General features: G+C 42.1%; 1 protein-coding gene across 2 annotated transcripts; it reads left to right on the top strand.

Moving 5' to 3' along the window:
* The first annotated feature begins 45,030 nt into the window (after nucleotides 1–45,030).
* On the top strand, nucleotides 45,031–69,833 carry ddhd1a (DDHD domain containing 1a). 2 transcript variants are annotated; one of them, XM_031310122.2, is made up of 14 exons: nucleotides 45,031–46,375; nucleotides 48,204–48,380; nucleotides 52,510–52,611; nucleotides 56,563–56,691; nucleotides 58,197–58,344; nucleotides 61,675–61,784; nucleotides 62,188–62,294; nucleotides 62,386–62,648; nucleotides 63,670–63,745; nucleotides 64,310–64,459; nucleotides 64,774–64,838; nucleotides 65,310–65,482; nucleotides 65,958–66,155; nucleotides 66,269–69,833. In XM_031310122.2, exons 1-14 carry the CDS (start codon nucleotides 45,574–45,576, stop codon nucleotides 66,454–66,456), a joined length of 2,688 nt encoding a protein of 895 aa, XP_031165982.1. In that variant the 5' UTR covers nucleotides 45,031–45,573; the 3' UTR covers nucleotides 66,457–69,833. The 2 variants fall into 2 exon arrangements, with proteins under 2 accessions (XP_031165982.1, XP_031165983.1); XM_031310123.2 differs by lacking the exon at nucleotides 52,510–52,611.
* Nucleotides 69,834–72,089: the final 2,256 nt, after the last annotated feature.

Raw genomic sequence — 72,089 nt, 5'->3', positions numbered from 1 at the left:
CATGTGCCTTTGGCCATTTGGGGGAGAGGTCAGCAGTGCTTTGCTGCTTTGACGTTAGCTTGGAGAGTGGGGTGATTTCACCTCTGTGCCTATGTCACTAAATCCTGCTTGGAGCCGCTCACCTGTGAACACCGGCCCTTAATCAGCAGCAGCTCAAAGGTGAACCGGCCGCCTAGACCCTGAGCCCCATGTCATAACACACCTTCATTTTCTCTTTCTTCTCTTTCAGACACTCCGTAAAGTGTTCACTAGTGCAGACACGCGCCACGGCCATTGATCAAGCCTCAGCTTTCACTAAGGCTCGGACATCTCATTGGAACATTCTTCAACACAGCCGCCTTGTGTTTCTTTGGGTGTTCGGGCTGCAGTGTGCTTGTCCTGTAATCCCCTAACCCAGCCCTGGGACCTGAAAGCCTGTAAGTGGTGTGAGGGGTTAAGGGAGGGAGAAGGACAAGGGAAGCAGAGTTTGAGGATGGATTGGACAAACTATTTTAATCCCTGTAATGGAATTGGCATGTAAACTCATGAACCTAGAAGTAAACAGAAAGAAAATGGAGAGAGATGAATGTTGAATTGGTCTGAGCCTTTCCCGGGGGAGCTGTGTTGAAACTCACATTAAGCCCCCTCTAAACTGCTTGCAGCCCCCCACCCCCACCCAGAACAAAGATAGGTCGAAGTCTTTTCCGGGCCATCTCTGTTAACAGACAACACTGTTTAGATAAACATTAAAGTTTCCTTCTATAAAGAATGCCTAGGTTTTCAAGTCGCAGAGGTTTTGTTCTCGTTCTGCAATCAAAAAATACGTTTGTACAGAAACGTTTGGCCTGAATGACCAAGTAGGTTTCAGTAGTCTTAGTTATCTTAATGATAAGATAGTTCAGAATAAAAAGCAGCCTATGCCAAGCTATCATCTCATATAACACTCTTGTTGGAGAACATCATCAGACCCATTAGAAAGAGAGATCATCAGTGACACTCCAGCGTAAGCGATTGAGGTTCGGTCTGCCAAATGATGTGGAGTTAGTGACTGCCTTCTTGCCAAGTGAGTGACAGGACTTTAATGTCCCTCCATCTCCTGCTGTCGCTGGTGCAAACCTGCCCCCGCCAGATGTTATCAAAGAGAGCTGGTCAAGTGAGTGGCGGAGGGGACCTTTTTTTAGGCCTTTCTCTCCCTCTGTCAGGGCGCAAGGAGACACACTCTGGCTTCAACACTGTCCAGACGCAGCCAGAGTGGGGCAACGCCTGGTGGTGGGACTCTGGGGGGTTACACCGGTAAACTTTCTCAATGGATTAAAAAGCTTTTTTATCACCATTTGGATTGGCACTTGAAGATACTCCTTTAATCTGAGAGGGGAATTGACTTTGCCCACACCGCAGTCCCTAAGAGGCCAAGCTAAGAGGCAGCCAAATAAATTCTCCAGCAGTGGCCCTGCTTTATGATAGAGAACCTCACAAGTGTTGGGTGCTGGTGCTCAAGAGAAAAACGGATTAGATGGAAATTGACCAGAATAGAACATAATGAAAGAAATTTAAGGTGGTAGACTCGGATACAGTGCCCTACAAGGTCCTGTGACCAGAGCTTACTACTTTTGAATACCTTGTGTGCCAATCAAACTGTTATTTTCTCAAAATCAGGTTATGAAGTTACTGTACAAAGTTGCTATTCAGCTAATCTGATTTTCAAAAAGTCATGCACTACCTTAACTGACCCTGATAGAAAGCAGAAAGGCAAAAATGTCACAATTGCAAAGGGTTTAACCTCATAAATAATACATGGACCCGAGACCAGCCACAGACATCCCAACAAACCAGCGTGAAGTAAGACATCAACTTTACAGAGGTGGAGTACACTCAAAGCCTCTGCCCTCATTTCCAAACCTACCACTTCTCTATATTATAATTTTCACTGCATCTGTATTGTCCAAAGCTGTCTTATCATTTGATGCTATATAGGCGCTCTCAAACGGGTGAGTGTCAACAGTGTCTTTTCGAACCATGACATTTAAGCATGTAAATCACTCTAGGGAACCGTTATTCCTTCAAGAATGTAATTACACACTTTCAAATAAAACTTGAAAAGGCCCAACTAGTTTTAAAACGCAGTGTGTGCTCCCAAGACGGCAGGAAGGAATTCCAAGCAGTTGGAATATGCTAACATCCCTGTGTGGGCGAACTATGGGCAACAGGAAAGATGAGGACAGTGTTAAAACAGAAAAAAGGACAAAGTATTTAAAGTCCTCATATTATGCTCATTTTCAGGTTCATAATTGTATTTAGAGGTTGTACCAGAATAGGTTTATGTGGTTTAATTTTCAGAAAGCACCATCTTTTTGTTGTACAGCACATTGCTGCAGCTCCTCTTTTCACCCTGTGTGTTGAGCTCTCTGTTTTAGCTACAGAGTGAGACATCTCACTTCTGTTCCATCTTTGTTGGGAGTCGCACATGCGCAGTAAGTACTGCTAGCTAGTCAGTTGCAGAACATGATTGCATGCCACCATAGACAGTATATAAACTGGACCAACAGATCCCGTTGCTCTGGACGGAGACCAGTGAAGGATATTAGAAGCACTTTTCCGGTGAGCACTGAGCATTACTGCGCAGCCTCCAACTGAGAGAGACGACGTAAATGTGACGTGAGCAACCTCAAGTCTTCTGGTAGCTGTGCCAAGAGAAATCTCAATCATTCTCAATTTTGCAGAGACGGAGAGCGGAGGTATATGTAAGGAGATAACATAGGCATAGGCTAATTATTGCTAACTAAAATGCTAGTTAACATTAGTAATTAAACTTAAAGTGCCCATATTATGAAAAAATCACTTTTTCTGGGATTTGGGGTGTTATGTTGTGTCTCTGGTGCTTCCACACACATACAAATTTTGAAAAAAATCCATCCATGCTGTTTAGAGTGAGATACGGTTTCTGAATGTGTCCTGCCTTCAGTCTCTGGGTGAGCTGTTCAAAATCGGCACGGCTTGTGACGTCACAAGCCGAAACGAGCAGGCTAACCGCAACCATTAGCTCGTAGCGTTAGCATGCTAACGCTAATGCTAACGCTAGCATACTAACGCTAGCATGCTACCTCGTTCTCAGTAGCAAAGCACTGCTACAACACACACAAGTTCACCATAATCTACAAAAGAACTACTTACATGTGCGCCCTCATTTAGAAGTCTCCCAGCTAATCCTGCCTTGTAACTGACCGAAGTTGTAGAAACAGCCTTTCTTTTACTGTCTATGGAGCTAGCTAGCTGACATGATCTACATCTGAGCTACTGGGCATGTGCAGTGCAATCAAAGATAGTACAGAAGAAGAAGAAGAAAAGAGGTCTCACTCTGTAGCTAAAACAGAGACCAGCTGAAAAGAGGATCTGCAGCAGTGAGAGAGAGCGGTGCAGTACAACAAAAACATGGTGTTTTTTGAAAATTAAACCATGTAAACCTATTCTGGTACAACCTTAAAATACAATTATGAACCTGAAAATGAGCATAATATGGCTGCTTTAAACAGCTAATGTAAGTCGAAACTGCCTGCAAGCTTCTCCTGTACTATACGGTAATTCCTCTACTATGCGACAGTAAGTCGCTTGGTTATGACATAATCGTTAGCCTATTTTTACAAAAAACGTCTGCTACGGAACCATAACGTGAGGTACAAGGTAACGGAGCCTTTTATACATTGTCTTGTTTCTTTAGAAATTAACAATGGACAAATAAAGTCTTTAAACGCTTCAGATGTAAAGTTATTCGCTGTCAAAGTGACTTCAAAATGAATGGCAGGCAATGGAATGCTAACGGCGGGTGAGTGCTTGTTAGCATCAAAATGGCGCCATAGGATCTACGGGTTGTTGACAGACGCTTACCCCTTTGCATGCCATGCTAGCAGCTAAGCGAGCATTATAACGTGTGTTACAAAGTGACGCACGTTCGTCACTGAAGTAAAGGCTGGACTACAATAGAGCTGTTTGGAGCAGTTTGTGAACAGTGTTTTCTGTTGGAGATGGTAAGACCCTTTGGGGTGGACTTTGGGCTTTTTCACTTTGTAAACCTATAATGTACACAAAAAGATATATAACACAATAAAGGAAAGGGGAAAAGCCAAAAAGCACAATATGAGCACTTTAACACATAAAAGTCAAATGTGTCAATCAAAGTCAATATCAAAGTCAAATGCTCAATTTAATGATTTTATTTTGAGCCATGGGTTCTATTTGATTGATTTTTGCTATTATTAGTGAATCGACAGATTGCTAAGCACCACCCCCTTAGTTACTGTTGCTCTGGATGTAAGGCCTTCTGCTGTCGCAGGGCACATTATAGTTTATCCTAATACTACTGTAGTAGTCATTTTTGGTTCGTCTCTCATGGACTGGCTCGCCCAAAGTGAGTAGAATTTGGGGTCAATGCTTGGAAATTTAATCAGAATTTATAAGCAAGATGGCAAAAAAGTATAATCAGAATGGCCCTGTATTTGTGTGTTGTATTGAATTGCTTACATGATTCTCAGTGAACTAATGCACTGTTAGCACCAGTTAATGATATGGTTATAACACTAATAAATCACGATTCTGATGATATATTTCATACATAAATTTAGAGGTCTCGGTCTTGCTTGCTTTGTGAGTAATCTACACATGCTGATGGATTATGTGCTTGACTGATACGTCAAAACACTAATAAAAGCAACATGAATTGATTTATTAAGAGAGACCCATTTGTTTATCAAACTTGGGGTCTCCAGCTTGGATATTTGTCAAAGAGAGTTTGTTTGTAATATCAACAGCTGGATGCTGGAGACTTTTGTCACAGTGCAGCATGTCACAGAAATGTACTTGTGATTGGCTGGAGGGTGTCAGTATACATTTTTTTTTGACAGTTTGTCACTCAATGAGGCACGTTAAACAGATTTTGAAATGATTTGGCAAAATGACGGCACATGTAATCACTTTTGAAGCTATAACAGCTTGCATGTTTTACATAATCATAAACTTACTTTATGTAACAGTTGTGTACCAGAACTTTTTGAGAAAATAAAATCTCCATGGTCACTTTTTGGTCTTTAACAGGGTCCATTAAATGTACTGTAACTTCATAAACTGAACATTATGGCTGCCAGACGTGACAAGTTTCCTTTCAGTGATGCGGTTTATTCACCGGCTTAATCCGGTCAGAGCAAAGCTCCTGTGTTTGTGAGTATGTAAAGCTGTCCTGACCGAAGCTCAGTATCCAATGACTCACTCCTGACGTAATATTTTATGGTGTAGTCGGATGTTACTCTCAGGGGTGTCTGGCTTGCTGCTTGGGATTTGGCACGGAGCAGTAGGTGGTCAGGCGATTAGGTCACCACACTGCTCAGAGATCCAGGAATGCTGTAACCCAGGTTTTGGGATCCGCCGTGCTTCCGATCTCTCTGTGGGAACCGATATGTTGCATGCTTGTGCCATGGAAAATGCACTTATGTTAAAGCACAGAGGAGAGAGTAGCCTCCAGGTTCCACCCAGCACCACATAATTAAACTAGGAGGGAATTTTACACACTTTAAAGAGAGAACCTCTCCACTTTGCTTTCAGGGCAGCGACATGTAATTGCTTTTGCTGGAACGGTTGACGTTTTAGGAGTGGTCGGAATATCTTGGCAAAGCCGGTAGCAACAAAGCTCTCGTGCTTGGAAGAATGAGCCTGTTGTGGTTGTTTTGGGAGGAAATTCTACAAATGTGACCATGACGTGACATATACACTCTCAACCATGTGTTAGTGTGCATGGCAACTACATAAACCGTTTCACAAAACTGAGGAACATATTTCAGAGACAATCACAGTATGGCGTTTAAGGGGAAAAAAACGGAAAAAAGAAAGGTATAAGGAGAAGGGGAGGACTACTGAAGAATTCCCTTTTGCAGGATATCCTATGATCTTTTTCTGGATGGCTGACTGAAAACTTAATTTCTAGCTGGGCTTGTAATTGTAGGTCATTTTGTTCTATGAGTGCAATTGCAGATTTGATAAACAAGGTCCTCTGGCAGTGCAGTGTTTACTTTCAGGGCCTTGATTTGAGAGCTGAAGCTCAGGGGTGGGATACAGTTATACCAGACATAGACTCACGCAGGCACGCTAACACAACATACTGTACAGTATGTGCACGCACAGGCATGCACACATGCATGCGGGACAAGAGGTCATCATGTTAAATGATAAGGCTGGTTTTATTCTATATTTTTCCTTATTGTCAAAAAATCCCATGAAAAGACCAACAAATTGTTATTTTGTCATTACTACTTTCCTTCTTCCTCTCTGCCCCAAGCCCATTTGTTCCTACTGAAGAAATACATCTTTAAAAAAAAAAAAAAACAGGTCACAAATATACTTTCATTTGAAAGAAAAAGGCTGAATAATTTCCTAAAAGAGCTGGGCACTTGTAGGTTTTAGCAAACATCACTCATACAGGAGTAAATAGTACATTTTGTGGGAACTATTTTCAGCTGCAGAGTTTTTGCGCTACTGAGTTTTTACAGTAGCAGCACGACGGTGTATGTGGGATTGATTTAAAATAAACTACAGTGCCCATGTTCATACAGTAATATGTCACCCAGTACAACAGTGAGGTTCGTTGATGATGATTATTATTATAACCTTTATTTATTCAACGAGGGCCACTGAGAGCAAGCTCTCTTTTCCAATGACGCCCTTACTACAAAATTTTAATAGTTTTTGAACAAAAGTGAAGGTCTATGGCTTAAAGTCATGGTTGGTTTTGGTCTTTCAATGGGATTTGTTGACCATAACAAAAATATAGAATGTCATCAGAATGATGCTTTCATTTGTACATCGGTGCTGAGCTAAATCTAATCTGGGAATTAATCTGCAGGCTCATTTTAATTCTCTCTCGTTAAAGTTATAGTTTGCACCTGTGCAGATCCTAAATCAGAGAGTTACGAGGCCAGATGTAACTCAAGTTGTTGACTGCTGGGAAGCTCTTAAAAGCATGCTTAGTCATATTACCTGTAATTCCACGTCAAATCAAGCTTCTTGTTGAAAGCCTAGCCTACTTCGGACACGAGAGTGTGTAATGCCCAAGCAATAGAATACTAGAGTTAGTGTGGTTGTGGGACGTAAAAGATGCTCCAACCTTTACAAACAAACACGGTTTAAACACAAATAAAGAGGGGAGGAAAAAACAGTCTGATTCATCCGCTGTAGTTTCAGAGACATGGTAATGGATCCAGCTAACTGAAGCCACATTTTTGTCCTCTCTGTGCTTCACCACTGGTCCCCAGGGCGCGTTGACATGACACAAATTTTCCGCTGACAATAAAATAAATAAATACACAAGGGTTGGCGATTCCAAAAGGAGTCAGGAGCATTAAGAATGGTTGTGCTTTTTTTTTTTTTTTTTTTTTTTTTTTAACTGCAAGAGCACACTTGAGGGCCGCAGCTGGAGATCACACACACACACACACACACACACACACACACACACACACACACACACACACACACACACACACACTCACAGACAGACCTGAAGATGGGGCCAGGCACTCGAGGGTCCTGCTGGGTTAGAGCACCGAATTATACTGCTAACAGTAAGCGTTTTGGATTTTCTTTTCCAATGTCTCAAAGTAAAAAGTAATGCACTCAAAGACCCATCGGAAAATCAAATTCATAAAGACTGAGTGTTTATACATACAAAGTACATTAATGTCCCTTTATCATTCAGGAAACACAAGTACGACATTTCTGTTTATGTCTGATGCAAACATCATATCCTTTTCACAAAAAAAAAAAACCCAAATAAGCTCATGGAATAAAAGCTTATGAGGAGAAAATGTTAAATAAAAAGACCACAGTTTTAGTGATATTAGCCAGGATAATGACGCATGTGTCCATGTTATTCCAGTTATTGTTGGCTTTAACGGTTTGGCACACTTTAAATGATATTTGAGGCCTCATTTGAAAAGTTTTGTTTATTTATATGTGTGGTGGGGATATCCGAGAGCAGGATCTAAAAAAGATGTGTATAAACATATTATTCTGAATTTGATTTTAACCAGAACACAACTAAAAAAAAAAAAAAAGAAAAAAAAAAAAAAAAAGGAACGTGCATGTGAGTAAACCTCCCTCCCTCCAACCTCTTTGTTCCTGTAACAAACACCTTCCATCCCAAGCTGCTTCCTCTCCTCTGGAGCTGTAGGTGCGAAAAACTGGAGGCCTGATCCCTGCTGCGGGAGCCCGCTGGTCACCATGGCAACTGCTCAAACACGCCAGTGGTTGATGTTGGGGTAACTGCCAAATTTGTTGCGTTACTCCGCCAGTATCCCCTCCAGCACTTTGCCCCACCCACACAGGGAGCCTGGGTCACAGCAGGGGAGAGGAGGTGAGAACACCGAGTGGAGAGGGGCTTGGGGAAGGAAAAGAGAGAAAAAAGGGCAATCAGTGACTTCACAAAAGTCCCCATCCCTCCCATACTGTTAGTAGTCAAATCACACCACGGTTGTCTTGTTATCTCCTCCCATCACAGAACTTCTAGCTGGCTGTTATTTATTTGTCACACATAACACACAAGAAAAGAACTGTGAAGAGGATAAGAGCAAAATGTATTTATTTGGTACAGATCCATGTTGTATTTTCCAAACTTGAAGGCCATATTAAGACTAAATGATTCTTTCTGATGAGGCCTTCACCTTACAAAAAAAAAGTTAAACCCTTTTGCTGCAACACAATATAAATACATCATCTGCATTGGCCAATCAAATACATGCAAGGACAAATTCCAGGTAGCAGGGCCGTTGGACAGGGCCGTCGCCAGGATTTTAGATTCCACCAGCAGAATCCTAGCCTGGAAATCCAGACCCAAATCCGAAAGATTAAGGGTCTGGCATTGAGTGATGAAAATGGCCCAACTCGAGGGGCAGCACCAAGCATGCATTTGAAAATCTCACTGCACACAATTGGATAACACTACGACCAATCACAACAATACACAGGGTAACGTATCTAGAGCCCCATACGCTTAGCTACCAGCGGAGCTAACTGGTAGATTAAACTGTCGTCATCTGTTTAGCTCACCTCTGGCCAGCCTATATCAGATACACCGATGTGATTGGTGCAGCTCGGCTACAAGGGCATAGTTAATGAGCATCATTACTCAATGCCAGAGTGACTCACTGAGCAAATTCAAATTGTGCTCTCACGAGAACTCTGGATTTCCAGGGTAGCAGATGTACAAATCTCTTAACAAGTCACACAATTTAAATTGTAGTTCTTCATTTATGTTTTCAATTGTATGTTATGTAAACTGTGACTGTTGTCGTACAGTTTACACATTGTGTTCTAAAGTTTTATCAAGCCTTCTTTGACTTGCCAGGTATTTAATATTACATGTGTTTTTGCCACCAAAACAGTCAGATTTTATGATAATTACTCAAAGAAATACATCAGAATCAATCACATAAAAAACAATATGTTTAATATGTGTCTAACTGGTTGAATGCAAACTTCTCCTTGTGTCACTAAACCCCCCAATTTCCCAGAAATATTACAGAGGACGTGACCACAGTGTCTTCAGTGGTAGCTACAGCCCTGCCTGGCAGAGTGCTTTGTAATGTGAATCACATTATGCTACTTTGCAAACATGGCTATGACTGTCACAGTGATCATATTCCAGAGCAGTAAAATCCTGTCCCATAGTATTATAGGCCTACTCCGATCCTTTTAAGTTCAGTACTTAAGTAAATGTACTTCATTACTTTTCCCCAGTGGAGTGTTTTGGCAGTGAATACGCCATGAGACTTGGATGTATGGATCGTATTTGTTATGATTTGATTTTTTTTTCTCACTGGTACCTTTAGCACCAGTGAGCATGTGTTTTACTTTAAAGCTAGAATTTAGAAGCCAGAATTTGCCTGCTTACGTTCGTTTAGCTGGAGGCATGCACACCTGGAGGTTTTGTGCACAACTGTGGTCTTTCACTGCCAGCCACTGAACAATTATTAGTAAGTGCCATGCTCAATGGCACTTCAGCAGTGGTTTCTAAAAGAGAGAACAACACACTTGCCTCTTTTTCCCAGGAAGGATTCAACGCTCTTCCACTATGTAATCAGTATTACATACAGTTGGCTGATGTGACTCACTCGTAGATTTTGCTCATCCACCTTTGTGTCATTTCGGCATGATACCAAATTGGCAAACATGTTTGAATGAAGGCTCCTGAAGATGGGTTGTTGACAAAAGGACAACAAACATTTACAGAAGCTGCTGCACCCTTCTTGGCAAGACGAGCAGGAGATGACATCAGAGGAAAACACAGTAATTCACTGTTTACGTGGTTTATTTTGGGGCTTGACTATGTGTAACTCCACAGCGTTTTAGAGGCTTTAAGAACACTTCTAACCATCGGGACCTCAGCCGTTGTTATTATTGCCTGCATCTGTTGAAAACCAAATAATGGCGGGTGGTCACCTTTCATCATGGAATGATGGGAATGGGTTCTGTAAGGTGAAACCGTACAACGCAGACATGGCTGTGACATCATTGCTTTTAGATTTGTTTTCTGTCCATTGGCGAGCAGTGACAGAAACCATCTGTTGGAGAAGGCTGGATGATCAAGGGAGGAGTAGCAGTGTGTGTTTGTGTGTGTGTGTGTGTGTGTGTGTGTGTGTGTGTGTGTGTGTGTGTGTGTGTGTGTGTGTGTGTGTGTGTGTGTGTGTGTGTGTGTGTGTGTGTGTGTGTGTGATAGCATATGTAGGACAGTATGTGTGAATTTGTTAAGCCCATCATTACTAAACGCTTGTATTTTGGGTTACACTGTCAGGTGTTAACATGATCACTCCGTGACAAAGCTGTTTAACCCACCTAAATCTTTAATGTGCTTACAGGAGAACGATGTGCAAGATGGTGAGAAAAAGTTTGCGGGTGAATGTTAAAGAAACACGTAGATAACACCGGTCTGGAGTCGCTGGAGCGCTGATGTACCTTAAAACTCTCAGACACTCTTCTGGTCTCGTCCATGAGGCTTATGCTATTTGTGCAACCCAGCCTACATTAAATACACACACACAACCACAGACACACACACACACACACACACACACACACACTGTTACCCATTACCGCCACCCTGCCCTGACTCTATTTCAGTCTGGACTTTACCGTTCCAGGGACCGCAGGCCCCGCCACATAGAGAGGACTGTGTTGGGCTCTCTAACCCCAGTCAGACCTGGCTATTCGCCGGGGTGGGGCAGGGCAGTGGTGCGAAGGAGGTGGGGTGAAGGTGGTGGTGGGGGTGAGGGGGTGTAGTGCTATCTCGCAGCTGTTTTGCTAAGGACGGCGAGGTCTCTCAGCATAAATTTCACTGATATCACCTCCATCAGAGGGCCATAAAGCTGATTTATTATAAATACAGCTCTCGCGTGTTTACTGCGCACATTCTTGGGCCTGCAACATCTTTCAAAGTGAGCACTTGCAGGTGCTCTGGCTCAGTCTCCGTGGGGCAGATTGGAGAAAATCAAGGAAAAAGAGGAGGAACAAACAACGACTGGGAGACAGGGAGAAGGGGGCGATGCACAGGGGAGGAAGAGAGAACAGGATAACTGATGGTGGCGAGCTAGGAAAACACGGCAGCCATTACGGTGGTGATTTAACTGAGTCTGGGGTGATAAGGATAATGTGCGAAAGTATTGAGTTACTTTCAGTCACCATACTTTCAGCTCCCAGAAAATAAATCTGCAGGTGAGATTCCAGCTAATCGGCCTCTGCTGCAAACACTACTCCATTAGCTCAGATACTCAGATCTAACATTTTTGGGCAGATAATGGAATGGTGCAAGACAGGCCACAGTAGAATTGTGATCGGGGTTATAGCGACAATTGTGGAAAATTACAAATGAAGGGGAGTTATACACAGGTGTAGAATTTAAAGGATAATTAAGGTTTATTACAACTTTGACAAAACAATCTCAACGTGTGGTCCACTGGAGCTTTCGTCTGCATCACATAGTCCTCATCAGCAGATTGGGTTGGCTCAGTTGTCATGGAACTAGATGTTCAAACTTCTCGTGATTCTGAGAGCCTTGGGTTTAGCATGCTTCAAATTAACCAGTTTTTACAAAGACAAACAAACACATCTAAGGGCAAAATTCTGTCAATCGCCACAGTTGTACATACGAAAAGTGACAGAAGTAGTTGTGTGAAGAAAGAACAAAGAAAACGTTTGAACCTGCATACTTTCTCACCTGTGCACACCCGGCCAATCATTGTGTGAAATGGGCGTGCTTGTTCATTTTTTTACCAACGATTTTAATGAACATTTAGATAACCTAGCTGGTTTGTTTATAACCCGTCTCATGGCGTGTGAACGGGGGCGATTCTAGGATCAGACCTTTAGGGGGTCAGCTAACGTTTTTTGACACTATTAACACTATGATGGAACTAAACCTGACACTTTATAAGGTGACACTAATAACAACCAACCTGACACAATTTTCTAACATACAGCAATTTGAGTTGCTTACATTTCAATTTGGGTTCTAATCTGCGCCATGAAATTATCAACTTCTTCTCTGGGGACTATCAACGTTAAACTTCACAACGGCACTCCTGCTCTCCCTCTGACAGATTAGATAGAGACTCAGCCAAAGGCGGGAGTCTGGCACAACCACCTCCGATTGGCCAACACTATGTTTCTGTTAACCTTTTCCTTGACTGGGTTACAGGTGAATAGCATCGGCGACAGACACACAGGATATTAAACCTGTTTTAAGCCCTTGAACCTGTAATTGTTTGTCCTCTGTCAGACAGACATATTCGCAAACTCTCACTTGAAGCACCAAAATTGATGAAAAAAAGAAAAGAAAAGTTTTTATTGTAATAATTTTTAGGGGGGCTGAGATAAAATTTAGGGGGGCTTGAGCCCCGCTAAAAAGGGTCTAAAATCGTGTGTGAATAACACATCACCTTGTTAAAGGCACACTATGCAAGATTTGTACCTTAATATAACAGCTTCAAAGAAATTTCGATGGTAAACAAACTCGTAGTAGGGAGAATCATCCCGATAGCAATGCAGGTTTGAGAGGTGGCGCCCCGCCAAATCTCGCAAGAATCACGACTTGCCTTACAGCACAACGTCACATAGATCAACAACATATAAGAAGCAGCCTCTATGGATGACACTAGCACGCATTTCAGACGTGAATCATGGCAGAGTCGACGAAGAAAACGAAGAAAGAGCTGTTGGAAGAGTCAAAGAAAAGAAAACGAGAAAGACAGAGAAGACCGCGTGAGGAACCGGACAAGAGTCCCACTCGGTCAGGCTTTCACTCATTGGCGAGAGCTAAAAAGCAGCAAAGGTAAGGTTAAATACAAATACTCCACAGCTACTATAGGGATTGCTGTTTGACAAAAATGGAAACTGCATAGTATGCCTTTAAATCATTTTGCATGGTATCGCAGTGCTTTTTGTGATTTTCACGTGTCATTTTACGCCATGTCCAACAAACATGGGACTTTGACCCCAGCAGAGCGATGTTTGTGTTTTGTGTAAAAGAACTTCTACTACATAATGTAACTTAGGTTAGTTAATTTACGTAACAACGTTCCTTATTTTAACCCAAACCACAATGTGTTTTTTTTAAACTCAACTACATTTTGTTGGCTAAACTTAAGTTTGGTTTAATTTACAAAACAGTAATAGTTTGGCACTTAAAAGTGACTCTTTAAGGAAGTTTTACAGGCATTTTAGCCCTTTCGTCTTGTACTCACCCTTTTTGTCTTAAAGGGTAGCTACCGTTTTTTTCAGCCTGGACCCTATTTTTCAGTTTTTGTGTATTAGAATATTAATCTGAGCCTGTCAGTGGCAAAACAAGCACTTTTGTAAAGGTAAATACAAGCTGGACAATTGCCCTATTAACTTAACATTGTAGCTTGAGCTTGCTTAATAATGGACCAATGTCAAATATTGTTGTTCCCATCAGTCACCTAGACACAAAAACATAGGAAAATAGGGTCCAAGTTTAAAAAAACGGTAGTTATCCTTTAAGTTCTGCATCTTACTTCATCAACTGCATCTGTTCTCAGACAAGCAGTGAGATAAAATCTCACATCAAGTGGTATTTAATCTTGTTTACGAAATAAAGACTTGGCACTGGTTATGTAGCATTGAGAAAATTAACAGTTCTCATCTTACAAGTCCTGTTTATTTTAAAACACTTTAATCCACTAACGCAACAGGGGTTTTTCTTATTCTTGTCACTTTATTGTTGGATTGCAAAGCACTATGACAAAAAGATCAAATCTAAAGGAAACAAAATGGAGTCCAGATGGCCAAGAAAGGAGTATCCTTTACCACAGCTCGGTGAATTTGCTTTCTCTTGATCTCACCTCAGTTTCCGACAGTGACACTGCAGAAAGGACGAGTCAGGAGGGAGGAAGGGAAGGAAGGAGGGGGGTGGGGGGGTCATCTTGGCTTGGAACCCATAAGAAGATCAGCAATAATTAAAAAGAGAACAGCGAGGAAAGAAATGTGAGTCATTCCAGAAATGCGAGGGAGCTGCTTGCTTTGTGGATACAACAGGAGATTGACTAAACCTAACAACGGGAACAGTGAACACACCACTGAGCTGCATCATTGTGTCTCTCTGACCTCACACACACACACACACACACACACACACGCACGCACACACACGCACGCACGCACACACGCACACACGCACGCACACATGCACACACACACACACACACACACACACACACACACACACACACACACACACACACACACATTTGTACATTTTCTTTTAACAAAGCATTTGCATCTGATGCAAAGATGATGCCAAAAGTGAAAGAAAAGTAAGAGGTTGGAACGTAGGAACACTAAAGTGCTGAGATTACTTTAACGATCTGCAGATAGAGTGGGTAGAAAACCGAACAGTGGGAGCTACCACTTTTTTGGCACGTGAAGAGACAGGGAAGATTATGAGTAAGTCTTTCACTTTTTTGATGGAAGCCTTTTAGCAAACGTGTCAGCAATGAATGTGTTCACTTCAACCTCCGACAATCCACCCTTCTCCTTCCCAATGCTTCAACACTTCTAATTAATCTTCTGCCTCATTCCTCCTCTCTTTTATTTGCTAAACACTTCACGGTAGAAGCAGCTTTGGTAAAAAGTAACGTTGAGCTACCATTGTTTTAGAAGCACCTGCTATGCCACGGAGAGCGGTTAGGCTTGGTATTTATTTGTGAAGGCGCGCGCGCACACACACACACACACACACACACACACACACACAAACACACACGCACACAGAGCAACATATAAACAAATACCCACAATCGTCCTACCACTAGTCCACAATCTGGCTTGTGTTTGCTTTCCAGCATTTTTTCACAGGGTGGAAATATTTAGCCCTGATGAAACATGCATTTATCTAGGTTTTTTTCTCCCCAACCACAACCTCTAAAATCAAATAAACGAGGGAGCTCTATTCTTTTTTTTTTTTCCTCCATAAAACCCCATCAAGAGGAATGCTGGTAATCCATGTCTACTCCTCCATCATGCCGTGTTCCTCTCATTACCAGCCATGTTGTTCCTATTACGCCTCAACATCCTCTGCTCTTATCAAGATAAATGCGCTGAGATATCATTTCATGTTCCCCCGTTTTGCTTATTGCCTGCCCAAACACAGAACACAGGTTCACTGCACTGAACCAATTTGCTGCATGGTTGTGGTGTGGCAGTTTTTTTGTTTTTTTTCTTCCTTCCCTCCTTTTCTCTCTTTCTTTCTCTCTGTGAAAGCTTTTCCACTGACTTTCCCGGCTGTTCCACTCATTTTGTCTTTCTTTAACATAAGGAGTTGTTTACTTGGCTCTTGTTAAAGATGGAACACAAGCCTCAGAGAGTTTGAGGAAGTTAGAGTGATGCAGAGAAAGAATGGCAGCAACGTGTACGTGACAGATATCCATAACACAGTGGCTAGTCAGTGTGCATAAAGTGGATTGCAACAAGATTTGACAGATTCCACATCAGAGGAAGTATCTGGGGATTTTCAGAAAGTTATATTTTGAAATTTCCAGTTGTTTATCATGTTTGATCCCACACACTAATTGAACTCGCACAGATCATCTTATTTTTCAACAACAGAAGGAGCAACTCAGTCTCCCTAGGAATTATATCCCTATTGGACGATTCCAAACCTCACGATTTACATCTCTTGCCGACATTCGGTGTCAATGCAAAAAGTAGTGTGTGTGAGAAAGTACGGTAATGTGTGGGCATGTAGCACATCTACAGTAACCTTTTATGCAGGAGTCCACAATAATGGTCCTCTTTTTATCAACTGTTCCCACAAATTTTCCCGAACCATAACCCCAGATAACATTCAATAAAAGAAAATATTTAGCATCCAATGCCATTTATTTTTTTAAATACTTCTCACAATATCTGCACATGGCAACAATAGGGTATGGTTAAGGTCAGGGAAAGATTGTGGTTATAGCAGATAAACTATAGTTAAGGTTAGCCAACTGAAAAACCTGGGCGAGGTTAGGGAAATATTGTGGTTATGGTAATCATGTCTGTGTCGAGATGCAAACTCTTTGTCTCCTGCAGTGACTGGCCTCAGGGAGCTGCCTGCTCTGTGGAATAGTATATTGATTAAATTCAATACCAGGAACACGTCACTGATCATCACTGTTTGCATCTCTCTCTGTCTCTCTCTCTCTCTCTGTCTCTCTTTCTCTCTCTGACTCTCTCTCTCTCACACACACACACACACACACACACACACACACATACACACACACAATAGTGCACAAGCAAAATCTCACTCTCATATCCCCCTTTACAGACCATATCTGATGCAAAGATGATGCTGACTTTGAAAGAATCAACAAGTGCAGTGACTTTGACTAAGCTGGTTTGGATGTTAAACTTACAACAGTCTTGGCCTTGTGGGAAATGGTGTTTGTTAAAGGCAGCTTAAACAGAAATATTAATGATATTGCATTTACTGTAAATACTTACCACCCCTGTCAAGACAAATGATCTCACATTAGGAAATATTATGTTGTAACAGTTCTTGTTGAATTACAACTATTCTTACTATTCTTACAGGGAGAGAATCTGGAAGGTCCGGTTTCTCTTCAGTTCTCTATATTGTTTTCTTCTATCATGTCTTTCCACGCCACACAAACGAGAGAGAGAGAGAGAGAGAGAGAGAGAGAGAGAGAGAGAGAGAGACAGCACGGACAAGAACGAGTACAATTAGCCAGTGTGTGAACAAGCTCTTGTTTATTGACTTTCAGAGAGAAACTTTATTAACCTGCCCAGCCTTGAATGGAAGACACCTGCTGTTGGCACTTAGACTGTCATTACTGCAGTAGAGAGCTGCAGGGAGGGCCTCGCCATGCCCAACGCTGCCTGCTGTTCCATTGTCTAGCGCCCCATCATCCAGCAATTGAGTGCTACAACGTTTACAATGAGATTGCCCTTTGTTGGGTATCGTCGCTAAGCTGACAGACCTTTTTCCCCTCACTTGTCAGCAATCAAATTATGGTGGACAAACCCACCAACTCTGGTTTTGTTCCTTTTGTCTGTCGGTAAAAAATAGGCGCTGCCAGTGATTGACTGTTTTGTTGAGGTTGCCATTGGTGAAGTGGGTGATTGCGAAAGAATGAAATTCACTACAATGCTGTCAAAAAAAAAAAAAAAACAGTTGGGATGGATAAAGAGCCTAAATGGGAGACACTGAGTAATTGTTAGCTACAAGTGAGCCAATGTGGACACCATACAGTAGATAAGACTGGGCATTTTGAACACACACTTTCCTGTCAAACCAGCTGCACTTCCTGTCATTTACAAATGCTCTGTTAAAAACAGCTGTATGAAGCTAATTTATTACAACTTGGGTCTTATTTTTGTAGTTTTGGCCATTAGACATACATAATAGTTCTCAGCTTGTACAATAGTGTTATTACCAACAGCAATGACAGCTAAAACTAAAGAAATAAGACCTGGGTTGTATGAATCAGAATTTTCCTCTGTTCAACAGAAACAGGAAAGCAGAGTAACTGATCAACTCCCGAGAGTCCACAATCCCATTTTACACTTAGTATTGAATTTTGTAGCAATAATAATAGATTTAACAGCAGTAGCTGTCAATATGATTCTCTCAATATATCCGATCTTGCCCCCGAAAGGGGAACTAACTGTCACTGAGGAGATGAGAGGTTAGATGGGTACTCCTACTGAGTGATACTTCCTCTAAAGTGCATAGTGTCAATGGGTGACTTTCAGCAGAGCAGATAAAACCCAGCTATCCTGGCTTTTATCGTCCTTCGTGGGCTCAGGAAGCGCTGATACCACCCATTACAAGGACAGCACTGAGGCGAGCCTGGATGCGTGGGCTTCGGTATGTCTGCAGCTAAAAGGAGTATCTGTGTGTACACTTGTGTGTGCACACGTCCGCTAACTAATGTATGTTCACTAAAAAAAGATGTAGGGAATTATGTCGATAAAACCAGAGTGTGCTCAGTCATCTAAAGTCTCTTTATGCAAGTGTGTATATATTTATTTGTTCTCATTCAGGAAATGAAGTAACTGGAAACCGAGAGCAGTTTACAACCAAACATCCACAAATATACAAGCTGTGCACATCCAACTTTTAACCTTAATGGAGCCAACATGTACTCTGTGGACCCCTCAAGCAAACAGTATGTTGATGATCACAGCTCAACAAAAATAATGTTGCAAAGTCAGCTATTGGCTTGTCCTTCCGTCCTCCCAGTGCCCGACAACAAACTATTCATTTGTTTATACACTGTTAGAAAAGATTTGATAGCGGACACTGAGTTTCCTGCTTTTGCTTCTTTGTATGCAACTTTTGCTCTGATTCCTGTCAAACTGGCCCACAGTTCTGAGCATGTTATGAGGGCTGCGGTGATTAGCTGTAGCAAATTCCCAAGGATTACCAGCCAACAAACAGTTACAGGTCACCTCTGCCTACCTTAGAAATACCAAACTGTAAACAAGTCAAAGCATGACATAAGCACATGTTTTGGTCCAGCCTTGCTGCAAACCTGCATTCTACTGTACCCTCAAACAAGCTGCTATATGATTTTATTTAAAGAAAATGCATTTAGCGTAAATGAGGTGTTAGTGTGTGTGTGTGGAGTGTTAATTAGGTGTGGAATGATGACCTTTGCCTGGTCTAAAGGGAACTTTATGCATAGCAGCCATGGAGAGATTAATAGGTATTGCTAGGCAACATGAACGAGTGGTCTGCAAATTCGGTCTCAAGTCATTAAAAACACTTCATTTGGCCAAGCCAACACTAAAACTACATGCAATGTTTAGATGTGGACTGTAAAGCTACAGTATATAATTTACCTCATATAAATGATCTACATGAATTTCGTCAAAGCTAGCCTACCCAAAATAAGTGAGTGAGAATTTGTTGCTTCTTAGGACCAACTGGCTGACGAAAAAGCTGTGACATGTTAAACAGATAACAGATAACAGAAGCTATTTATATTATCAAAGTATTATCAAAGCGGTATTATCAAAGCTTTTTTTCATTGTTCACTGACTCAGCCTCAACACCAGCAACAACATATATCTCCGAAGCATGTTGGATGGATTGATGTCTGTATAAATATAAATGTATTGTCGTCTACTAAAGGCATTCATTTTGTGACTCCCAAAACCTCCATTCCACTCTTCGTCTGCTGCTTGTTGGCCAGACTCTGCAAACCAGCCCGTTCAAGGGAAGAAGCAGACAGGCTAGTGTGGTGGATAGACCCGTTTAAATAGAAATTATAACATAAAGGCACCGCCACTTTCTCCCTATCCCTCCTTCTCTTGCTGTATCTTCCTTTCTGTCTCGAGCATTCTATCTGATCCCTTATGTGTCTGAGCGCTGCTGAAGTCACTTTTGTGGTGCTTTTCAAGAGGAACCCCTTTGAGAGGCAGCTCCTCAGGGACTGGGGACAGGCAGTCGGCCAGCTTCCAGAGTAAACATATAATCATCCCTCGGACAGCTATAATTATATCTGGGACGTGAAGGAACAGAAGCGAGCGAGAGCCAGGCAGATACACAGTAGGAGAGGTACAGCAGCAAGCTGTGCACTTAATATTTGTTTTCTGCCTTGAAATAAAGCTCAGGTTGTGTTCGGGCAAACAGCGAGGAGAGGGGTTGACGGAAAAGCAAGTTCACAGCCTGTTGTGGCGAGTTTGGAGCTTCATTCTGGGCAGTGGCGGTTTTGTGTAAACGTGCATACACAGACGTAGACGTTTAATGTCAAGACACGTCTGCGTCCATGCGCACACACACCTTATATGCACATCTCCACCCACATACAGTTGAACCACACAACACAACGAACAGTGGGTGGTTTCAGGGCCAGCTTGGGGAGCTCCCCTAAGGCCTGTTCTTTAATCTAACGTCTCTCAACAAAGCAACTTTAATGTGGTTAACTAACTTGCAGGCTTTGTGGTCAACTACCAATCCACCAAACCACGCTGAAGAGAAATTGATTACAGCGCCTGGCTAAGAAATGAAATGACTTCCAGGATGTTTATTGTGTAATTAAAAATGAACTTGTCACTACTGAGGAGCAGAAAAGAACCTGGCCGGTCAATACCTGTTTTCCTTTGCATCACCTGACTCGAAACCAGCCAAGCCTTCGTCTTTTATGTGAAAGTTCCCCTCTAATTTTCCTTGTCTATGGTGCCCCGAGGCAGGTTGTATGGGGGTGGGGAAGAGTGACATCACACCATTTAGGCAAATTCCATATGAAAGAAAAAAGGAACGATTGAAGCTATTCTCTATAAAACAGTGGAAACGCTATAAAGTTATAGAAAGCGATTAGCTAATAATTAAGCAACCTCAACAACCCCCCATCTCGTTCTCACACATCATTACTGCCTCCCTAAACATACAAAGCAGTACATGTTGTGCACCGACACACACACACACACACACACACACACACACACACACACACACACACACACACACAGTGGAGGCTGAGGGTGTCTCTAGGGCCGTAGGTTCAGGCAACAGGAGCAGCAGGGACCGAGGAGGGAGGGCTGAGGGAGCAGGCTGCAGCTGGGGTCAGGAGAAGGCACGTTAATCACCGCTATCCTGTCAACAACAAAGAGTGGGCCTCACCCAAATGCTCTGCTTGGTAGCCATAATAACACCACGTAGGTATCACTGTGAGTCAAGCAGAGGTGTCACTAGAGAACCGAAAAGAAGGGAAGTGAAGACATGGTGTGATGATGCAATTACAGGAGTAAAACAGGAGAGGGGAGGAATAGAGAGTGGGTCAGAGAAAAAACCTCAAGTGGTTCCTTTTCTCTCTTAAGTATCACTTACAACCATGTGGTTTTTTTGGAGAGGGATCCCACACACACACCCACTCACCCACCAATTAAAACACAATAAATTATCATCATTGGCTGGTGTCTGGCATGACTTATCACTTGTATGCCCCACTCATCCCCGTACGCACAACTACTCTTTTCCCCTTTGCCAGTGACACTGGAACTGACATGTCAGACACTGAACTTGGGTACATGCACTAGTTCATTTTTTTAATTATTTTACTATGGCTCCATAACCTCAGATCTACATCTTAAAGAGGCTGTTCCTCACCTCTCTACCTACATACACATGCACGTACCCTCTTTTTAGTTTTGTCCAGCAAATGTGTTGTTTCAAGCTTCAGTAATTGAAACACAAGCCTTTCCTGCAGTGACCAGACTGCGACCCCACATCGGGTCACATTACTGAGCAATGGACATGTTTAGATTTTTCACTCCAAAAGAAAACATCATTAGGATCTGAGAGTGGATTTCACTTTTCCCTCATGTCCGCAACTCAGAGGGAATGGCGGCCTCACCGCCCCCCCCAGCCAGGACTGTGGCCTTAGACCTGACCTTCAACCTACTGGCCCTCCACAGTACACACACACACACACACACACACACACACTGTGTGGCACTATCTTTGTGGGGACCCATCATTGACATAATGCATTCCCTAGCCCCTTACCCTAACCTTAACCATCACAACTAAATGCCTAACCTTAACCCTTACCCTCACCCTAACCATAACCTAATTCTATCTCTAATCCTACAACCAAGTCTTAACCCTCAAACAGCCCTTTAAACTTGTGGGATCCAGCATTTTGGCCCCACAAAGCTGTCAGGACCCCACAAGTATACTGGACTCCCAGTTTTTGGACCCCATGAATATAGTTAAACAAGAACACACACACACACACACACACACACACACACACACACACACACACACACACACACACACACACACACACAAACACACTACAAGTTTTTGCATTTCAATTTTAAAACAATATTACCACTTACACAAGTGCAAACAGTCTCCAAGTGGTCGTTTATTTCTCTCTCTCTCTCTCTCTCTCTCTCTCTCTCTCTCTCTCTCTCTCTCTCTCTCTCTCTCTCTCTCTCTCTCCCTCTTCCATCTGGACTGTCTCTGCTCCAGCAGTTGTCTGATCTGACACTCAGCCTGATAATAGGATCGGGCCCAAGTGAAACCAGAAACAATTTGTTTTGGTCTGAGCTATCATTCCATTTCCCATAAGCCATGCCTCTCCCTTCTCTCCTCTCAGCCCCTCTTTGTATCTCCTGCCAAGAATTAAAAGGAATGACTTTAGACACAGTTACAAAAAGCAGCTGCTGAGTAACTTTCCTTTTAGAAACATACTAAAGGCCATTCCAGATTTACATATCTTATTCCAAATCACAAACTGCATGCCTTTTAGAGAGCCCCAGGGCTGACACAAGGCCCTCTGCTCGCTCAGATGAAGCAGCATTTCAGAGCCCTCCTCTGGAATGAATAAGGGAGGAAGTGGAGAGGCCACACTCACCCTAAGGCAGGAAGTGACATACAATCAATGATGCTAGGCAGCAGTTGTTTTGAATCTTGTAAGACAAAAAGAAAGTTCTTAAGAGCAACGACAGACTAAAGGGGAGAGGATGAAGAAAGGAAAAAAGGTAATTTGATTAAAGTTGTTGCCTACAGCAGCATTTCCAATTCTAAACATGTCTGTCTTAAACCCGCTGATGTAAACACAGCATGCTCTCTGACCTTTGTGGTAAACATCTGTTCAGGGGATAGGCTTTCACCCTCATTCGAGCACCGAATGACATGACATTGATGAATACGCTTTTAATTACCAAATTCAATACATAAAATAAATCTTCATTATGTACTTAAGCAACTAAGTAAACATTGCTGTCTTGTGAGCACAAGAGCCACAAGTAAATCTGGACAAGCAAGCTTTATTGACACAAACAAAACTTGTGATTAGTCTGCTGTGAAGTCTCTAATCCATGAGGGTTTACACAAACTATGAGTCTTAGATATTAAATCAGATTGGGGGGAAGAGTGTCAAACTTTGTCCTACTTTATCTCAGGATGAACTCCTCTTCATCGCTTATAGTCACTCCCTCTATCAGTCCTCAATCTTGCCACCAAATACAGTTCACATGTTGGTACAGCTCTATTGGTATCATCTGAAAATGGAGACAATTGGAGTCTCGGTGCCTTAGGAAACAGAGGGTCATCCCTCTGGAGACAAGGAAGACCCTTGAAAGGGTGAGCAACAGTCGGGGCCTGGGCCTCGTAAAAAAGCCGCAGCCGGCTAGGCCGAGGGGGAGGAAGGAGGCAATTAAAAGACCCGCAAGTGGCCTGAGCGCTGGGTACCAGCTGACTTTTATCATGTCATGAAATAACTACATGCAGGGGTGATGGCAAAGACAGAGAGAGATGGAAAAAGAGATTGAAATTGAGATGGAGGTAGATGGGTGGTGTGATGCTGGATTGGGGCTAGGCCTGGCCGGACCACCGCTGAGGAAAGGGGCAGGCTATCAAGACAGACGACTTCCTACTGGAGTCTGATTATCCCCTGGAGGCCCAGGGAGAGCCCTATAAAAGCCTCCTCATTAAGACCGGACCATTTATAGACGGCTTAATGAGTCTAGGCCACTAAAAGAAGAGAGGGAACGAGGGACTGATAAAGAGAGTGTCCACTTACTACTTTGGGGGTTCCTGTCTCTGCACCTCCCTGCCCTCAGAGGTCCAGTCGAAAATATCACAACAATCACCTCCGTAGGTAGAAATCACACACAACCATCGTCAGATTTTAGGAGTTATATTTTACAAAACCAAAAGCCAACTTATTTGTCCTGAAATCTTTGTTTAAGTTGGTTAGCACTGTTGCCTCAAATGGTAAAATTCTGTTTTTTCTTCACAGTCCCTTCTGTGTGGAGTTTGCTCATCTTGTAATAGAAGTCTCTTATTTCAAAGAAGCAAACATTATGTGGATTGTAGACTCATGTTACAAGTGTGTGAGTGTGTCCACAGTGCTTCCGTTTTACCCAAATGTATGTTGGAATGTACATAAACCTTCACATGACCTTTAATACGATTAAGAAGCAGGATAAACGTGCTACTCAGGTAACACTGGTCTCTGATCACAAATGTACACCCGGACCACTGATTGCTTTCTTAAGTTGCACAACAGGTCCTGCAATTTCTACATCTTTCTTGAAGTCATCACTCATTATTTTCTCCGAACAGCCTGCACAACAACTCACACTTTTTTGCCTCAGAGGCAAAAGCTAAACTCCAAACAAGTGACTGGGTTGGGCCCTTAGCATCTGATAAGTCCCACAATGCAAACAGAGTGATGAGCTCCTATAGGTCATTCGTCATACCACTGCCCCTCAAGCCCCATGCATCCTGGTCACCACCCTCCATGACTGATAAATCACACTGATCCTATCTGTCCCTCTGAGAACAACAAACGCTACATCTTGACACAGGATCTTTTAAAGTCACCCTAACAAACACATGCATGTGCATACGTACCCACCTGTGGTAAGTGTGCACAAGTGTTAAGATGCACAAACATTGACAAACCACATACTGCTATAATCTTAATTAGAAGCAAATGCTCCTTATTTTGAGAATAATTCAACCTCATTCAACAAGTAGAAAAACGAGAGAAAAACATCATAAATCCTTTCTCATTTACACTTCATCCAAAACCATCCACGAGACCACATTGTTAGACTAATCATGCAATACTTATAATAATGCAATGCTCATAAATAGTGCAATAAAAGTGCTGGCAGTAGTCATGGAGTCCTTTCACAGGGCACTTCTAATGACTGCAGATGGATTGGTCTCTTTACCTCTTCACTCGCTCTGTCGCACACTGGGTGTTATTCTCCCCCTCGGAAATAAAGAGGCGTTTTGTTCTGTCAGAAAAGGGCTTTAGGGTGGTATCAGTGCGCCACTTTGTGCCAAGGCAGAGAAAAAGAAAGTGAGAGGCAGTTCGAGGAAGAAGAGGTTTGGGAGAGTGAATGATTAATGACAGCGCTGCAAGCAGACAGAGAACAGTCAGGAAGGGATGAGATGCAACAATAAAACAGGGTGATAAGAATCTTATACAGTACATTTAATTAGATAGTTCCCCTCCTGCAGATCCCTTTAGCATTTGAATCCAGGTCACAGCACACTGCTGCGACACCCCCCGTGAAAGGATATCATAAAGAAAAATGGTGTCGGACAATCAAAGAATAGCTGTATTCAAGGGAACTTTTGTCTTTCTTTCAGCCAAACCGTGAAGCACCTTGGAGCATGAAATGTGGCTCCAATTGTTTCTCTGTGCGTGTATCCACCCATAGCGCTAGAGAAGCGTTATTGGCAGGCAGGAGGAGGGGAGTTTCGGGAGGGGATGCTGAGCTGAGAATGCCAGGAATGTCCAGCCCTGTTTACAGCCCGGGCCGGTTCACACCTGCAGGTCAGGGTGCTATCACCAGCCCCGGCCCCTCCTCTCCCTTCTGCCCTCCTCATTACAAGAGGGTCAAGCTCAGAGGTGACCTAATTAGAAGCTCATTACATCACAGACAATCTCCATTAGCATGCCAAGCTGGCCTGTTAATCCATTAGCACCACAGAGGCCCCCAGGGCAGCCTTTACATTCCTGCCCCTGTGGCCCTCAGTGAGGGCCCCCGCCACACACAAACACAGTCGCACAAACATCTATACCTATTTTGATGGGAGACACCAAAATAACGCTATTGTATATACTGTAGCACACATGTTAGTACAATGTTACCCAAAGCCTTATCGAAAGTGTTTACCTTTAAGGGAACATCCTAAATATAATATATAATATAATATATTGGTTGTCAGTGTGCTTCTGGGTAAACCACAGTATGAAGCTTATAACATTGTTATAATACAGTTCATCTAAATAAAGGAGGATTTTGTAAAAATAGTTTTCCAAGTTAAATTTTTCATAATTTACATACTTTCTATAGATTTGGATCAAACTTCTTGATTTACAGTACAGTAGATGCTGAGGTCTGTTATCTCTCTTAACCGAATATCATTGTTTCATTAAAATTAAAAAAGGTCAACCTGCTATCCCTGGGATATGGTAAAATAAAGTTGAGAAAATCAAAATATATATCGTGCAGTATCTTTAATTTCCTCAAGTAATTTCAGTCTTATGAAAGCTACCATTCTGAAAGAAATCACTTTTTATTTTTAGTGGGACCTGGCCGAGTGTTTGGCCAAGGAACATGCCGGAGACAAACTCAAAACATGTTAGCTCTACTCTAGTCTTTCTACATCTGCTGAAGAGCATGTGCAGCTCCAAGATAAATCCTTCTCTCCCCCTTTTGACCATTAGTGAGAAATGAAGAAAAAAAAACACAAAACTGAAAGTCATATTTCAGCAAGCTGTTTTTTGGCGCTGAAATTGCAAAGTTACTACGCTCTAAATACTTTTTAGTATTTGCCCTAGGCCTGCTTGCCATTATCATACACTTCCAAGTGACGTTAAAGCAAAGTGAAAAATTACAGATCTCACAGTAAGGTGCTGAGCTAGAGTCAAGCATGTGTCAACGAATTTCCCTGCTCCCTTTTCCACTGTTTACCCCCATAAATGAACTCTGTGCCTTTGTTGGATAAGGCCTCTGAAGTGCTGGGTGCAGCTGTGGGGTTGTGGCCGAGTGCTGGGGACTGAAAGAGTCAGTATCTATCTCCTCACTGGGGACCTTGGAGACACTGAACACCACTACCTTCCCTTTGAAACCTCTCCCCTCTGGTGACTGGCAGACCATACAACGCTCAGAGCTTTGTAAGTGACTCCATTGTCAGGGGCAGATTGAGAGGAAAAAAGGGGGCTAGCCCTAGGGATAGAAAAGCCAGGTGAAACAAAAAGGTCTGGCTCTGTGGTCTGAAGAGGGCAGGAAAGGATCAAAGGGCTGGGTGCTGACCTGCGGCCTTTGTCCATCAGACAGCCCTGGCTTCATTTAACCTCTCTCTGGAGGCCGGCAAAGCCCACTGGGATATTGTGCTACACAGAAGCCATGCCCTATGGGGACATCTCAGTGCCTCCTCTGCAACCCCTCTACCTATCCCTCTGTCTCCTCCTCCACCCCTCCACCTGGGACAATATCACAGGTGAAAGTGGATGGGAGGGGTTGGTCTGCGCTTCGCCCCAACCTGTCAGGGATCCACCACAAAGGGAGCTGAGCCCTCTCTCCGGATGCCCGGCGGCCAAGTCTTACCTTACTACACAGCATTCACATGGCCTTGCTGCCTCCCTGCCCTGGCTCCACTGGGAGAGCCACAGCATGGAGGGAATCCGAACAGAGACGAGCTCTCAGTCCCTCACCTGGGGATGGTAAACCTCAGCTATGTGGCAAACAAAGGTGAACTTAGTAGATCTCTGCTTCATTGTTTGGTTGGGGAAACTTAAATCTTCTAGCCTTAATGAACTGTTGAATAGAGAGGATTTGCTATGGTTCAAGGGGCCATGTGTGACTTTTAAAACCTGTCCATCATGCTTTCTATAGGGGCAGGCCGAACAAACAAGCTGTGCACAATACATCTTCGGATCTCTTCTGAGACAGTCAAATAAAATGTTCAGCAAATGTACTAAAGCTGCACTGTTACTACACCTCTTATCACATGAATTGATATTGAGTCAAGTCATTCACACATGGAAATAACAAAACTGCAGGTTTTAAGTGAAGGCCCTGCTAATCTAGCTTAACATGAAATTCAAATTGTTAGAGGCTACAAATAAGTCCCTTAAAGATACGTTGTAGTGGAGCAACAGGTAAGCAACAAGATTTGCCAAACAAAAGCAATTAGCAGGAGAACTGGGTCACTCTGCCCCAAAAGAAAACCAAAAGTCAAGGTGTGGAGCAGTTGAAGAGGAAGATGGAAGCTGGGAATTGTAGGCAAATGGAAGCAGAAGGAGTACCTGTGCTGAGATGGGGATGGGGGGTCTAACTATGTTGGGAACGAAAGCGGCCAAATCGTCCTGCTTTCATTAGTGCGCTGAGTGAAGCCTCTGCCGAGGCCTCGATTCCCAAGACTCTCAGATAACAAGTGGCTTCCCACACTGAGGCTTTCTGTTTTCTGTTTCCTCTCCAATAAAACCAGCCAGAGAGCGGGAAAGAGAGAGACGGTGGAGCAAGAGGGGAAAGGAGAGAGGGGACCCCCTTGGTCTGCTGTTATCTGTCTAACTCAGTCATTTAGGAAAGGGGGGGGGGGGCAGTTTGGTTTATTTTCCCCAAGCCCAATGAATGGCTGCCGACAAGACATTTCTGATGGCTGTGATAAGATATCCCACCCCTGGTGTCCAGCCCTTTAGCCCCGACCAGACCTCCAGCTCCAGCCTTTTAAGTAACCAGGTTAACCATCCTTCCAAGAGCTTGTACTGAAAGACAAGGTAAGGTGGTCTCGCCGTGAAACACACAAATGTAGCAGACTGAGTGAAAGCGGAAGGCAATGAGTGGAGGTCACTTATATGACCCCCCACACACAGTAATGCACATACCGAGACAAAAGCATTCCATAGGCAATGCCAGCCATCCTGTTAGTGATAGGCTCTAGATAGGGCCTGTTTAGGACTCTACTCCATGCAGCTGGCTGGTGTATGCAGAGAATGTTGTGTTTGTCTGAGGCCCAGCCTTGGTCATATGGATGCAAACATTTTGGATGCACAGAGGTCAATGCTGTTGACTGTTTAAACAGCTGCCAGCTGCTATCATACTGTATATTCTTCTGTACTGTATATACTGCAGATATTGAAACAGTAAAAGTATAGTAATTTTAATAAGAGTCATTCATGCATTTGTGATTTGTTTTACATGCTACGGCGTAATTTCCACTGGGAACAGGTGGGCCTTTTAGACTTGTCTTGAAGGGAGCCAAGTTTGTTAATAGGGATGTAGAGAGAGAATAGAATAGGCTAACGTTACATCCTTGTTGTCCCTTAGGGTGGAAATTTGTCAAGTTGATCAATACCCTGTCCTCTACCTGTATTAGACAGAAAATAAACCAGTTCAGCACTGGTAACCATTTTTGCTATATTTCTTTGATGACTCAAAGTATGCCCTAGTAGTGGATTTTGTTTTGACCATTTGTAAACTAAACCCTGTCTTCTTTATGGGTGTGACTTTTTTGCAATGTCATCACCATTCATATTTATACAAACAATGTGTTTATGGTTACATTTCTAACAAGAACACAATACGGTTGACAAGAGGCACAGATTCTTCATAGATCTAGCGTCTTATTTTTGCTCTCAAAGTGCACCAGATTAATGCATTTAACTTAACTTTTTTCCCAAAATTTTTCTTCGGACCCCCCTAGGGTTGGAGGTCCACCGTATGCATCTCACCTGTTTTACCCATGAGTAGTTTGCGTGCCTGCAGTGGAAAATTAATCTCACATTATTTAAATTTCATTCACACACAAAACATTTACATGTTGGTCTTAATAAAAAGATTCTCTCAAGTCTTGGACATCAGCTCCTATATTAAACAATAAGACAGCTATTTCTTATACATACTTTTGTATTATTCTTTCTGGCAGAATTTATCATTATGATCAACTTAACTATTTCCTGGATTTTGTATAACCATAGTCCTTATAAATGTATGTTGAAATGCAGGAAATGGGATTCAAATTGAAAACATTTTTCTGGCAGAGGATCCCCAGACCCCCAGTTTTGTGCCACCCCCACTTCTCAAACCAGAGTTACACCCTTGTTTACATGTGTGAAAGGAGGTTCCTCATCCTCCTCAATATAGTTACACAGAACTTGTTAATACTACACGCTGAATTTGCATTAGTTAAACACAAAGGTAAGGTTGTTTAAGTCATTGAAAGTGCTACAGGTGCTGTCATATGAACCCAACATGGATCGACCATTCCCTCCGCTCTGTAGAGTAGGCCTGTTTAACGCCACATAAAAAAGAAGTTAGGAGGAGGGCAAGAAGGTAAGGCACAAATGAAATCCAGCGGGGTCAGCCTCATTACTTCCTGTCATCATCCCACCTTCTTTTACAGACACGCAAATGTGCATTAAAATGCATTTACGTGCACAGACTAACTCACATGGTCAGAAACCACATACGAAGGCTTAAAGCAAGAACTTCTAATGTTTTCTTGACTACACTGAGCATACAGAGGAGATGAAAGGCAGCATGGGCACAGAAGCTAAACACATGTACACTAAAACACACAAACACACAGCCACAGCATACTCAACCAAGCTGCTTCTCATTTAGAGCTTCCACTACAGAGCATGCACACCACCAAATGGTCCTAATCGAACCTCCCTGCTCTGCCCTGTCCGCTCACCTCACTGATAGCAACTGGAGGACGCAGTGGAGGGAGGGAGGGATGGAGAGAGGAGAGCAAGCGGGTGTTTGTGTTGGAGAGGTAGGGTGGCAGGGGTGATAAACTGTGACCTTCTCCTCATACTGCAACATGCCTAATGGCTGCTCTGAGTGCTCCAGCTCAAAGTGTCTGAGCCTCTAAATGGAGGGGTATTTTTATCCTACTCACTCACACACACACTATAACAAACACTGCGAATGGTGTGTATAGCCATGGCTGACGTCCGGGTGCACCACAGGGTGAGCGAGGGCTGGCGAGTTGGCACGCAGCGCTGGCAGTACTCAAGTTCCTGATAGCTTTCAGGAGCCTTTGATGTTCTTTGCATCCCCCTGCCCCCTCACCGCTCCATCCCCCTGGCCTCCCCCTCGCAGGAAATTGCATTCTGTCCGCTGCCATAGCAGATAAATGAGGCAGGAGAGGGGCTGCACACTGTCACCAGCCGACCTGGCCTGTCTCACACTGCAACCTGCAGTGTGTTAGCCGCGTGTGCTACGGCTGGCTGGCCTAGGGGAGAATGCATGTGCACACGTAAACAGACACATGCACAGAACTGTAGACAAGCATGCCGTTGTATACTCTCACATACACTCAGTCCTGGTTTAGATGCTAGGAAGTGATATTCTGCAAGTTCAACACATACATTAATTAAATAATGAACATGTATAGGCACTCATGCAGATATACAGACATATATATATATATATATATATACCCTCACTTTATCTCTCTGATATTAGCTGTAGCATCAGACAAGGATAACAACACTTTTCATGCTTGCAGCTAGCGTGTCACATCTGATTACATCATGGTTAGATTCCCTGCGATCCCTCCGTAGACATTGTCTGGGAATGTCGAGAAGTAATACAGCTAAAAAGGACTGCTCACGCAATGGGGACCCCAGTGGTACTTACGGGCATGGAGGCGACTAGAAATTTACGGGATGTTGCCTATGAGCATGTGTGTCTGTGCATGTGTGAGATCATGCTTTGTGGTGTTTGAGATTGTGTGTGCACATGTGTGGCTATAGGAACATGTCTGAGATCATGGGCGTATATGTGCAAGCGACTAGCCTCAGCCAACAAGTATGTTTGATTAGTGTTGCACTACATGCAGAAGGGGTCCGCTGTAACAAAATGAGTTACAGCTACAAGGTGATGTCAGTCCTATTGGAACCCATATAGTACAACCCCACCCTGCATAGGCTTGGAGCCCTTATACTAGGGGGCCACTAAATCTACACTGGTGCTCTTAGAAGTTTAAGTGTTGCACATATTTACACCAAATATTTTAGTCAAATTCAATTTCCATGTGCAAGTAATGGTACACATGCCGCTGACTTTGACCTTTATCAACTTGTTTCAGAGATATTTTGGGAAGTTTAGGGTGCACTGCCACTTTCCCAAGTGTAACGTTTTATGCTGTGTTTGACTTACGGAGGCCATGAGCATGTTCATAACATGGAAAATGTATTACTTGAATATATTGTCATTTATCTTCCCACTCAATAGCCCTTCTCTTTCCCTCAGTCTAATGACTGACTGAAGATGTTTGGCTAAAGCAGAAGGTAATCTTCTCCACGTTCTGAGCTTGTTCTGTGTGGTCTGCTTAGGACTGTCTTTTCCCTTCTTTCTTGATACCTTTGTTCTGATCTCTTTTTCTTGGACCATGTCCACATCAAGACAAATACATTTAAAGAAAGAGTTCTGTTCAAAAATCTCTTTTTTTAGATTTTTGAATTCATCGCTACACATTAAACATATTCTTCTCGCTAATTGGGTAGGCAAAGAAATGTTATCGTGCATTAAAACCTTTATTTGATAAGGCCTAGATATAATGACAATATAGCCAAAGTCTCATTTTGATCACAGCTCATAAATGCTGTCTATTATAGTAACCAATGTTACAATTGCAGTAACATATGGAAGAATCAAGACCCTCTATATAATCACAAATTTATACTTGTCATCATTTAATGGCATTAACACAAAGGATACTGTATGTTGATGGTTATGATTCCACCCCAACAACACCCTGCGCTTTATTTTTTTTATCTTTTGGTGGAGTGGAGGCATGTAACTTGACATGAATGTTTTTTCTACAGGTAAAGCAGAAGCAACATCAATATGTATTTGATATATCTGTTTCCTTCAGCCATTACTGTATCTTCTTTTTTGTGATATGGCAACTTATTTAGCAAAATGTCAGCTACATTTTTCCAGTTTTTGGCATTTCCAGTGGAGTTTTTATGTGCAAAGTGGAAAACAACAGGTGGCTGAAAACGTATCTTATGAGTCGTATGGGCATATAGTATCAGTCATATTGACATATCCTAAAGTACAATTACAGAGAGAGTTTCAGGTGACAGAAAGTGTGATTCATAACATTGTGGATTTACTGAAAAATTCAGCCATGGCAGTGAAGATTAACTTGAGTTTTCAAACATATCCATGCTGGACTGTGTTTTTTAAAAACATGAGTTTTGAAAGCCCAAATATGCCTCACCCTCCTCACCCCTTCCTCTCTACAGCAACAGTCCATCCCTACAACACTCTCCTGTTGATGGGAGTGATCCTGCATGTGGTGAGTGAGGAGAGCAAGGACACCATGTGGTTCTCTCCTGTGTAACACACACACACCAAATACACACATTTATATACACACCGACCCCATTACCCACCGTCACCACCTCCGCAACTGCCCCACATGACCCTTCATGCTCTCCTGAGCTGTAGCAGAGCGCCCCTACACATCAGCGGGCTTCTGATTGACAGGCCGTGAAGATACACCAACATGGTCTCCATTTAGCTCAAGTACCACACCACCATCACCTCAGAAACCCCCACCCGCCCTCCTCTCCATGTCCCAGGAGAAAACACACTTGAGCCAAAGTGTTTCAGAGCAGGATGTTTCCTGGGGAGAAAAGGTTTCGTCTCGGGTCAGCGTGCACTGCTGGGATGGAGGGTGCTTTTCACGAGGGTGTGGGAGGGGGCGGTCAGCTTATGGTGAGAGGATGGAGGAAAATCCAAGCAAGCGGAGGAGGGGTAGTGAAAAATGGAAACAAGGTGTGTTGTTGGATTGGATGTTTGAAGAAGCGAACCACGGCATAGGTAAGGTGGCAGGAAAGAAGTGTGTGTGTGTGTGTGTGTGTGTGTGTGTGTGTTTAGAAGGAGCTGGATGTGGAAGTTGGGTGAGTGGGTGGTGGGTTAGCGGGGTATCTAGGGTTAGAGAGTTTGGAGAGGTGAGGTGGTGGAGGGGGTGCTGAGGGTGTTTAGTCCTGAGAGGAAACATTAGCAAAGCGAGGAGGAAAAGCTGCCAAATTAACTTCTCACCCTTTCAATCACACCCCTGAGAGTTCCTGTCCCATTTTACTTCTGCCGATCTGGCTCCACTTTTTGGATGAAGGAGTTGTTCCTTTTTCATCCCTTTTTCCTTTTTTTTTTTTTTTTTTTTTTTTTGCTCCTGCACCGTAGAGAAACATTGCACCCTCAAACCAACCCAAACGCAACCTTATGACCCTCAACACCCTTCCCCATGCATCTCGACCCCCCTGTTGCACCCTTGTTTCTCCCACCGGACAACGGACTACAAACACTAGTTCTGCAGCCAATCAGCTTGCAGGACCACCCTCTGCCTCCGCTCCTGATTCTGCAGCAGCGGAAGGGCTTCAAACATGCCTGTCCAAAATAACAGTAATGTGTCAGGAATCAAACTCATACCTTGTTAAATACATCCACTCTCAAACACTGGCCAACAGACTGAATTGAGCCCCAGAGACAAGAGAAATCGCTCAATGTATCACATCATTCCAGGGAGAGAAAAAAAGTCATTAATGTGAGTTTAAAAGATCACCAGAGGAGTGGAGCAGATGGTCTTTCGTGACTGGTGCTTTTGTAAAGCCATCCATGTGCATTCAGATCAACCCGCTCCAGCCTGAGCAACATGGTCTGGAGTGTGGTAATACAGTTCAGACCTCTCTCCTCCTCTCTGCCATTCTCTCCCGCCCTCCCTGACATTCCTACACAGAGTCGTTCTGGCCTAATTTGTTTGTATTTGTGCATTTTTTTCAGCTTTCTGTTTTGCCTGCTTTCTTTTCTCGCTCACTCTCTGTCATGTACCAGATGAGGTGGTTGGTTCCTCCTCTTTAGGTCCCTTCAATTTAAAATAGATGATTAGAGTCATTCTGCAAGACAAATGTAACTTTTCTGGACGCTCTAAATCTGTTTAGGCACATTTAATAGTGTCAATTATTGTGGGGCCAGACGGGGGACTTGGGCCTTTCTGTAGTCAGGGCCCTTAATAACATTGGTTACAATGAGAAGCAGATGCTGACCCGCTTGGTCCCTTTGAAAAAAGACATTTGAGTAGCTCTGCTTCTAATTTATGAGCCCCCCTCCACATCTGGAATTCTTTATAATTAAAACATAAACCCCAAAGTTCTACTTCCACCTGTCAAATGTTGAGAAGATGAACATAGTAATGGGCTTCTCCTGCATTGGTGGAGAGATGAAGAGACTGGTTTTGCTTGTTCTTTTATTAAGGGAGGGAAACGGGGCAATAAGGGGGTGCAAAGAGAGGCTTTCTTTTGTGATTGTTTAGCTTTATGGCAAGGTCTGGTGCACTGTATGATTACAATCTCTGTAAGTTTAACCTAAGATACTGCAAAAACGTCCACTAAACTGAGATAGAGGTTAGCATATTAAAATCACACTTTGGTTGTGTCTGGGACAATTATAGGGAACGAAAACAAGAATAAATGTGCCATTTTTTTCCTTTTGAAGTCTTTTTTTCTCTCTTAAGAATCAGGTTCAAAGTGATGAGAGACAAAAGCATTACGGTGAGACGGAAACAAAGATTTCTGATCTCACACTCAATGCGACCAGGAAGCATCACGTTCAAGCTTAATAGATTTCCTTTCCATGTATTAGCAAGTAATGAAAGCAAAGAAATGGATTTGCCATGGCTGGTGAATAACATAATTGGCCATAATAGGGTTTGTTCCAACAGATCAATAGGACCTACATGTGTGAGTGCTGAGTGTGTGTTCATGTGTACGTGCCTGTGGAGGTGTGCGAGTGCAAAGCCTCTCAGACTTAAAGCTGCCTTCATTAAATCGAATTAAGATCCTGCACCCAGCAGATTAATTTTCTTTGTCTTTTTCTTCTCCTTTCTTCCTCTCCTTCCTCCTCCTCACACCCTCCTTCCAAGACAAAAGCAGCTGTGAGAGGGGCCGTCGAGCTTGTGGAGGTTGGAGAGTGCAGCTCGTGCAGTTAATCCTGCTGTGAGTATGGCCATGAGGACAGCATTCCTTCCATTTTCTCTGCCATTACCAGATCACCATAATTAAGTCTTCAGTGTTAACGGGGCAACCAGGCCCAAACAGAGAGCTGATCCGCACCAGCTTCCTGTGGCTACTGCTAGAAATGAGGAGGGGGTCCCACATGCTGAGTATAGCAGAAAAGGGCTGTCTGGGAATCTACTCCCAAATGCACACCTGCAACACCTGCAATAAGACTCATGGACATCCGAGCCTACATGGATGAACACATGCCAAACCACATGAAAAAACAGCCACAGTTTTTATTCCCAAAGTGAAGGTCAGCATCCTGTAGGTGTTATGCTCCTCATGGGGTCCTCGCAAATCTTCTTCATCACTCTCCTATAGACAACTGCCCTCTGTTGCTACTGTCAACTCACACTGTCGGCTGTGATGAAGGGAGGCAACATTGTCTGCAGGTGTGAGGCTGTTAAAACCAGACCAAAGTAGTTCCCAATAACAACATAAAATGCAGAGCCTCAAAGGAGATGGAGGCGGGTGTTTTTTAAAAGGGAGGAGGTTACGCTGTTGTCCTAGGGGGAGAGAAATGAGCACAGTGTGTGACAGGTTTGGGAAAAGAGCGGGGCAGCAGGGAGGAGAAAATGAGCTAAACAAGGCGGACGGAGATTAAAAGGGCAGATTGTGAGTTGTGCACAAGAAAAAGGGGGAAAAGTGGCAGAAAAATGGGGTGAAAGGAGGGGAAGGGAAGCAGGGCAAGCTACTACGCAGGGAGGTAGAGGGAGCGAGAGAGAGGAGGGCCTCTTTGTGGATCATTGACAGATAATGGGCTCATTAGGCCAAACGTAGCTTAAAAAGGCTATGGCTCTCTAAACAAACAGAACAGGCGCTGAGGAGACGGACTTAAGGGCCCGACATGGAGAGAGATATAATGAGGCCCTCCGCCCCCGTCCTGCAGAGCAAAGGGAAGCCTACCAACTGGCTGCCCGCTCAAATTCCCCAACGACCAGCCAACCTGCTTCAACCCCAGTTGCACTCAGCTTCCTCACAAATGAACCTCATCTGATTGTCTATGCCTCAATTTGTTTTTCTCTTTTCTTATTTCGGACTATTTGGGTATGTTGACAGATGTGTTTTTTTTTTAAATATGCAAACATATATTTTCCTCTATGTTTTGGCCCTCTGTCCACACTAAGCTTTTCAAAAATAGTCTCCACAATGAATATTTTTGAAAATTGCTCTTCATAGCTGGGGTTAGGTCTTTTGTAAGGTTGTGGTTAGGCGTTGCAGAGATAATTGGTTGGAATTAGGATAGGGTTGGTGTGAGGTTTCACATCACAGAAAATGACTGTTTGGGGTCAGGGATACATTTGATTGATAAATTAATTTGGACGAAGAAGAAGAGCATTTGCTGTGTTTCAGAATGTATGTGTACAGTAGACAGAGATTTTTCCAAAAAACTGAAAACACTAGCGTGGATGTATGTCGTTTTGACACATAAATGCTGTTTTGGAGCCTGCTTAATGTGGACAAACTCATAATCTCACAAATACAAACAATTCTCAACTCCCCTTGCTCCACTTTGTGGCCTGGCCCACACTTTAGCCACCCACGTCTTACTCACTGCAAGCAAGTCTGTTTGTTGACGAGTGGGAAATACTAACTTTGACTCATGCATTAGATTGTTTCTACTTCACAAAACACCTGGAGTGATTTATTTTCCATCACCTTATAAAAAGCATATGCCATAGTGCTGTATTATTCACTCATTAGGCTAAGCAATCCAGTACTCTCCCCAAGGAGCAATATTGCAAAGAAAAACCCTCAAGTGGTGCAAATAAAATGTTACTGAGAAGGCAGAAGAAATGTGAGCTGCAGTGTTAAATGCTTGTGGTAAAAGGATGCTGTTCCAACAAAGACGTTTGTGGGAAACTTGAATTCCTATTAAGCAATTGGGATGCGAGTTGCATTGCCAGAAGGGGAAAGGCCTTCAGTTGTGTTCACTCAGATGCCACTTACAGTAAAGAACCATCTCTATACAGCAATTGCTTTGGTGAATAACAAATTCCTTTAGAGGTCCAAATTGATATTGTATGACACCGCATGCGATTGAAGTGCTCCACTGTAGCATACTATTAGGTACCATGGCTGTAAGCAATAACAGAGCAGTTCGCCTTGAACTCCTTTGTAATCAACTCAGAGAAACGTTAACACAGAGCATGGCCATCCAACCATTGAAACTGCCTCAAGATTTATAGTGAGAAGAAGTAAAGAGGCTGCTGTCTCCAGGAAACCAAAATATCTTCCTCTCCTCTCCCATTACAGAATGTTTGCCTTTGTTTCCCTTTATTAATACCAATATATTACACTAGGGGAAAGCAGGAGAGCATTACTTGGAAGGACAGGATAAAAAATGGAGGTATTGTAAAGGAGGCCGAGGCAGTTTCTGTTCATCTCCAGCTGCTTCCCTGCTCATCACGCTGAGAACTAACATGAAACACACTCACGCTACGTCCTCCTTTCACACACATCTGACATCCATTAAGAATACTGATGGAGGACCAAGCCTCCGAGGGGACTTGCGGTCCCATCTCTCAGCTCCTCTCCTAGAAAAGAAAGAAAGGGAAGGGGGAGGAAGAAAGAGATTGAAAAAAGGGAATATTTCTGACAACTAGATATTGCTCCAAACCTTTTCTGCTCTACATTGGCACCCAACCACTTCAACTTATGAATGTGTTTTTTTCACCAAGCTAATATAAAACAACATGTACAATTTGGAGGTAGATACATTTTTAGCATGACTCACAGTGAGATTGCTCCTTCCGTTTATTTCTCATAATACCATAGTTCAGTCAATTCAACAACACATAGCTAAATATCCACTACACAGGGCAAAACAGGAAAGGTAGTGAAAAAGAAATATGAACAGATGGAGCACTGGAACAGTAACATAAAATGACATACCACAGAGTGTTGTGGTATGTCTTTCTACTTTACCATTGACAATAAACAGAATAGAAATAAAAGACACTGACGTCACTATATATTTATATATATATATATATATGTATATATATATATATATATATATATATATATATATATAGATATATATATATATATATACATATATATATGTATATATATATATATACATATATATATCCACGATCCAGACGCAAAACTGCCCCGTACCCCGTCTTTGAGGGTCCCCGGGCCATTCTGTAAAAACATTCCAAAGCTGTCTGTGGGATATGTCTATTCCCTGGGAACATTTCCCCACTCAGATAAGTCAACCCTGACAGTGTGAAACATCATCTGAAAACACTGAAGATCGGCCCAACACATGTAGGTCTCCGTGCAGGGCCACAGAGGTCCTAAGGGCAGAACACTCACCTTGTAAATGACAGGCAGATCTAAAAGAGAAAGTGTTCTCAGGGACAGTGTGTTAGACATCACTTTTGTGCATATATAGGGATTGTCATCCTTCCTGGAAGATAGGCTAAAAGGCAATTATTCTGAAAGCAATGCAGCACAGACTTTAATGCAGACATACAGTGACAAACAATGTCTGTTAAATTAACTTAATTAGCTTAACTTAAAACTGTAAATGGTTAAACAACTATGGTTCTGTTCAATAGTAACCAAACCCACATACCAGCATCTCTAAAGCTCACTTATTAACATGTTATATCTTGTGTCTTAATCCATAAAAAAACTAACCTGAAGAAAGTCCTGCCTTTTCTTCAGACATATCCATGCTAGCTGTTCTCCCCTGTTTCCAATCTTTATGCTAAGCTAACAGACTGCTGGCTGTAGCCTTATCTTAATGGACATACTGTAGGCCTATGAGAGTGGTATCAACCTGCTCAACTAACTGTCAGCAAGAAAGCAAATCAGCGTATTTTCCAAAATGTCAAACTACTCCTTTAAGAAGTCACTTTTGGCAAGAAACAAGTTTAGCTGAAAAAAAGACAGATATATAACAAGTGTGTAGATTGAAGATTGAAGAGGCTAACATTGGTAGAAAATGAGCTGAAGAAGATGTTTGTCTAAACAAGGTAACACTAGCTCCCTGTTAGATGTGTATAAAGCTGAGTGAGAGGAACATCGCCCTGCTGTCTCCACTACTTGTTTACTTCAGCATGTTACCCCATCGGGCCACCCCACATGGACCCCCACACACATTGACCCACAGCCCGCACAGACAAACAGAGGGATAAAGAGAAGGATAGTGTGAAAGAGAGGAAAGACACACCTCATTAATCTTCCTGGCACTTTCCACTCCACGGCTGTCTGTTTCACCAGCAAGTTTACTTTCACGTGGAGGTGAAAGAGACTGATACTTAAACGGCTGCCTTAAAATGCTAAATGTTCAACGTCACCCACAAGTAATAATTTACACAGTTTGTAATTTAAACACCGTCCTATCTTTTTTTTTTTTTTTTTTTACTTTTTCCTTCCACGCTGCATTGCTCATTTATAGTCTATTATGATGTGTTGAAGAGACAACACATCATAATAAACTAGCCCCACTTCTTAACATGTAGAGAGCCAGCCAGTAGAGAGAGAGAGCACATCAAAACTTACATGTACAGTTACTGACTTTTCCTGATAAGTTTTGTGGTCTAAAGATGGCCCTCCTGAAGTGCTCTGTCTCACTCGCGCCAAGTCATTTTACTCAAGTGAAAGACTTCTGTCTGTAGACACAAACCAGGCAGGCCAACTTGTCCACCTTATAAAACAGTGTGGCGTGTCTGTTTGTTCTATTAAAACTGACAAAAACAAATGTTTCAAAGAAGCAGTGGTCTGGTGGCGCGTTTAAAGAAGTGTCTGACATTTCCGGAAATATACTTGCTCGCTTTCTTGCAGAGGGTTAGACGAGAATATCGCTGTGACTCCCCTGAGTCTTGTCCTCACTCTGAGGTTTCCAGGCAGCCAACTGAAACTCCAGGAAGTCACAGTTCCTGGCCAAGAAATAGTCTGGAACATAACTCCACATAAAACCGCAACTTGTAACTTACACACTTTGTTTTTGCAACGGAATAAACAAAGAAGATACAGCATGTTAGTTAGTGAGCTTAAGAGGTGGAGAAAGGTGGAAAGAGGTCGAGCCAGGCTAGCAGGTTTCCCCAGTTTCCGGTCTTTAAGCTAAGCTAAGCTAACAGTCTTCTGGTCCCAGCTTCAAATTAAATGCATACATTTGAGAGTGGTATCGATCTTCTTTTGTTCTTCGTTTAAATCTCAACACGAAAGCAAATAAGAGTATATCCCAAAATGTTGCACTAGTCCTTTAACCTAGGTTGTACAGTATGCAACTCTTACCTGCTTAAGTATTTATTTATTATTTATTTTTCAAGTCAAATAACAAAAGATAGAGCAACACAGACCAGTAACAAACAATAGACTTTTGAAGAAGCCTCACCCGTAAGAACACATTGTAATTAAAATACCACCACATATAAAGGTGTATTATTCTTGACAAGCTCACATTTTCTCACACAAACAAACACAGGGACAGCAGTCAGGCAGCCCATCACCGGCCAGGCTCCAGTGTGGAGGGATATCAGACTTGTGAATTGTAGCTGGGAGTCTGAATGACAATGGGTCTGGGAGCCCTGAAGGAGATCGTTATGGGCAGCGGGACCAGGCAGCGGCTGCCGTGAGCTGGAGTCAACAGCTCCAATCACCCACCTGGAACCTGGAGCCCAGACAGCCGGGGGGAGGTGGAGCCGCTGGCCTGACCCCGGCTGCAGGCTGCAGGGACAGAGGAGCCCCAGCCCAGACGGATCAACCAGGACTGTGATGTCTCTTTGCTTTAAGTCCCGCCCTGTTGGTGACCTGCATGTGCCCCTCCCTTCTATTATATTTGCCCAAAACCAGCCTTGTTAAATTCCCCTTTACTCTCATCTATTACCAACTCCTCCTATTCAGGACCATTTTGACCACACCCAGCTATCCCCACCTAAAAACTGCTGTGCTCCAGTTTAATCACCTCTGTATGTGGGTGGAAGCGGGTGGGGGCTTTTGGGGGGTGGAGGCAAACACCACACATTACATCATGTATTTACTTTTCCAGGGTTGCTAGCAAGTGACATGGAGAGTGGAGCTAGGGGTGAAAGGTGAAGGATTCAGGAGTAAATGAGTCATGACCAAAACCAAAGGGTTGGATTCTGAGGACAAGGTTGCTTAAACACCAAAAGGTGCACAACACCTCCACAAAGACACTAACATATCTGTGGTTGGAGGGTAAAACGTTCACACGAACACCTGGGGTTCGTGTGATTGCTACGGACAAATTTCTAGCCTAATCCTCAGAGGCTTCCCAGATGTACACGTCTTGAACATTACACCATAATGTTTCCCAGAATACAGAGTAAGCACTTTGAGATTATTTGCTATTAATGAAAACAATTAGGGGCTCAGGCTTTTGGTAGCCTGCCAACTACTGTTTCAACATTTTTCCTTCCTCGCAAGTGGAATTTGAACTCTCTAAATTGCTTCCCTTTAGTAACAATGCCGTAAACACCCTCCAATCCCCTCTCACACATCTGCCCATTGTCAACATCACCTCAGTAACTGCTAGTGACATGTGCCACAGATCGGCCTTGTAGTGCGTCCAACCATCCAACCATAGCGAGGTGGTGCAGCTCAGAGAGACCGAGTAAACAAACAGGCCCAGTAAAGTCAATCAGCAGACCGTTCCATTTACCGTGGGTGTGGGATTTTTTTATTTCAATCGAGGGATCCTCCATTCTGAGAAAACAGGCAGCTAAGAGAGGGTAAAACAGAGGTAAAAAAAGAAAGATATAGGAGGTAAGGAAGAAAAGTAAAGCAATAAACAACAGAATAAGGGTGGATGGACTTCCACTCATTCATCTCCCATGTCCCAGCAATCTTTGCCTGTCTGTTGGAGCGGCAATGGCCCGCGCGGAGACATCAAGCACATTCCAAGAGTTGGCCCAATTACGGGCAGATGAGGGGCAGTTCTCTTTGTTTAAGAACAAAGTCAGAAGTGACACAACTGGTCTTTAAAGGGAGCTCTCACAGCCGTGGCTGAGGAGAGGGGGGCCCAGTGGGTGGGGGAGGTGACCAGCTGGTTATAAATATCTATTTGGTCAGTTACTGGAAGGAAAATTTGCAGTTTGTTTGTCATCCACTCATCCAGGTGGTGGGCTTGGTGGTTGCAAAACATCAGAGCAGAGAGAGAGAGAGGGGGGGGTGCAACCTGTTTCGGTTTGACTGCCAGAGATGAGGAATTTGACAAATTTGTATATGAAAGCCACATGTCATTCTCTAGTGTAAACCTGCAGTGAGAGAAAGCTCTTGGCGAGATCTTATTGCATACTTAACCCAGTAATTATTCTGGCCATACAGATTAAATATTGCTGCAATGTGAATTAGTCTTGCACTCATAATTACGCAATGGTGGAGCAATTTACAATGACTATCATCTGGAAAATACCAATATTAGAAGGTTCGTGTTGAGTTGACTGGGATTGCAGAACATTCTCCATTGACCAACTTATATAACTAATCAAGAAAAAACAAGTGTCCCCAGGGTTTTGGCCTCAGACTGTTTTATTCTACTATCGAAACTATTAAATGCAATTATAAACCTGTGTGGGCTATGGATTGTGAATAATTGTTGGGGTTGACTGAAACTGTCCTCCTTTTAATCTATCTTTTAAGTATCAAACATTCACCTCCAATAGCCTAGTCAATAGTCAGATTTAATGGTTTCCAAAGGTGACAAGTTTTCAAGGAGGGCAAAAAACTACCACAGAAGCATTATAAATCACATGTGCAGAATAATCCACTTCTCAGATGTCCATCCATAATTCCATTGCTGAAGTTTCAAACGATCCTCATTTTTGCAAAAAAAATAGAGCTACACTTGCTGCTTCCACATTGTAGGCCTACTATTGCCCTAAAAAGTCCAAGGCTCCTCTGGAAGTTGTTTCTTATTGTGAAGTACAACATATACACCTTTCAAGCTTACAGGGTGTGTGAATTTGATACTAAAACGTCTGATCTTGGGCGGAGAAACTTTAATAATGCACATTGTGCAAGTGGTTGTTGATGGCCAGAAGCATGGAGTATTGGACTGCAGAGGGGCGGGGCGAGTTTAAAGTTTAATTCCCACTCTGCAGTAAATTAGAACACAGCAGGGTAATTTCTGTTTATCCCAAATACAGCTGCCTAGGCCTCTCTCCTATTCCTCTCCACAACACGTCCCCGGGATCACCTGACCCAGCAGTACACACATAAATTGCGCTACACAAAACACACATTATGCAAACACATGCACTTGCATAAACAAAAAAAACAGCACATGGATATGCATGCATATGCACACATATACAAACACAAACTCACACTGTACTCATGCACTCAGACACAGAGATGTAAACACACTGGTTGCACTAGAACAGATAGATTTTGAAGTTCAATGACATCAGTGGCTTGTGGGCTGAACTTAAACTGAGAGGCAATTACTTTGTGGCTACTTGCTTCTTCATTATAGAGGATGATTGTATATATCTAGATTGTGTCCTAACAGTCTATAGGAGAGGAATTTGTAGTGAGACTATCAGAAAGATGTTTGTTTTGCTGTAAAATGTTGTGGCTGTAGCAAAGTTTGCAGTTATGTTGTACTGGAGTGTTCATTTTATTTTGTCCACCCCTGTCACTACAAACCTCGCAGTGGTTTGTAATAGTGTTTTTAGACGGGGAACTTTTTCTAATCCCTCCGACAGTGGTAGGGCAGCTGGGATGTTGCTTTATTATGAGTAGGTATTTGCTTCCCTCAAGTGGAAGGTCAAGTCATTGCAAAGTGTAAACGATTGAATTAAGATCCTGTTCTAAACCGTCTCTGCCTTCAACGGGTGTTTGTCTCCATCTAGTGCACAATAAGAAATAATGCATTTTATGAACGGAGCAGATGTCGTCATGTTCGCGCAATTTCTACGTGCGCGTTCACGATTGAATCCTGTGATCTATGCGTCAGCTGTCAAGCCATACACACGCATACTACAGTACTGTCTCTATGCGCATGATTTGTTTGGACAACGAATGAATCTGAAATTCCACAGAGACCGGAACACACGACAAAGTATGGTGACTGCACTATTACGCCTATCAAGCTGGACTAAAGTGACTCCGTGACAGGAAAGTGGTTTGACAAAGGTTTATATTAGTTAAGAGTAGGATAAAAGGGTTGAACAGGCTTTCCGGTTGCTAACGTACGTTGCAGACTAACGTTAATGCTAATAAGCTAGCCTCGGAGTTCTATGTCCAGCTTCATTAGCCTAGCTGGCTAGCTAGCAAGCTAACAAGCTGATGTAGCGACAAGCTGCGGAGTGTTCAAGGAAAGGCGGTGGGAGCTTGTCTGGAGGTCTTTAATTTTGTTGAAATTTTCATTTTAACACTGACCAGTATGCCATTGTGTGATAGCTGTTGCGAAGTAATAGTGAGAGCTTTGTTAATGTGAAAGTGGCAGACGAGGAGGTAACGTTAGTGAGGTTGGGTTGCTCAGGTAGTTATGAGCAGTTTCAACAATTTAACATCTAACGTTACATTAAGCTCTTCTGTGAGCACCGACAGTAAAGGCGCACCGGTCAGCGACGCTACCAACAACAACAACAACAACGAGGAGTGGGATTTGGGAAGCGATGTGTTTTCGTACTGTCACGAGATGAGTCCCATGGATGACACGATGCAGGCAGGGATGTCCTCGGTCCAGTCGGGATTGGACGGACACCTGCCGCTTCTACACGCCGGACACCACAGCACACAGGACGGGTTGTTGTTTGACCTGAGTTCCCCGGCAGCCTTCCTCGACAGCAGCTCTCTGGAGTACAGCGACAACGATGGAAACAACGCGGGTCCGTTGTTCGAGAAAAGAAAGAGGTCGCGGTCCAACAGCTCCAGAACCCGCATCAACGAGGTGGTCACTGAGCTCGGTCCCGAGGAGGTGCGGTGGTTTTACAAGGAGGACAAGAAAAATTGGAAGGCCTTTGTCGGGCATGATTCACTTAATATTGAACGTATGTTTCGGAAATACTGTGAGCTGAACCCTGGTGCAGCAGGCTCCCAGGTCGGCGCTGGGGAGGAAGAGTGCGGTAATAACGGCGTGGAGAGTAGAGGACTGAACGGTGCAGTCCCGGTGGAGACGAGGACCAGCAGTGTGCACGGAGGCCCGGGGTCCCTGGACACATCCACCGTGTCCTCGGAGGAGAGGGACCCTAACACAATTGAAATCAACGTTGAGCCAGTTTGTGTCCGGGGAGGGCTCTATGAGGTGGATATTAAAGAGAAAGAATGCAATCCTGTTTACTGGAAGCGTGAGTATCATGAAAATCATCCCTGATCAAAGTCTATAAAATCACATGTTTTGCTTTGCACCAGTCACACATTATGCAGTTCCTTGGTTGCAGGTCCCCAAAAACATCATTGAGTGCATTTCCATAGGCACTAATTCCTTTTGTCTACCTATACCTCATATATATTCTATATTCTGCAGTATAATGGCTGACAGCATGCAAATTAATGACCCACAGCCACTCAGGAGCCCGGTGCTTATTATTATTGCAACATCCATCCCTGCTCCCTTAAAAGATACACGCTAGCATTTGATTATCCATTCCGTTTAGTTACTTGCTGAGACCTGCATTGTTTTGCAGTTCTTTCATTGGCTAAGTAATTACTTAGCCTTGTCTTTTGGGAACATTTGAACAACCCAGGAAGTCCTTCTATTGGACTCAGCTGATCTGTGCTAACTAATTCATACATATTTCCAGGAAAGGGCAGAGAACAAATGAAGGCAGTCACTATAGAGCCTCAGCAAACCTTACCTCGATGAATGGGTTCATGGGTAGCTGGTTCTTTTGAAGGTTAACACTAAGTGACATTTATAGAAGCAGTTATTTACCTCAATGTTCATGCTGTGGATGTAAGTCCTTCTGTAGCGAGCTCAAACCCTGGCTGTGCCTTTTTAGCTTTGCCTGTACCACTGCAAATCATCAAGTCATGTTAACATTTAAGACCCCGATACACTACACTTGAGATGGGATACTAATGCTAATACTAATTTTTGTGATCGACTTTTTTTATTGACACCTTCAGACATACAAAACAAATTCCACACCGTGTGACAGGTAATAGCAGATGGTGCACAGAACAGATCACAAGAGGAGATTTTTTAAAACATAATTAAAAGCATATCAGTTAGGAAGAGAGAGGCCAGTTCATGCAGTGGGAGACATGGAGAGGAGGGGATGTTGGTATACTGTAATCCAAGAAGTAAAACATTGTTGACAATACAAAGAAGTAAGGCTTTGAAAGGGGGAATAGCTTTATGTTCTAACAAGTTGAAAAGGTCACTTATCACTTCATGGGAACTTGAAACATCATGTTATGTGAATCGTACAGACTTATCTTCTCTGACCAGACATGAACTACCTTAAGAAATGAGTGAATAGTATCTACTGTGAGCCTCTATCAGTGTGTCTATCTTAGCCATGTGTTGTGGTGGGCCCCTCTGTCTGTAGAGTATGCTTATGTGTTTTTATATATAATGAGCACTCTCACTCTGTACAGAAAGGGCCCTGCCTTAGTATGCCTACATTTAGAACTGCTTTTACAATCTTATTCATCATCGGAGAATCGGTTAACAATGTCACTCAAGAATGTAATCAAAACTGGCCTCGCCACTGAGACTTGGCCCTCCTGGATTTGCCAGACTTGTTGAGGCAAATGGAAATCATTTTATGTCATCCAAAACACACTGTGAAAGGCAAAGCCATCTACTCCGTTTCTGAAAAGTCACTATTGCAAAACATTTTAAATCCAGCATTGTTTACTTCCTTGTTTTACTAGCTTGAATTCTTCCTCTCCCCTGCCTTTGTTGGCACATTGCAGGCTGCATGTCTTGGCACGGTACCACCACCTTTAGATTAGGGAAATACTGTGAAACCTTTTGCAAGATTGTGCACCTGTGCCAACACTAATAGAAAAACGGGCACCATAATGAGCAAAACACAATGTAAAATTACTTTATTTAGGTAAATATTCCACCTCAGGCTACATAGGCTTCTGGCTCCAATTTGTCGATTGCTACGGTTAATTCATTTATTTTGTATCTAAATCCATGCTGTTTTTACTGTCTTACAGAACAAGACCATATCCCAGTCATGAGAGGCCAGTGGTTTATTGATGGCACCTGGCTCCCGTTAGAGGAAGAGGAAAGTGACCTCATTGAGCACGAGCACCTGAACCATTTCTTCGGGCAGCAAATGCAGGACACCTTCGAGACGGATTTGGTGGTCCGGACCGTCGATAGCAAAGATGGTGAGAGAACGGGAAGGGGAAGGGTAGAAGAATAAGGATAGGTTTGTGTGATTTTTGGAATCTGTGGCAGAAGCACCTAAATCAAGACAGCTACAAGATCCTTTAAACAACACAGCACTGAAGCATCCATTCTGGTAACTCAAGTCTGAATAAATAAACGCAGCTGATAACTTGATTATAAACTAGATTTGAGAGTGAATGTTGTGATAGAGTCAAAGTGTGGTTTGGGGTAGAAACATAAGGCCAAAACACATTATTGCTCACTCACCAGTACTTTAGTGCTGCATTCACCAACCCTGCAGTATTTTTCTTTGTCACAGGCAGTATCTCGTAAAAGAACACCTATATTATAGTGCTGTGTTAGGGCAGTGAGTAGATTAAATGCTCTCAGGCGGTATTAGTAATACATTCTATTAAAAAGTAAAGTCATCATTTCAACAATAAAACCAGAAGAAAAGCATTGTGAGTCATGAATAGGGAATTATGTGCCCGCCCTGCCTGCTGTAGTATCAATACACAGTCCAGAGAAATGAATGGAGCAGGTGCTTCCATTCATGTGAGGGAAGGTTTTGTCATGTCATCCTCCCAACGTAAAGCAGGTGCAGCTCGTACATTCATGCACCCCCCCCCCCCTTGCTCAGGCGAAAATGTAGCAGGCATTAGATGTGAAAGGCAATAAGAAAGAGGTCCTTTGATTCAGCAATCTCCTTAAGGCAGTCAGATCTACAGGACCTTCACTGGTGATGAATGCGTGGGTGTGTGAATGTGGCAGATAACTATAGAGAAGCAGAGAGAAAAAGATGCAGCAACTTTGAGAACATGTTAAGTCTGCATCATAAAAACTGGGCAGATATTTTGTGAGAGACATCAAAACGTCACAAAGATAATCTGGAACATTTCATTTTAAATCCTCAGCCTAAATCAATTTAAAGCAGTTCATCATCACATTACCCTTATTCCCTGTAACCCTGATTGTTTATATTTGAATAATAACTGCATAATGACACTGAAATTGCTATTAATCACACAAAGCCTCTATTTTTTGCTTGCCTTGTGTTGAGCACACTGCACTGTTGCAGACCTGTCAGGATACGGTCTGCAACAGAATAAATTAAGGCCTATAAATAAAGACATCAAGCAGAAGAAAGTGACTGCAGTAGGTCGGTCAGCCTCGCTTGCATCGTCACTCTCTGTGTCGTGTATTCGTGGCTGTTGGCGCTTTGTTTTGAATAAAAACTGGAAGGTCACTACTGGTTCACAAGCATCCGTGTACATGTACACATGGACACTTATAGATCTGTACGTGGAAGCACGCAGATAAACAGTCACAGAGGACAAAGGGCTCATAGTCCGATTATCTGCAACCCAGGTGTGTGAAATATAGGGGAAGGGCACACAAATTGATTGTGTGACACATAGAGGCCCCTCCATTGCACAACATACAGATCATATGACCTTAGCTTGTCCAGTGGGTGAGCTACTACATGGGTGAATAGTGCAGTATAATTCTACTCACTATATTATGTAGTGAAAAATAAGTAAATACATCATACTATATGTTATTATAACCCAAAGCCTGCTGTATTTTGACATGCTCTTATAATTTCCTGTAATGCATGGGACTTGAAACGGTGAGCATCTGTTCGAAACCCTCCTGCTGCTGCCTTTGTTGGCAGATTGTTTTCCACTCCTATATTTAGCAGTGTGAAAGCAAAGTGAGTGATAGATCCTGTTAATTCACCTTGTTTTGGCCGTTCTTGCAGGGAGCCTTTACAGTAGAGCATTTCATCTTGGAGCTAATAATCTGAAACACTTGGAGCCATAAGCGGGCTACCTTGAAGTGCATTACAATTGATAAATGGACCATCAAGCCAGCGAGCTGCACTCTCACGTTACTGTAGAACATACATTTCCCTTGCAGTCTCTTCCCCTTCCTTTCTACTTGTGTTTGAGTAGCTAGCTGAGTCTACAGGTTAGTAAAGCAGAAGACATACCAGTGTGCAATGCAGGCATTATATCATAATGTGGGCAGGACTACTGCTAGCAGATACACAAAATGCATGAATGTCCTGTTCCCTCATGATACAAATGTAACTTTCTGCTTACTTAATGAATTGTAAAGGAGGAAGGCAGTATCAGAATAAGTAAGGATTGATTTGATGGCTTTTGTGAGCTTGAAATGATAACACAAAAGTTTTCCTTAATCAAAAATAGCTTTAATGTCTGATCAAAAGTTCAATAGTATTTAGGCTACCCGTATAGCTGATTTACAACGTTTTCTTCACAAATTGATCATCCCTTATTAACGTTTCAGTTACTGTTACTTTCTTCAAAGAGTTACTGTTGCCATTTGAGCGCAGAGGGAAGTTGACCTGACTGGAAATGGCCACAAGGGCATTCCAGTTGATGGATTTCTTTTCTTGTAATGTTTTGCAGCAGAATGTTTTTCTCAGCCTAATGGTGCCAATTTTATTTTCCAAGCCTGACTGAGGAATATTGTATTTGTAATTTACAGAGAACTCAATGTAAAATAGAAAACAATAAGAATGAGAAAAAACACTTCATTAGAAGAGGATCCCATCCATTCACTTTAACCTTATCCAATATGTTTGTATATGGGTGTAGAGCAGGAAGCCTGTGGTGGAAACTATAGGCTGTGTCAGGCATCAAAGGAAAAATAAGGCAAGGCCCACACATTTGTTTGTTTACACTACATATTCAGCTGCATGTTTATTTAACCAGCACATGAGGCTTGGGAACACACTGCATGATTGATGACTGACACATACTTAAAAACAAAAGACAAGGAAATTGCTCATCTAATAACCAGCTCTTGGGATTTAAAAAAATGTTTTATCTATTTATGTCTTGTCATAAATCAGTTGGACATCTTGTTGTCACTTGTGCTTAAGATATTAAATATGCTTGTATAAGTTATCAGGCGTCAATAGTCTTTTACTTTAATCAATATAAGATTGTATAAAAGTGCCTTCAGGTGACCCAAAAGTCATGTAGTGTGATCTAAACCCCAAGAATGATCATACACTGCAAACTGTCGCACTAGTGAGTTGTTCCTCATTAGATCCATTAGTAGATATTCCAGCCATTAGGGAACACCTAGCCTATATATGGATGGGTCCATCAGTGCTGTTATGCCCAAATGAACTTTGCTGATGGCTTTTACAGCAAACAAACTTCCTGTGCACTCAGCAGGTCACTTCTCCTCATCAGCCTTTCACCACTGCTGAGGGAGACACTGCTGACATTTGCAAGTCTGATGTCTGTGTTATCACGGGATGAAGGATTTTTAGTCAGATGTGAGTCTTCTAGACTTTGCTGATTTGGTTAACAAATGCAGAGGAGGCTGTTTGAATGTCACATCAGGACATCCCATTACAACCGATTCAGTGATTGAATGGACACAGAGCTGCTGTCAGTTTGATTTTGTGTGAACTTTACTAATAATTTCAATACAACAAATAGTTACACATATCTATGGAACATTATACATAACTTATCTTTAATCTCCGTCCATTAGTTGGATATTATTTGATCCAGCTAACTGCCACATGATTAATAGTAGGTTAGTTTTTGTGTTTGACTTCTTTCTAAATTGTCTTGTAATCTTCACAAATGTGTGGCTGTTGTGCCCTCTGTTTATTGTTTTCTCCTTATTTTAGTCATATGTTGTGTGGAAAAGGAACTTCCCAGCTACTATATTTTAGAATTTAACAAGCAAAATGTTTTCCAATGATACTGCATTTTATTATTATTATTTTTTTTTTTTATAGAAGAGTAGAAGTGTATTACACTTTCACACACGTTTTGTAGAAATGGTCTTTACAGTGAAGACAGTAGATTTCTGTAATGATTGTAAAACAGATGCTACCTCAGTCATTTTAGGCAAATGTCAAGCAGCGCTGCATTCTGATGCTGGTTATTTTCATGATGCCAACCTGCGGCCATAAGGCTCTGTCAGTAACCAGTACAGGCTCAGTGTCCAGGGCCTTGAAGTGGTAACCTGATAGCAGCGCTACTTGATAGATTGGCCTGTTCAAGAGTTATGACAGTAGCTTGTGTGACTGACACCAGGGTAATAGACATTACTCACTCTTCTCTTGGTTGTTAGTTCTCTCCCTCCTGCCCCCTTTCTACCTCCCTTTTCTGTTCAAATGGAGTGGATATCAGACGAGTGCTAAAACTACATGTCACAAGCGCAAACGCTGCCAAGGTACTGTAAAATACCAAGTTCTTTTTTTTAAAATATATATACATATACAGTCGTGAAAAAATAAGGACACCCATGCTAAAGTTGACTAAAAAGAGGAATAAAAAAAAATCATCTTTTGGAAATTGATCTTAATGCCTTAATTAAATAAAATAAAATCCAATCTTTAAGGACACCAATTTTCTTTGTGAATGAATAATGTATCGTAAAGAAATAAATGTTTTTCCTTAAAATACAGGGGCCATAAGTAAGTACACCCCTATGTTAAATTCCCATAGAGGCAGGCAGATTTTTATTTTTAAAGGCCAGTTATTTCATGGATCCAGGATACTATGCATCCTGATAAAGTTCCCTTGGCCTTTGGAATTAAAATAGCTCCACATCATCACATACCCTTCACCATATCTAGAGATTGGCATGGTTTTATTTCAGTTAGCCTAATAGCTGGTTTGATTTGCACTGAGAGATGATTTTATGGAAAGTACCCCATGCCAATCTCTAGGTATGGTGAAGGGTATGTGATGATGTGGGGCTATTTTAAATTTCCTAAAGATGATTTTTTTTATTCCTCTTTTTAGTCAACTTTAGTATGGGTGTCCTAATTTGTTCACATTACTGTATATATATATATACCTCTGCTGTATTAGATCTGCTAGTTTGTGTACTCTTTCCTAGTAGATCCTTGGTCCTTATGGAACTAGACTTTACTTTCTGTTGTGGTTCAGACCTGTTCAATCTAATATTTAAAACTAGAACTAGGCTCAATTAAAATGGTTACATTGCAGCCTTAACTGGGCCTAGTTGCTAGAACTTCTCCCTTTGTGCTGTGACCCAGAGTTTGGTACTACTACTGCTGTTGCTGCTTTTTGAGGAAACCTATGTATCTTTCGCTAATCTCCTTGCTGGGATAGTGAGTAGACAACGTGGTTTACTCAACTACTAGGGCAAAACCCCTTAAACCAGTGGATGTGAAATAAGAAAGCTGGTCCTCAAAAAGCCACCCTTCTTTACCCCTTCTTTACTTCTCCAGCCCTGTCTCCCACTTTCTGTCCCATTGCTCTCTTTTTCTCATCCCTTCTGGCAGTATGACCGTCATTAATGAACCACCGCTCTAAGAGCAATGAACAAAGCTTTCTGTTGTGAGCCAAACACAAGTGATGAGCTGAACAGTGGAGCCATTGTAGCCCTTTCTATAGTCCCCTAACATGTTGTGTAGAGTCGCCCTCTTACAGGTCCATTACTGTTCTAGTTCTGGGTGTATTGACCCTCATCAAAAATCCTGAACAGAGAAGTCTCAGGGGCTGTGTCCTAACCTCATAGTAAATCCAAACTACCATTGACCTCAACAGAGACCTGTGATTTTCCTGCATTGCAACCCGTCTATGTTGGGAGTAATGCAGTACTGCAAGCAGTACACTTTTTACTAACATAACATTAAGATTACACTAATATTCTGCCTTGTCCCTTTCTACAAGAGGTGGGAAAACCTCATGAAGGGAATGTAGCTGATGTGTTTGTCATGCCACGGTCAAGAAAAAGTTGTAACTGATATATTGACACAAATGTCCCAGACCAGCATCCTAGAAAATTGTAGATGTGATTAGTTGGAGGAGCCCCACCCAACACTGTGCTTCCTGCATATTTCTTAAACAAAACAAAAACTACATAAACGTGTCCGTGTACACGGATCAATGGATGAAATAACGTGACCATTTCACGAACTGCCGTGAGACTGGGTTGCTCCCCCACACTTGTTTCTCTTTTATTTCCACCGATTACCCAGTTCCTTTGTATTCTTCGTCACATTCTCTGCCCCTCATCCCTTACTTTGCAACCCACTTCTTCATTCTGTATCCCTCAGTAATTCGCTATAGCAGTGTTAGAGAACTATCTCAGTAAACTCTTTAACCTTTCTTGGTTGACCGCCAGCTCCTCTGTACACTTTGATCCCCCGCCTTTCCCTTCCTTCCTTTCGCAATGCATTGCCTCTCATTGTAAAACAGGAAGTGTCTTTGTACCCCATAATAATCACTCCATCTTACTGGCTACATTTTCACTTGTAAATCTCATCAAACTAATATTTTGTATTGTTAAAGCCAGCTAACTGGGGGGAGGTTCAACATACAGTAGTTTATATTCTAGCTCGACTAATACCTCCTGTTTTACAGTGGACTCGGCCAAATAAATGTCAAGAGTCTGTAGTGGCTTGACCCACCCTGTAACAGTGTGTAGGTCTCATGGCAACTGCCACCGACCATTTCTCCTTTGCTCTCGCTCGTGAGTCCATGAGGTAGATGAGGAAAGGAGGCCACTCTAAACTGTTTGAGATTAAGCCAAACCAGATGGTGAAGGGTTCTCTTTTCAGAAGAGTTGATTGTTCCCCTTCATAGCTGCTTTCATAGAGTGGTTTTGTGATATTCTGTGTGGTGGTGGTGGTGGTGGTAGAGGTTAAGTATATGTTTGCTTTGCTGTTGAGTGGTTTTATTTGAGGATCTGCAAAAGATAAATGGAAACGTGTGACAGAGGAAACTGTATATCTCTCACATCAGGTTCCTCAGTGCATGAGCTTTATTGTTTTAGCTGGCTAGGAAAAACAATGTCCTTCCTTTTTTATTCCAAATGTATCTAGTGCCCTTTACTCCCAACACTTGTGTTTCCTTGTGGCAAACGCTTATTACTCGACCCTGCTTGTCCTTCTTCTTTAGAGCAATTCCTTTCCACACTGGTTGCCCTCAGAGTGAACAACTAGGGTGCAATAACTGCTTGGCCTCGCGTTACCCACCTGTCATGCTTGTCCAATGAAGAAATTAGCCTGCCAGGCTACAGAGGCCTAGCTTAACACCCCCATTTCACCTATATGTATCTGATTATATATATATATATATTGTTTTATTAATTTACATGGGAACGGAAAAAGAGAAAGATACATTTTTTTTTCTTCGCAAATGTCTTATTTATTCCTTCCCTGTTGACCTGGCACCAAAGAATGTTTAATACATGTCAAATATTAAAAGATTAATGTGAAGAAATAAAACATATGGAAAGGATGCACGGGTCTGACACGACACAAGTGATTTCCTGGTCATGTTTCCACTCCTCTCCGACTCTTAGGTTTTTAGTGTGCTTCTTGAAGCACCATAGCAATACAATGATACTAAGTTTGTAGCATTTCGTTTTACATTGTCATTTGGTTTGTGGGACTATATTGTTTGTTAGAAGTACTTTACCCTGTTCTTAAGGGTTTTAATCCCCAGATTGGTTCAGAGCAGTACAAAGAGTCATGACTATGCACCGGGCCTACGCCAAGGTTCCACCAATTTCATCCAAATGAACTTGACTGCACAGGACATTTAAAGGACATGCTGCAGAGACATAAATCACTCTCTCAAGTCAACCAGTTTCATTTATCGCTCTTAGCTCCTGTAGCAAAACGGTTTCTTCTCCCTAGCCATACCTCTGCTCTTACTTGCCCTTATCACTGCAATACAGTTGGAATCAACAACACAGAGAAAAATTGGACTGCTAGTCAAATTAATTTAGATATTGGCACAGAACAATAACAAAATGTCTTTGGTTTGATGACACGCAAGCAGGACAGACAAGCAAGAGCTGAAATATGCAATCATGATGTGTGATAGCTGGATGTGTTTTTCTTTCCAAATGCAGATCAATGCTCCAAACTGCATTTGATTGAGCTGTGAATAGACTGATCCTAGACTTTTGCTTTATCGTACTGCATCTGAAATGATCACAACTTGGTGTAACTCTTACAATGTCTTCAATCTCTCTCCCTCTGTTCTCACCTTGAAACTTGTAATCACAACCCCTTTGTATCGGTGATCCCTTTTCCTTGGTTTTCCCTTTGCGCAATTTCCCACACCTTCTACCAATGCTCTCCTCTCTTTTCATTTGTCCATTCATTCACTCACTCCTCTCTCACTGCCCCCTCTACAGCCATCCACAGTCTGAAGCTGAGTCGGACCCATGTGGATTGGCACAGTGTTGATGAGGTATACCTCTACAGCGATGCCACCACTTCCAAAATTGCACGAACCGTCACCCAGAAACTGGGCTTCTCCAAAGGTCTGTAATGTACACACTGTCATTATCTTTCCACATGATAAGGTGGACAAACCGTTCCCTTATCATACTGTATATGTGTGTTTGTACTTTATTAGTACTGAATTCCTTTGAAACCCAGTGTTCGAACAGTTAATGGCTTAAATAATTTGCTCAAACTGTTTTACTCTTAACTACTAGCGACTGGATACCTGTACATATTACTACTATAACTACAAATATATGGATGATGAAACCAGAAGTGGTACAATATATTATACATTTATGACATAGTATTAAAGGAAGGTTTTTATTAGACTAAGTTTACGTTACACTTTTTAACATATAAACTGTTTGTTTTGCTATAGTTTGTTTGAAGGCAAACATTAGGTCAAACGAGACTGAGAGTCTGCTGCCTCGCTAGCGTGAGCCTGTACTTGGAGCGATGGTTTGAGCTGAATGCTAATGTCAGCATGCTAACATGCTCACAATGACAATGTTAACATGAGGCCATTTAGCAGGTAGTAGTCTGGCTCACCGGATGTACATACAGTGCTGGGATAAAGCCTGACGTCACGCGCCAGATGTCCTTCCGCTTTCTCCGCTAACTATTTTAGTGCCACCCAAGACGATTGGGATTGGTTCAAAGAAATACAAACAACCCATAGCATTTTTTCCCCTTTACTAGTATGATAAGCCAGGAAAGAATGATAAGCCAGAAAAGCTAAAATGTTTTCTGCCTCCCTTGTTCACTGGGTTTGCACCTGTTCCCACTTTTCTGCCCATCTAATGCATGATGTACTTATAGCTGAATTCACATTGTGCCACCATTTTCTAGTATTTAACAGTTTGAACATGGCTGGGTACAGTTCAGTCTCTTAACTGGATTAACCCAGAAAATCATGCAGTGTCCATCTGCTATTCTCAGGGTCCAGGGTTGATCAAATAGCCCTAACTGAAAACACTGCAGCTGCAGTTTGACCCCATGTCCAATCTTTGATCTGTCTAGATGACTCTAATCTGATCTCCAATCTCCCAGCTCTGTGTTGCATGTTCATCTCCTGCTCGCAGAGAATAAGAGGAGGAGTTGTCACTGGTTATGTCAATCCCCATGATACACAAATGCTCAGTGATGGGAAATCTCCTTAATGCTATCCAGACAGCAGTAAATGCCATTGGCTCCCATCACTATCACATCACATGACTGGACTAGACTATAGATTCTAAATAAGGACACACACTAGTCTTTGGCCACAGTCACAGCAGGGCTTTGTGCCTCACCTACTGGCCTCTTTGGACTCAGACCAGCACGTTACTTAAACACCATCACTTAGATATTAATAGCCTTCTAGTGAACATAGTGGGAATGTGTGTATTTAGAAATACCATACAGAAAATATTGTAAAAATGTAGGAATGTTTTGCTTTTCTTACCAGGGTTTTTCCTACATAGTAGAATTTTTGGCGCACAAATCACAAACAGCTAGATACGATTAGTAATAGTCCAACCCTGTCCTCTGCTTCCTCCAGCCTCCAGCAGTGGAACACGGCTTCATCGGGGTTTTGTTGAGGAGGCCTCACCTGAGGACAGACCCCCTCAGACTACACACATTGTCTTTGTGGTTCATGGGATTGGACAGAAGATGGACCAGGGACGCATTATTAAAAACACTGGAATGTGAGTTTTTAAATAGAGAATCTGATTGAGGATTTGCTTGCATGCATGTTGTTTTATGTCAGTAAAAGTAAGTACTTTTGTTCCATTATAATTTATAAAGGGGCTAAGGCAGGTTCAAATTTCTCGCACAGTAACGAAATCCTCGGGTGATGTGATGTTTGAATTGCCATTAAGTTTGTTAGTTTGCTGTTTCCTTTCTCTTCTTTTCCAGACACAGTCTGTCTCTCACACTTCTCATTCTGTCATTCTGTTTTTCCTTTGGCTTTTCTAAAGACTGCTCATGTCTTTTTCTTTATATTTATGTTTGTTATGACAAAAGCATGATACTATCTTGTTCTTGTAAATGGTTATAAATTGTGCTTTAGCATTTTTTGTGTGTTCCCCGTGCTCCTGATTAAGCTTGTATTGCATGCTGTTTTTATTAACCAATGAAGGGTTTCAGATATCGACCTGTCTGGCAGGTCCTTGTGATTACAGCTAAACTTTTTTTTTTTGTTCAGCACCATTGTCAAGTATGTAACTACTGTATTTATGGAATGCAAAACTACAGTCATCACAGAAAAATGTGGACACTGCACATTACATATTTTCAGCTGTTTAAGCATTTGAATGCAAGTATCTTGTTACTATCCCGGTGGCTCCGGCTAATCCAAAAATGGGCAAAAAGGTGGAGCATTTTTTTTTGTACTAGGCTGTAATGTAAATATGTTTAATTCTGTCATTTTAACATGGGGGGCTATGGGGATTGAGCCTCTTATGCAGCAAGCCTCAATTGGCCATTCAAGGAACTGCAGTTTTTCCTACTTTGGTTGGCTTCATTTTTTTAAGCACGTTTTGTTATTGTTTTCGCTTGGGCCACATGCCATTTTCGGCTTAATATTATCTGGGCTCTGACCCCCCCCTCCCCACCCCCTTTTACAATCGCTATTGCATGTCTCACACTTTTTCCCTTTCCTTTGTTTATCCAAGGCCTCCCATAGTGGAAGTTATTTCAAGTATTTCTTTTGATAACAATGTACCTGCAGCTTTTGTATTTTCTTCTCCTCCCCCATTCACTCTATCTTTCTCACCCTCTTTGTCTTCTCTGGCTGTTCTCTTACTTTATACCTTGTATTGTTAAATTGCCTTCGGTACTGGGGCCAAGACAGCACAATGCATCGAAACTTAAGAAAACACAAGGGAACAGGGAAGCAAATTTACCTGACGCATTGCATTTAGTAAGGTAATATGCATGCAACACAACATAAGATAAATATTAATGTGGGGAACATACACTTTGACATCTTAATATTGCACTAAATTCTAAATAAATTGTATATATCCAAACAACTGGGACTCACGCTATCTCAGTGTAAGTAAACTAACCAGCTGCACCAACATCATGAATCCACATTTGACGCTTTGCTTCCATGTGTGCCAATCTCTTGAATGCTTTGAGCAGCAATAACAAAATTCCATTTTCTCACATTTTATAGGGGTGTTGGCACAACTTTCAGAGATGGATATTTCATAACCTCGGCACATAAAACCAAAATTATCAACATGGTCTGATACCGCTAGCGTATACTTCAACCTGCCTGACAGTTCTTTTTGTCTTTTAAAGGCTCAACATTTTAATGAGGAACTCTATCATCAGTAGATATTTGTGTAGAGGCCGCAGTGGGGAAGTTAAAATAACAGGCCACAATAATCACTTCTGCCCTAAGAGACCTGATAGAGCCAACTATCACAGTGTTCTTGCTTTTTTAAAGAGTGAAACACCAATGAAGTCTCGCTGCAGCTCATCTTAAGCTAGGGCACAGTCTTTTTATGTCTTTGTTTGATGTACTGTGTGAAGACATGCCCCCGATCCTGAATGGCACCACTACTGGCCCTGGAACATGAGCATTACAGGCAGTAGTACAGAACGTGCAGACCAGAGCCTTGTGTGTCTCTGTGTAGTTAGCATCGGGCCACTGACCGCGGCTCAGGCCAGCTAAGCAGGTAAAGTAGACCAAGTCAAGCTGCAGAGCACTTTAAGCCTAACTCTCAGATCCCTGTGGATTACATCATGGACACTTTCCTCAGCCAAGAGGAAAGATCAACCTGACATGTCTAGCCAGTTCCTTCTTTTGTTTTTATTTTTTTGAACCTGAATTAATATCAGTTCTGTGCCTTTCTGCGTGTCATCAGCAGCAGTGAAAGATGGAATTGTGGGGGTTTAGGGTATTCCAAACCAAAAAGTGTCTTTTCAAAACCTGGTTCACTAGTACCTAATAAATGCCAACCTCTAGGGAATCCTTGTGGGTGCAGCACAGAAAAGGTCTGTGATGCAGCGCTCAACACTCTGAGCATTTATTTCCCCTGCAAACACACTAGCCTGCAGATAGTCCTGTCAAAAACTGCATTAGGTGCTCCATTCACAGACCAGCCACCTAAAAGCTTCTCTCAGCCTCAATTTACCCATGTGAACACCCTACCTCTCCCTCTCTCTTTGTGTATTTAGAGTTTCCTGTGAGCTAATGCTGTATCATATAAGATTAGTAGCATTCCAGCCATTGTGTGTGTGCTGCATCAGGGAGTAGCAAAATGGGCGTCATTCTTCTTTCCGACAGTCGTTAAAGTCTGTGAGAGAACGAGTGCAAACATAGACTTTCTATTCAGTCTGTAGCAGGGCCGGATATATATATTACAGGGCCGGATATATATATTATTTTTATATATATATATATATATATATATATATATATATATATATATATATATATATATATATGTGTGTGTATATATATATATATATATATGTGTGTGTATATATATATATATATATATATATATATATATGTGTGTGTATATATATATATATATATATATATATATGTGTGTGTGTATATATATGTGTATATGTATGTATGTCGCTTGGCCGTTGCTTGGTAGCGTTGCATTTCCCCCGACTCATTTCCTTCTCCATAAACAACATGAAATCAAGGAGAGGGTTAACTTTTCCTGCTAAACATGTCTCACTGTGGTCAGAAAGCACAGGGGAGACACTTTGTTTCTCTCACTATGACTCTAGAGTCGGTACTCGCTCCGAAGCTAATCACCATCACTCTCTCACTTCTCCCTCTACCACACACTCCCCACACACACACACGCCGGCTCGACGCACACACCAGCGCACAAGTATAAACACCAGGCCACTTACGTAGGCTACGGCGAAAGCTCTGCGTGGAGCCTCTGCAGAAGCATAAAACGGCCTTAAGCCCAAATGCACTCTGAAGTAATAACTATGTCAGTGTGCAATGTTGTCCTCATATAGTGTATGGTCTTTATTGTTCTGTGTCTATGTAGGCTGAGGGAGGGTGTGAGGAAGATGGAGGAGAAGCATTTTTCAGAGCACAATGACGAGCATGTGGAGTTCTTGCCTGTTGAGTGGCGCTCCAAACTTGCCCTGGATGGAGGTCAGTGTGTGTTTTTGAGACTTTGCTTGCCTGTGTGGTGGATGTATTTAAGTTGTTCAGTGTTTCTTATCCGAATTTAAAAGTGTGTGTAGTCAGAATCCTTACAGGATTTAGTGTGGACAGCAGGTAACAGTAAAGTCATGACCTGTCCTAACCAGTTCAACACCACTGCAGTGCAAACTACAACCTCAATATTAAACTTATAGTTAAATTAATACCTCTCTGACAGTGTCAATCAACACCAAACATTGTCTCATCTTTGTAAAGGCAGAATTTATGACTGAGCTGTTGTATTGGATTGCATTAGATTGTATAGGTATGGCTAATAACTGGCCGTTGAGTGTATGAATCCAGGCACCATCATATGGCATTACATCTCTGTTTTATACTGTTGTTTCTGTAGATACGGTAGACTCCATAACACCAGACAAAGTGAGGGGACTGAGAGATCTACTCAACAGCAGTGCCATGGACATCATGTACTACAACAGCCCCCTTTACCGGGATGAGGTGAGAGTTGCACTCTTCCAGAAACGCCAAATTAGAGTTCTCTATGTAACAATATAGCTACTTAAAACTTCTCCACTCCCCGTCTCTTCAGATTACCAAGGGCCTAACGCAGGAGCTAAACAGACTCTACACACTTTTCTGCTCCCGGAACCCTGAGTTTGAGGAGAGGGGAGGCAAAGTGTCCATTGTGTCTCACTCCCTCGGCTGCGTCATCACCTACGACATCATGACGGGATGGGATCCAGTGCGCTTCTGTCAGCAGGAGCATCACGCTGTGGCGGCGGAGCTGGACCTGCGCTGGATGTCCTATGAGGAGAAGCACGTTTTAGAGCAGCTACAGCTCACAAGGAATAGGTAGAGCTTGCTAATGTAGATCTTCAGTGACTCCTGGCTTGGTGTTAGGGATTGCGTGTATAGCTGTAAGGGCGCTGACACACAGAGCCAATTATCGGCCGTCGGACCGTCTGGCGAGGTCGGTGACTCAAGTCTGTTCGGTGTGTCCCGTGCCGTCGCCCGTCGGAGGAGGAGCCGTCGGCCTTCATTTTGGCCGACCCGACATGTTCAGTCGGAGACAGGGCAGTCGGGGATCACCAGGAAATGGCGAGCGGATGAGCCGCTCAAAATCTGACGAAAATCTTTTTAACGGACCTTTGTTGATCTGAAATGAAGACAGATTCAGCAACTGTATGGCCTATTTCTCGCTTAAAATGTTTTCAGAAACACGTTTCGGTGAACTATTTTAGTACAATTTGAGATCGTATTCTGAACAAGCCGCCATGACAGTCTGGCTGTGAATTTCCAGAGAAAAAAGACCCACGTGACACGTTCGTCCAATCAGCTGCCGGTTTTCATTTTCTGGGAAACAATCATAGACTGTTAATAGAAACAATACAGAGAAGCACCGCCTGCTGCTATGGAGACGTTTGGCATTTTTTGGTCCTCTGGGACCCGACTGATCAGTCCGACTGCCTTTTCTGCCGACGGTTGGCCGTCTGGTTGGTGTGTAAGCACCTTAAGGATTCTCAAGAGATTATCTGGGAGAAAGTAGTCAAGATCTCAGATCGGACTTCATTCTGACAATTTTGTAATTTACCTTCAGCTCTCTCAAATTCAAACCTCTCTCTCCTCCGAATTCAATATAAAACCTAGCATTTATTTATAATACAGTGTGCTGCTGTTCATGTCATGCTCCATTTTGAGGTGCCATGTTGTGTTTCCTGTTTGTTTTTGTGAGGCAGCAGGGTATTGTGATGCCCCATGATCAAATGGAAGGGAAGAGGCTTTTAATATATCTAGGAAGAATATATCTAGAGAAGTTTTTCATTTCATTTTGTTTTTAGTTTATGAACGCTGTGTCCCTTTCTCCTTCTAACAGGTTACAAGAGCTGGAAAATCAACTCCTCACGCTGGAGGCCTCAAAACCCCCGACACGCCCAGCCCTTAAATTTAAGGTAAGATGCTTAATTATTTGAACATACTGTATGTGTACCATTACAATATGGCATTACTCTAAGTCGATAAATAATTGTGGTTTCAGCTGGGTTTTTTTTTGCAAGGATATTTGCTTTGAAGGACTAAACAGCAGCTCACCACCAAATGCTATGACTTAAGTTTTGGCCTCCTCATTCAATTCAAGTTTTCAATTTTATTTATAGTATCAAATCAATAACAACAGTTATCTCAAGACACTTTACAGATAGAGTAGGTCTAGACCACACTATAATTTACAAAGACCCAACAATTTCCCACGAGCAATTTGGTGCCTGAAACCTCGGACAGACCCAGGCTCTTTGTGGGCGGCATCTGTCACTGCCAGTTTGGACACAGACAAATGACTCATGTAATGTAATTATTTGTTGTACCTTTTGAGGGTATGCTATACTCATGTGTCCATTATTATAAGAAGACAAAATGGAAATGATTAGTGTTAACAGCATTGAACAAGTGCTTCCTATGTCAATACCGAAGACACCCTTTAGGACATTTATATCATATTTGCACTTTTTGTCTCTCAGGTGGAAAACTTCTTCTGCATGGGTTCTCCTCTGGCGGTGTTCTTGGCTCTGAGAGGGATCCGTCCTGGTACCAGCTGCCACCAGGACCACATCCTGCCAACCTCCCTCTGCAGCAGGCTCTTCAATGTCTTCCATCCCACAGACCCTGTGGTCAGTCTCCGTCGATTGCCCCCCGCCCATACAGATACAGCTCTCGCTCACTCAGGGTTATGACAACAAGTCAAGATTTCCTTTTCTTAATTATCTTCGATTTCGCCCACACACATTTATGGCATTATTCATAAGTAGGAATTGCTGTTTTTACTGGACTTGCCATTTTCCACTGTACTCTGTTAACGGAAGCCAGACCTTTGCCACTCACTCATTCCAAATAGAAAATGTGTACTGTACGCATTTGACAACTTGGAATTGCGAAGGCATTTATCTGTACTGTAAGCTAACTGCAGTTGTATTGCTCTGTTCAGGCCTACAGACTGGAGCCCCTCATCCTCAAACATTACAGCAACGTTGCACCTGTTCAGATACACTGGTAAGAACTTGAATCGTACGTCTTGTAACACTCAATGTTATCCACACAGTATGTCATCATGTACATCATCACATACTGTTCACCATACCTAGAGACTGGCATGGGGTACTTTCCATAAAATCATCTCTCAGTGCAAATCAAACCAGCTATTAGGCTAACTGAAATCAAACCATGCCATTCTCTAGGTATGGTGAAGGGTATGTGACGATGTGGGGCTATTTTAATTCCAAAGGCCAAGGGGTGTACTTACTTATGCCCCCTATGTTTTAAGGAAGAATATTTATTTATTTACGATACATTATTCATTCACAAAGACAATTGGTGTCCTTAAAGGTTGGATGTTTCCTAATTTTTTTAATTAAGGCATTAAGATCAATTTCCAAAAGATGATTTTTTTATTCCTCTTTTTAGTCAACTTTAGCATGGGTTCATAAACTTATGAGCACCACTCTATGTCTGTTTATCTACCAGGTGTAGTGAAACTTGCCCCACACCCTATGATGAGGTCCGGCCCACCTTCCTGACCCCAGTCAAAGACCCGACCTCTGACACTGAGAGCATCCCCAGCCCGAGCACCTCTCCGGTCCTCGCCCGCAGGCACTATGGAGAGTCCATCACCAATTTGGGCAAGGCCAGCATACTGGGTAAGACACTACCATCACTTTGTTTTTGTTTTAAAGCCTTATTTAACTACTTAAATGTGTGAGGATAGACTACTATGTTGAAAAGTGTTGGGGTGAAGAAGGAAGGAGTAGATATTCTCTTTTTAATACTGTAAATATATTTTTTCTACAACTGGCATGGGGAAATGATATGACTTCTGACAGCAACGGGAAGCCCAGAGAAAGAGCTGAGCTAATTAAATTTCACTCTGGAGATAGTCCTTATTCCATCGGTAAAATCTATTCTCTCCTGTGAGGTTTAATATTTGAAGTAAGGTGAGATGCTCGCTTACTACGTCAACAGTGCCATCATGTGGAGGGATGGAGAATGGGCTCATACACTTTGCTTTCCCTTTGAAAAAATAATGTAAATAATATATAAAAAAAATAAAATAAAATCACATCCAATGCAGCATCTCTCTTTTTGTTTCTCTCTTTCTTTCCACACTCAATATAGGAGCGGCGAGCATAGGGAAGGGCATCGGCGGCATCCTCTTCTCACGTTTCTCCCGCTCCAACAGCCAGCCCTCAGTGTCTTTAGGACTGGAGGGAGGGGCAAACACTGAGGAAGAGGAGCAGAAGCGGACAGAAAGCCAGTCAGCATACGGCCTCTCCACCCTGATTCGGCCCACCTCACCCATTACTGACACATCACGTTAGTTCACTTAACCTGTCCAACACTAAACAATCCTTGAGAACGTCTCACATTTGTTGGTGGGTTTGGAGGGTACAAATATCAGCTTTAATGTCTCTAATTCTGTCTTACAGTGGAGCTGGAGCGGCGCATTGACTTTGAGCTCCGAGAGGGTCTGGTGGAAAGTCGTTATTGGTCAGCGGTGACCTCACACACAGGTTACTGGTGCTCCCATGACATAGCGCTCTTCCTGTTGACCTTCATATACAAACAGAAGACGACGCCCTCTGACCCAGCAGAAGATACTCCGGAGCCAGACTGAGGCAGCACATTTGTTATAACACATACACACTTAAATGGTGTCTTATAACCCTGAAGGGGGTAGGTCACCTTCTTGACAAGACATAAACAGAAACCTCATTCATTTATTTTTCATGCACACAAACTGCTGAAATACACTAAATCTTCTTTTTTTTTTTCTTCCTATATCTCCCTGTGATGCATCTCTTTTAACACTGTGGAACCAATCCTGACAAACTGACTTAGTGCATTTTTGTCTCTTTTTGTGTAGTGTGTACACAACTGTGCACTCTAAGGGTGACATTGTTGGACTAGGAACCCCTAAAGAGGTGCAACCTTTTGCCAGTATGACCACGAGCTACATATAAACATGGAACAAGAGTCTTATGAGTTTGATGCAACCATAGGAAGAAAGTTCTAACTTCATCCCCAAGTCTTCAACCTTAAACAGCTGCAGACTGTTGATAAAGTGTCCATATACAGTATTTCCGGTTAATCAGTGCTTACATCCAGCCTCCCTCCCGCAGACTCATTCCAGAGCCTTGTGACACACTTGCCTGACCCTAGGTCCCTGAGGCTTCGAGTTCTGTGTGTGTTCTTTTTAACTTTTCTTTTTTTTTTAGAAAAGTAGAGAGACATTTAATTGTCAATAAATATGGCAATTTTACCTTTAAAATAAACCTTTAGCTACCACAAATCAAAAACAAAAAATGCTAACAAGCAAATGCAATGCCTTTCATAATTAGCCAAATAATATTACCCATGCAGAATAGTTCTGTTTAGTTTTTCCAAACAAAAACTTAGGGCATTATCCCTTTAATAATGTTTCAGAAGTATGAAGAAACACATAACAAACATATTTATAGTTTATTTTTCTTTCTCTGTGATTTTTTTTTATTTTTATTTTTTTTATGTTTGCCTCTTTTTAACATTGTTTGACTCATGAAATAGATATGCACCAAATAAAACCTGAACAAAGCACCACTTTTATATAGTCAACTAAAACAGAATGTCCTTTAGTGATTTGTTTTATGCAAAGTACAATTTTTGTTAAAGTACGAGGCACAAATTGTCTCTTACTAACAAAACAGTTACAGTTGAATGTCCTACAGGACATCAATAGTTTCCATGTGACATTTACTGTATATGCAGAGGTTTACAACCACATGAGGCTTTTATCAAGACATGCACATCTACGCTCTTAAACAAGGGCTGGACATGTAGAGTTATTTTCTTACACCCAGTCGATTCTTTTTTAAATCTCTTTGTCATGTCATTTATAAGACGAGGTCTCACCCAAAACAATCGCAGTCATTTAAACTAATGCTTCTATGTCAAGGAAAGGTTATGGAGAGAATTTTCTGTGCTATATCTTTTGATATTCCGATGAAATCAATGGTACTAGATGTATTTTTTCCTAAAAAAAAGAAATGTTTTTCCTAGTGATCTCATCTCTGGGAAAATGAAATTCAAACTTGCGGCCAAATAACATTTATGCGTCTAACTTATTAGCTGCTTGGCATTAGTCATTCTAAGGCATACTCCATGAAAAAGTAATTGGCCCTGGGGTAAGAAATAGCTTCTTTATTATTTTGTGATACATTGCACGCAAAATTGTATCTCTTGCCTTTTCTTGTGACCAATTCACACTTTCCTCTTTTGAGCAATGGATATGTCAGCTTGTGTTTTTATTTGTGTGAAAGGTTTTCTTTATTTAAAAAAATATATATATATTTTCCAGCCACCAGACGTGTCGTTTCCTAATTGACACTACAAATTTACTCCAAAAAGAAAAAATGTGGAGAACTGGAGACAGCAAATCAATGTTTTCTAAACATTTTTTTTCCTTATCATGACTCTTGCCTTAGGTTTGTCAGAGCAGTTCTTAAAAAAAAAAAAAGAAATACTCCTGTAATGACGAATTGTGCGTCAGTCGAATGTGGTCCTTTTTAAAAACACGCCCAGTAATGATTATGCAGAAGTTAGAAAAAGTACTCACTTTGCATGCTATCATATAATGGTAAATGGATACTGGAACAAGAAGATATTGCAGAGAGTGCCAACACACATCTAGGAAACTGCTTTGTGTTCTTGAAATCACTCATTATTGGTAATGGACTTCTAATGGAATCATAAGACTTTTGCAAGGGATGAAGAAATGGAATTACTCTTAGATTTAAGTTAGTCATGTGACAGACTTGATTAATTGTCAGTGTCAAATTTTCTTTTGTGTCCTACTTGTTATGATATGGTAGTTATATGAGAGCTTAGTTTTTAATTTGCTATGGTGCAATCTGCTGGTTTACTGTTCCCCTCAATCGGGAGCTGTTGTTGACTGGTCTACCACAGAATGGAATCCATTTATTGGTATTTAATGTCTGTCATTTATGCAAAGGCCTACTGACTGAAACCAGGATGCCTCTTAGATGACCAGATATGTGACCAGGAAGAAGTATGGAAGCAGGGGCAAATACGGGAGAGAGATATGAAAGTGTTGGTTCTTGGCCATTCATTGACTATGAATTGCACAGAAATGATGTAGAAAACAGCCAGTTTTTTTTTTTTTTTGCTCAGCATGTTTTACATTGCAGCAGTATATACAGAAAGCAGTTTAATATGTTACTTGGACAGTAGGCGTGTAGTTTATCTTGGAGACCTTAGACATGTAATGCAAAATACAAGGACCGTTCCATCGATGCCTCTGTATCTTTAAATTGCAGTGTGTGAGTTCAGACACGGCAAATACGTATTGTTAGTGTGGACAGGCCATGACAATGACAACAATGTTCCTGCCAGTGTTTGTGATTTGGCTGCGTTTCCAAAATGTATGTGATCTTTGCATAATTTCCATTCTAGCAATTCTTGACTCAAGCACAGATTTTCCAACTATGTTTACTCTGCTTGAAAAACAAAAGAAGCTAAAAGAGAACTAGACTGGAGAGCATTAAAGAAAACCTTTGTCAAGAGACATCATACTTTTGACAAAATGAGCATTAAATGCACAGCATTTTGAATGATAACAGTATATTTTTTGTTAAAGGAACCACAACCATCAGGGAAATGTCCGTTTTTAAATGTTTTGTTGACCAGTTTGAAGCCATCATTAAGGAAAAGAATCGCGCACTGTCACAGATGTGTTGTCATTCTTTAAAATGTTCAGAGGGGCCTGCAGCCATATGTAATCAGTCACTGGGTGAAAGAGAAATAAGCATTGAAATCGATCGTGAATGAAATGTGTTCGATTTATGTCAGATACCACTGTTGCTCTAACTTGGATGTCTCCGGAAAGTGTTTTTGTCTCTCCTTAGAGCTGTGCAATAACCCATGCCTGTAATGGATTCTAACTGCCATCCAAAGCACTGTATTTATTTCCTTTTATTAAAGCATTTCTTTTTTGGATTCGGTGAATTCTCTTCTTCTTGTTAATCTGTCATATCCCACAGATAATAGTACGGGGAAAATATTGAACTTGTTTATACCGTTGCGTAGGATGAGGTTGAAATCACCAGAGGACGATGGTATCATTGCTCATTTCCAGACTGACTTTGGAGGACAATAGAGCGGCTTGTTCGTCTGAAACTCAGATCAGATTCTTTCCGAGGCACCCCCTGATGTGAACAACAAGGCTGACTTATGGATCGTGAATAGGCCGCATTGTAATCCTCAAGAAGTCGTTGCTTCCACATGAGTTACTGGCGCTTTAATGCAATTTAGCAACATCTGCAAAGGCAAGGCTCACAGATGGGACCATTTAGAATGGAGGTGATTCTCATAAATAATGCATTTGGCTCTGCTGTTCTATGTTTGACCAGAAGAGGTCAGTCATCTATTGGTAATACTGGAACAAAGACCCCTATTGACCATCTGTTGTCCAGTGCCCTTTCTCCATTTCTATTTCCATCCATTGCCCTTACCTAATTGAGCTATTTAGACAGTTGTTAATTCTCTCATTTATGATTGTGTGAATTGATCAATTATGGTTTTAGGTTGGTAACCCACTCAAATATCACCAACTACAATCCAAATGCTGAGAAACTGACATTGTTTTTTTATTTTTCTTTCCAAAGGTAACTCTTGCAGACAGTGGAAATCTCCCCTTACATCGTCCACCTCTCTGCCTCTTCTTTCTCCCCTTCACCTCCTCCCTCCTCATCCACATCATCAGCAGCCAAGCCATCTCTCCTCTCCATCGGACTCTCCTGCTCTGCATCTGACTCACTCAAATGTTTACTCTGCAATTAAAACACAGCCTATAAAAGGCAATGGGTCGGGTGCCAGACACTGATGAGGGGGTCAGACCAGCAGGGAGAGAGGTTATAAATCGCTTTGATGCCGAGCGTAGTCTGAAGGCCCAGATTCCTGAGCTGGAGGACTGTAGCTGAGCAAGTTCACCGGGCTACCGAGCCAGAAACACTGATGATTCATGGGTGTTTATTGCAGATCACTTGGAGAGTGTGTGTTGGAGTGTGTATTGTGCCGCTGCTTTGGAAAGAAAAGAGACAGCAGCCTTTTTTCCCCAGCTGATCATTTGTTTGAATGCACTCATGAAATGCCATAATTCATCTGCAGCAGTAAAGACGTGAGCAGCAACCTGCAGACAATATAATCTTTAGTGTATTGCATTTAATGGATGAAGAAACCTCTGATCGTCTCACACTGATGATATGCTATGGTATTATTTTACAATGACCCCATTACAATTTTGAACCTGGTACATAGGGAAAAGAAAACAGTTAAACATGTGATGTTGACCTGCACACAATTATTTTCTCATAGTTACCAGAACTACATAAACAGCCATGCTATTGCATTTTACTTTCAGATTCAAAATAGCACTTCACCAACACTTGCTGCACTTCTCCATCAAATCAGAACACTACCATCCATCACATATTTCAAAAAGGCATACAAACTGTTCCTTCTCAACAGTTAACACTTGCACACATTGATTGCTCATGTATTGTCCAAGTCTGGCTTGCACTGTCTGTATTGTCGTTTTTAGTTGTCTGTATCTGTCTAGCCCATGCTAATGTCTTGTACAAATGTTTCTGTCCTCATGTGTTCTATGTTCTATGTTTGTGCAGAACAGGAACCTGCTGGAAACCAGTTTTTAAACATGTGTCAGGCCCATTTATATTGTAACTTAATGTTACTTTTAACTTTCCTGTGTAATAAATGAAAAAAGAAATAAAAAAAAGAAATAGTAAAAGGGCTATATTTGGTAGACGGCTGCAGACGGTTTTAGATGTCTTAAGTCTATTAGCAAATCAAAGTAAACTGTATCTGATTCACTTTAATGACTGACCTTGTGTGGGAGACAATAGTTTGTACGTGCAGAAGAAAATGAAAATGTGAAATCAGGTGAAACTAAGTATATTTATGCGTTTAGTTTACTTTCCATCTCTACATTTTGTAAGAAGTTATATTTTTCTGCTGCTGTATGTACTTGTTACGCTCCAGAGTAAAAAAAATTATTAGATAAAATTATGAAATATAATGTATTTTTATACTTTAAAACCCTGAAGAGTATGTGAAGTAGTTTGACATTCCTCTACCTGGACCAGCTTATAGCATGCTGCTTGAACATATGTGATGTGTCAGGAATGAAAGTAGATATCTGTATACTTTGGCACATTTCTATACTTCACTGTCTTC

This window comes from Sander lucioperca, chromosome 18 (assembly GCF_008315115.2).
Source record: "Sander lucioperca isolate FBNREF2018 chromosome 18, SLUC_FBN_1.2, whole genome shotgun sequence".
Lineage (NCBI taxonomy): Eukaryota > Metazoa > Chordata > Actinopteri > Perciformes > Percidae > Sander > Sander lucioperca.
The sequence above is the reverse complement of the archived record's forward strand: the minus strand, read 5'-3'. Positions and strand labels throughout refer to the sequence as shown.

What these genes read in the sequence shown, in the direction of transcription:
- ddhd1a (XM_031310122.2), top strand. Translation starts at nt 45,574, where the DNA reads ATGAGCAGTTTCAACAATTTAACATCTAACGTTACATTAAGCTCTTCT. An exon ending in GACCGTCGATAGCAAAGATG is followed by an intron (nt 48,381 to 52,509) that starts GTGAGAGAACGG and finishes CTTGGTTGTTAG; the next exon opens with TTCTCTCCCTCCTGCCCCCT. An exon ending in GGGCAAGGCCAGCATACTGG is followed by an intron (nt 65,483 to 65,957) that starts GTAAGACACTAC and finishes CACTCAATATAG; the next exon opens with GAGCGGCGAGCATAGGGAAG.